Genomic DNA, 72,089 nt, shown 5'->3' on the forward strand with positions numbered 1-72,089 from the left:
ATGTTCAATCTTTTTTGTATCTACTGCTCAATAGGAAAAATCTTTTAAAATTATTGTAGGGGGAATAAGCTCTTGGAGCTTGTTGTAGTCTATGTGCTAGTGTCCCCCTCAAGGCAATCCCTTTGCGCTAGCATCGTTTGTACAATGTGTGTGCATTCCGCTATCCAATGAAATCCACATTCTAAAATTTGCGTTCAATTTACTACTTTCCTACTGCACCTTGCTTATTGTTGTTGATGTTGTTGTATTCTGTGTTGCTATTCCTATCGGTGCATTGTGCTAGTATCGTCAGAATTTTGTTGTTGTGTTGCTATCTCGCGGAAATAGTCGTTTACTGTAGACTGCTAGCCACATGGTGCCCCTTCCTCCACATTGCAGAAGACGCCTAGTGAGAAGTGGTATCAGAGCCTCGGTGCCTTCATTGGCCGAGGCGGGTTGCTGGGACCAAAACAAATTCTGTTGTGAGAATGGTGGGGCAAGATGCTTAGAGCTCGAGACGGCGGCATTGCCTAGGGAGCGAGCCACGAACCCAAAGGACAAAAACTCCCATTTGATTGAATTGGTGATGAATTTGGAAGAGAATGTCTCTTCCCTGGAAACTGAGATCACGGTGCTAAATTCTAAGATAGATGAATGTCGGCAGGTGGCGCAAGAAATGGCCAGTGCCTTTGGTGGTAGTGGCATTGCTGATATGCCATGTGAGATGGAGCAGATGCCTATTTAGATTGGTTTGCTCCAACGTGCAGTGAGTAACGCCCCTGTTGTTGCTCATGATCTTGGTGCTAGGTTTCGAATTCCTTAACCAAAAGCCTATGGTGAGTATCAGGTTGGCTCCAACAATCATGCGGCAGATGCTCTAAGCCGCAAGGCAGATTTGGCAACCTTAGGGATCGCTAGCAGTGCTCTCCTCTAGCGTGGTTGCCACCTTCGTAAGTGATTGGGTGCGCGAGTTACTACTGAAAGATCCAGCAGTGCAGGGCTTGGTCCACCTTGTGGAGCAAGGTAAAGCTTGGCAATTTTGGTTTGAATATGGACTACTGATGACCAAGAAAAACTGCTTATATGTCGGAATGCCGAGGCATTCTTTGGCGGGACACCCGAAAGAAAAGCACACCTATGCATTAGTGTAGAGTGCCTACTATGGGCCACAAATGCGGGATGATGTAGATACATATGTTAGCACCTACTTGATTTGCCAGCAGGATAAGGCAGACCATCAGAAAAAAGGTTAGTTTGCTTCAACCACTTCCCATCTCAAAGAAACCTTGGAGAGTGTCTCCGTGAACTATATTTTTGGATTGCCTAAAGTGGGAAACTTAGGCTCCGAATCGTTGTGGTAGACAGGTTATCCAAATATGCCACTTTCATCACAGCCCCAAAACACATCACGGTGAAATGGATGATTCATCTGATATTCAAGCATATTGTCAAAATATTGGGACTTGCCTAAGGATATCGTTAGTGATCGAGACTCCCATTTCACTGATTGTTTTCTAGACCAAGTTATTGAAACTCCTTGGATCCAAACTTTCAATGAGCTCGAGCTATCACCCACAATTTGACGGCCCGATTGAACGCTTCAATTCTATAATGGATGAATACCTTCAACACTTTGAGCGCGGTACACAGAAGGATTGGGTGAAGCTCTTGAATGTCGATTAGTTGTGTTTTAATGCCCAAAAGAGCTCTTCCACCAACAAGAGCGCTTTCCAAATTGTGACTGAGTGACAACTGCTCCTCCCTAACACCCTTGACTCCCCACAAGGTGTGGATCCCCTCTCGCTCAAAGTTTCTCTCAGGAATGAAAGTAGAACGTTGACATTGCCAGAAATTGCCTGGAGAAAGCTCAAAAGCGGGTGAAGAAGTATGCAGATAAAAATCGCTGCTTCATCAAGTTCAATGCGAGAGACCTTGTGATAGTGAAAGTCCCAGACTCGAGATTATAGAAGTCATCAAGGGAGAGAGATCTTCGATTGATGAAAAAGTATATTGACCCTTTACCTATCATCGAGCGTATTGGAATGGTGGACTACTAGGTAGATTGCCTTCTTGGTGGAAATTCCACGCCGTCTTCCCTGTGAGTCAGTTAAAGAAATATTTAGCAGACAAGGAGGATGGCGCCCGCAATCAGTCCAGTCGCTTGCAACTTGAATTGACAAAGACAAAGGAGAAGGTGGCTGAAGCAATCCTGAAACACCGAGTTATGAGTACCGCAAAGTACAATCATATAGAGTACCTAGTGAAATGAAAAAGATGCAGCAGTGAGGAGAACACTTCGGAGCAGGTGACGAACCCTAAGGCATTCCTACCTCTTTTTGAAGCTTAGCATGCTTTTCATGTGCTGAGGACGTCTCCATCTCAGGTGGGGGAGAATGTCAAGGTCCACCCGTACTCTGAGCACCCTTGAAGCACATTCAGCCATGCAATACAACCTTAGCAAGAACGGCGTTCCGTAGAATATATTGCTCAATCCAGCCAACCAACAACCTTTGATGACAGACGTTGGACTTCTGCAGTATTAGAGTTTTAGGCGTAGGTCTTTTGTCTTGTACATGTTACACGCTTATAAATACTTTTGTTTACTTAGGGAGACATTATGCCTTCTGAGGTGCAATGTTCAATCTTTTTTGTATCTACTATTGTCAATAGGAAAAATCTTTTTAAGACTACTATAGAGGGAATGATTTCTCGAAGCTTGGTGCAGTCTACGTGCTAGTGTCCCCCTCAAAGCGATTCCCCTGCGCTAGCATCTTTTGTACGCTATTCAATGAAAACCATATTCGGGAACCTGCGTTCAATTTACTGCTTTTCAAATGGACCTTGCTTACTGTCGTTGCTGCTATCGTATTCTGTGTTGCTATTTCTATCGGCGCGCTGTGCTAGTGTCAGTGGGAGTTCTGTTGTTGTGTGTCAATCGGGCGGAAGTAGTCGTTTACTATAGACTGTTAACCACATGGTGCTCCTTCATCCACATTGCGGAAGGTGCCTCGTGAGACCTTGGGATCTTCTCCTCGTGATGGCTTTTTTCTAAAAGGGGGAGGTGTTTGACCTCCTCTATCCTCTTGGGATTCTTTTCCTTCATGTTGGTCCGCCGATTTGCTCATTGTTCTCGGGGGCTAGGTCTGCACCTTGACGTTTGTGAGGATAGCAAGGGTTTGTGGCGACGCAACTGCAACGTGCTCTGCGATGTTCTGGGCAGCTGCACTCAAAGTGGCCTGAGCTGAGGCGTCTTTGATCAACTAACGAAGGGCTTCGACCATTTCCTAGAGCATGGGGGAGGGAAAACTTGCTTCCAATTTCCATGCTCTTCTTTTCCTTGATTGTCTGCCCCCCTCCCCCAAAGGTTATGTTCTTGCTAGATTTTCCTCTTGTGGGGGCATGCTTAGAGGTCCTTTCGAGCTCTCCTAGGCATGTATTACCATTCTTTGCTCATGATCGAGTGTTCATCTTCAAATGCTAAATTATTTTCTCCAAAGATGCGGCGGCTAAGTTGATGTCATCAAAAAGCGAGATCATCTGAATTTGTATTAAGTGGAGTGTGATTCAACACACTTGCACTAGAGTTTATTACAAGCTTTTTTCATGAACATCAAACGAGAAAAAAGAAGGGTATTTATACTAGTGTAAATTCACGCTAATTTAGGTAGACATAGAAAAAATTCTATTTTATCTCTTATCTATCCTCATTATATGGCATAGATCAATTGGCCGAGGTTATTATAGTAATCATTGCGTCTGGGCTGATTTAATAAATTTGATCTTTATTCTTCTTTTTGGGATTACCCTTTTCTTTCTTTTTTTTCTTTTTTTCTTTTTTTTTTTTTGTTATTCCTCAATCAAGTAGCTTTTTGGAAATCAAATATCATGGGTGATATCAAGTCGAAGTATTTTCCAAGATATCAATTAATAACAAAATATTATTAAAATAACTCTGCATGATGTTTTCTATATTTAACAAGTATATCAAAGTATACCGTCAATCACTTAATTTGGACCTTTTATGCTAACATTGACGAGGTTAGATGGTTCATGAAGTAGATTACGCTATGCTTATTAGCTTAACAAGTCAACACATCATTTTTTTCCCTTGGGGTTATCAAATGTGTAATTACAGTTTATTTAGGTTAAATGCAATTTACCCATGTGATATATGAAATGAGCAAATATTCTTTATAAAAAAAATTAAAAATTATCCCCATGAATTTCAAAAAATAAAGTTAATTATCCCTATTAATAGTTTAGATAGGGGATAATTTGTTTTATTTTTCAACAACACAGAAAATAATTTGCTATTTTATTTTTCACAGGAGATTTTTTATTCATTTCTCATTTTCACAAGGGGGTAAATTGCATTTTTTGCCAATTTATTGTAACCTTTTCAATTGGATTTTTTGGATTTTGATGAATAAAAAATAATATTTCCGAGTTATTGAATATGATATCATTAAAATCATCCAAAATTTATGTTGCTATTGTTATTATTATTATTATTATTGCCGCTTAATAAATTAATTTGTAGTACAAAAAATATAGAATTACCATTATCCATTATTTATTAGGATTGGGTTGGCTTACACCGTCTCATCTCGATTACACGTCCTTCATGAGGTATTATGAGTTACGAACACCATATCATAATTTTTATTTTAAAAATACGTCTAATTAGGGAGATGAGAACTTGAGACTATGTAATGCTCAAATATCTTATTTAATCCATCGTGGAATTGTCGTAAATTCCCATCATAAGTCTAGAAATGAGTGACATAGAAGAACAACAGTCTCAATCCCAAGGACGGTGTTGGTATGGTTTAGCCGGCACTCTTTGGTCCTATAAGGGATCTTGGAAGGATACATGACTTCGTTCCTACAAATATTATTAACCTAATATGCACACTACTGTCCTCATTTCGCTTCAATACTTTTGCACTATGTCTTTTCTGCTTCGATTAAAATCTCATTATTTTATCGTTATATTTTTTAAAATGAAACAGTTTACCTCCCTATCTAAAGAAATTCATAATATTAATTAATTAGATTAATTAAATATTTGAATTTTGAGATTAATTAATCTTTAATTCAAAAGATAGAGGATTAATTTAAAGGATTTTAAATTAATCATTTGACCTAGTAATTTATGACACACTCTATATGTGTGCAACTTCTATAAACACCATTTAAAATAAAATATTTGGACAATTTTATTTTTTTTAAAATATAATAATAAAATAATATTAAATTTATAAAAACAATGACTAAAAATTTTACAAAAAAAGATGTGATTATTGAAAGATAATGTGGGAGAGGGAAGTTAGATGGAAAATTAAATGTAAAAACTGACTAAAAAGGGAGAGACACTAAAGAGGTGTTTTTCAGTATCTCTCCCTTAATATGTAGCATAGATAATTGAATTATTCAATTGAGGTTTTATGTGATACGACAGACAAAGTGTTTAATTGAATTGATTAAATATTCAAATTTTAAAATTAATTAATTTGAATTAATTAATCTTAGGTCCAAGAGTTAAATAAAGATTGAATGTACACTTAAAATTAATTGATTGGATCAATTAATTATAAATATAAAATCAAAGTGTATTTAATTCAAATTATAGTCAAACCTCAAGGGACGACAAGGATCCACCATGTATTAAAGGCCCTTGACTAAGGGTTTGCATCCTCACAGCGAAGCTCACCTACCATTGAGTTGAAGCAAGCCACTGCCTCTGTGGTTGGCCATTTGAAGGTGCTAGTAAAAGGTGCTTGTGTATCAAACTTATCTCCCTCTCTCTCTTATATCTTTCTTCTTCCCATTTCATCCTTTTCTTAAGAGTTTGAAATTCATTCACGGCTTTTTTAAGAAATTTAGAGCACTTTCTACTTCATAAAATTGTTGTTCTAGTCCCTCTCTCTTGAGCTTTTAGCAAGACTCAAAGAGAGACAAATTTGTGTTTTACGTGGATCTGCTAGAAAGAGTTTTATTTAGCTCTTGTTTGGACAAAGCAAGAAGCCACTATTGAAGGAGGGCTTATAAAGCTATGGCACTCTGCTACTCTCAAAGAGATATTTACCTTTTGACTTGTATCAACCAGTTGGTGTGCATTTGCATAACGACCATGGAACCGCAATTGGGCAGTCGATGCTGCCTACAAACAACTCTTTGCTAGCTTGGTGTACCATATATGCAAGAAAGAAACAAAAGGCAATTTGGCAAGGCAAATGACCCTATTAATGCAATGGCCTTGCAGGGTTTAGAGCAGATAAGAATGCGAATACCGTTTGCGAGAGCTTATGAAAAACACTTTTCAATTTTCGATTCTGCTTTCAAAATTGCTAAGAAAGCATTAATTTTAAGTCAAAATTCTAGCTGCTTTGATTTTTTTGTAAATAATTCAACTTCTTTTAGATTACTTTACTCTCATTATAACAATTTTTATTTTAATCTTTTTAAAAATTGCACATTTAAAGTTGATATTAGAGCTTTTAAATAATTCGAAAACACTAATAAAATGTATGTTTTTCACATACTTAATATTAATGAATTTTTATATCTTATTCACTACGTTATCGGATATTATAATTCCATTTATTATAATAGTAATTGTTGATTAATCATGATATTTAATTTTAATAATTAATATATTGATAGTTAACAATTGAAATTCATCATGCAATTTTATTCAATGTACTAAAAATTATAAATATTAATTAGTTACAAATATTTAATATTAATTATTAATAATTGAAATTTGTAATTTAATCCCCCAGAAACATGGTGTGCATTGGGTGCTGAATTTTCAAAATCCAGACCAAAGTACATTCCTCTTACGCTAATCGTAATATTTGGCTGCAGATCCGAGGATGGGCTCCACGCAGGCTTGGTCCGTTAAGTCACCGTCTTCGACGGCCAAGTTTGACTCTTCGTTTCGTTGAGCAAATTCAAACGGCCGTTCCAGCGGAATGCTTCCTTTTTCTCCACCGACTTCCACATATATTAACAATTAAGAATAATTATATTTACATCCCTTATTTATTATTTTTTACACAAATCACCTATATTTTTTGAAAAATTATAAAAATCACCCATGATAGCTTTTAAAATCCAAAAGATGCTTCAATTGACTAGATTAATCTTTACAATAATTTTTCAAAAACAGAAATGCTCTTAGGGTATTTCTGTGATTATAAAAAAATAGAAGAAGTGTCAAACTAATATTAATGAAGATAAGAAATATGAATCCATATATTTTTTATTATTTATATTAATTTTTAATTTTAATTCAAATTATTTTATTAAATCTTTGTATGAAATTGGAAGTTTTTAATAATTAAAATATAAAATTATTTAATTAATATGTAAATAAAAATTAAAACATTATCACACTTGTAAAATTGATTAAAATTAAAAGATTAGTTAACCTCTATTTTAAACTAAGTTTTACTAAAATGAAAATAAAAAAAAATACATGTATTTTACATAAATCTAATTAGAATTAATAAAATAAATTAATTTATTTTTTAAAAAGATATTTTAATAAAATGGGGTTCAGGGTCGGTATGGCGGTGTGGTTGGGAAAGATAGGATAGTTTTTTAAAATAAATAATTTAATAATTTAAAATATCTTAGCGTACCAAATATCTTGATATCGATTGTCATCTTGTTTGCTATTAGTACAAAGAAGGCTTATATCCCCTTCCCATGTTCCTAGCCATCTCCAATTAGCTGATGTCTTTACCAAGGTTGTCTGTGTCACTGCATTTTTTTGTTGTTCAATCCAAGTTGGTTTAGTGCAATTGCCCCAGAGTCCAACTTAGAGTGGAAAGGGGGTGTAAAGGATTACAAATGCTGGAGGTTGAATATGCATATAGTTATTCACTCAGACGAATCTTGGAGAAAAAACGCAATTTGCTATACGTTTTTGTGTTGTATTTATTCGCAAACGTTTCTATTAATTGTGCCATGTTGGCATACAACTGTCATGGTGGTTAGGCAAGTTAATTAGTTGGTTTTGATATTCATTTTTTTATTTTTTTTCTCTTTTGAAGCTTGAAGAAAAATGGGTGTATTGGGGATTAACTTGAAAAATATCACAAAATGAAAGAAAAATGACTATTTTTTCCTCTTCAAATGAAGCTTCTATTAATTTTAACGATTTTATTAATTGATGAACTAAAAAAACTAAAAAGAAAAAACGATTATAGTACCAAAACTGCAATCTCAAATTATTTATGTGTTTTGATCAGGCAAGAAATGGGATGGTGATTTACACGATACGTCCACTTCCTTCTCCTAATCTCGTGAAGTTCCTGTAGAATAGAAAACACGTCAAGCTAGTCGGGTCGAGGCCCGACTAAAGGACTCCGACGCTCAAGTTAGAAAAAGGGATCGAAAAATAGATAATATCGAGTAATAGAATGACTGTAGAAAGGTTGATTACCTTCATCAGTGTAAACTCCTCCTATTTATATAATTTTGACTTTCCATGCATGACCGCCACGTGTCTCAATCATAGGCTTTTACAGCCTCATAATCAGGCGATTCATTGGGGATCACGCGTCTGGGTCGCTCTGACAGCTGTATATCAGAGATCCAGACCCTTTAATCATGTCACTTGATTCTCCTTGCTCCTTATAGAATTAAAATAATTGTTTGAGGTGTGAAATATCGTTGATACCCTTCATTAAGGGTATTCCTATCTTTTAGTAATTCTGCCCTCATCATGTTTCTAATATTTTATGTTTGTTAATGCTTATAGTATAAAGTAAATTGTTATATTATTTAGTTTATTTTGGATGTTGAAAGAACATAGCCAAAATTGATGCTTTTTGTTGCAAAGGGAGTTTTTTTCTCCTTCGATTTCTTCTTTTAGATATTTTTTACTTGAAAATTTCTATTATGTTTATTTATGACACGAATACTTTATATTTTTCTTGGAATAAAATTGTATTAATATTTTATATATTTGTCTGAATATACTTAATAAAAATAATATAATATTCAATTATTTTATGTTGGATTATTAAAAAATGAATTGTAGGAGTAAATAGAATGAATTTATTCTTTGATAGAGAAACACAACAATATAAGGCTAATTTTGTATATTTAGTTATATTTTTCAAAAGTTCGAGAGCTAAAATAACGAGATGTTTTTTATACAACTATTACAACCCAAGTGCATAAATTGGATATTAACCCTAAAACGGCAATAAAGAGAGTGTTTGCGCAACTTCTTGATTTAGAAAGTGACTTTTGTAAAAATATTAATAGTTGTAATAGAATCAAACGTGAGTGGTGTTTATAAAAAAAAAAAAGTAAAAAATCGGTCAAAATTTAAATAAAATAGTGTTTGGGCAAACTGAATGGGATAAAGATTTTGATACTGCAGCAAACTGAATGGGATAAAATTTATAAAAAAATAAAAAATAGATAAAAACTAAATTAGATAGCCTTGGGCAAACTGAATGAGATAAGATGATGGGGGTTTAATACAAGAGGGCATTAAGAAATATAATACAAGAGGGCAAAAGAAAAGGGCAATAGAATAAGAGACAGTGACAGAAAATAGAAGCTGTACCAACAGAAGAATTGCCAAATAGAAGTGTGTGTGTATATATATATATATATATTTATTTATTTATTTGTATAATTTTTGTAGGTACAGCGTAGTTGTATGTACCGTAGTATAGTACTGTAAGAGAGAACATATGCAATAAAAAAGTAAAAATAATGACGCCGACGGCCAACCAGAACAGATTCATATAGTTCTTGGAGACTATTCTTCTTCTCCACAGACAACCCACAAAGGAAAAAGACTCCCCCCCCCCCCCCCCCCCACTTTCTCTCTTTATACCCTCATTTCTGAGCTAAAGGTGAGGCTTTTCTGCTTTTCTTGATCTCTCTTGTTCTCTTGTTTTGTTAAATATTGGTTGCTTTTTCTCTGCCTTTGGGCTGTGAGGATTTGAACTGCAACAGGGTTAGTGTTTATGGTAGACCCCTGATCTTTGTTCAGATCGTCTGGGATTTTCTTGAATCAGTGTTCAGTTTGGTTTCCTGGTGAATTTTTTGGTTAATTTTTTTGTGGGTTTTGATTTGTTGTGTTGAGGTGTGTTTTGTGTCGGGAAATATGTTTTCTTGCGCTTGAATTCTTCTGTTTTTGATAGGGGGTTATTGGTTTTTGTTGTTGTAATTTGAAAGTTGAAAGCTGTTAGCGTATGCATACTGCTCTGATTGTGTATGCCTTTGATGGTTGAGTTTTGTTTAGAGACTGAATCAATGCATGTAAAGGCACTTGAGCACAAAGATCAATTGGAATTGAGTTCATTCTGATGGTATTTTTATGGTTTGGTTTCTTGATTTTGAGTAGGGATTGTTTTGTAGTTTAAAAGTACTGTTTAGCTGGATTTGTTGGATTCTTATTGTGTACTGAAATGCAGTGGAAGCAGGTATTTTTTATTTTTCCTGTTGGGTGTTAAAAGTTTCTTTGATTCAATTTTTGTTTTACTGTTCTTTTCCTTTCTAGCTTCACCTTTTGCTAGTTGTCAGATTTTTAGTTGCTTTTTTGTTAAAAGTATTTGTAGTTGTTTGAATCGATGAGCTATATGTTATTCTGTACATTTCCTTTGTATCGATCTTTGCCTTTTCGAAGTAATTGTTGTGATGTGGGAAATTGAGTTTCCTTCCTATAGTTTATTTATGGTAACTTATTTTTTAATGGTAAGTTGAGATACATTTAATGAAGCAAGCAGTATTATTTACCAGTTCATTGAATCCTTTTTCTAGAATTTGGAGAGAGGATGTCAGGTGGGGGAACACAAAACAGTTTAAGAAAAACCCTTGGTGCTCTTAAGGATACCACTACCGTAAGTTTGGCGAAAATAAACAGTGACTACAAGGTATTTATGTTCTTATTTTAAATGAAGAATGAAGTTGCAATTTATTTACCAGTGTTCTTTAATTTTATTTGGGTTTTTTCTTTACAGGAATTGGACATTGCCATTGTTAAGGCAACAAATCACGTTGAGCGCCCAGCAAAAGAGAGGCACATAAAAGGTGGGTATTCATCAAAATTGTCATACCAATCTTTATCTTGTTTTTGTGATTAATTTGATTATACATTGACTCTGGAAGGAGACATCATTTACTCTTTGTGCAATCTAACTTTCAGCTGTCTTTGCTGCCATATCGGCCACCAGACCTCGAGCGGATGTTGCCTATTGCATACATGCCCTTGCTAGAAGATTGTCAAAGACGCATAATTGGGCGGTATGTGATCATGTGTTGACAATCTGCATTATAATGATATCACGGATGATTCTAATAATTCACAGTTAACCTGGGAAGTTCACACAATGATTTAGTTTTCTTTGAGATTTTCCATAAGATTTTTTGCATAAATTCTGAGCTACTGACAATGCCTTATGATTTTATGATGATTAAGTAAGTTTGCTTGTATACATTAGTTGGTGGCGGAGGTAGGAACTATCGCTGCTCTCGCTGGCCCTGCTTTCATCTTTAAGCTACATCGTTATTGTTTCAAACACATGGTCCAAATAACTTATCTTTATTTATTATAGGATTTTGCTTCTCCTCTTTTATGAGATCACTTATATGTTGCCTTGTTTTTGTTGCCAACTTCTATGGTGGTTGTTGAGCCCCTCTTGTCTTGGGTCCTTCATTCTTCCTCATTTTAACAAAATCACGAAAGATCTAGTTGACGATCAACTTGTGTCTTGGATCTTTAATCTATTGAATCACAATTTTTATGAGAAGTCAAAATTGACTGGAAAGTAAATGAGGATACAGATAAGGAAACAAGAAAAGGAATATTGAAATGATGAGAAGCGTTCTAAATTTTTCAATGAACCCCCCCCCCCCCCCCAAAGCTACGCTACACTGAAATAAATGCCTTTTCTTGTTTCTTTGGCAATAAGTTGGATTGCGTTTTCAAATTTTTTTTTTTCAAATACTACAGAAATCCAATTTCAAAATGGCCTTTACTCATGATATATTTGTTAGTAAATGAAATATGCAGTGGATGCATTAGATTTTGATCTACTATGAACTTTGCTTTGTGTACTGCATTAATGTGATGCGGCGGCAAGATCCTTGTATGTTACCCAATTCACGCTTTACAGGTTGCCTTGAAAACATTGATTGTCATACATCGTGCATTAAGAGAGGTGGACCCAACATTCCAAGAAGAAATTCTTAATTATGGTCGGAGCAGAAGCCATATGCTTAACTTAGCCCATTTCAAGGATGACTCCAGTCCTAATGGTATAGATTTTATTTTTCTTTTAGCGTCCATCAGAAGTTACAGAAATGATAATTCAATATTAAATTGCATTTTGATATCTTGGCCAGCCTGGGATTATTCTGCTTGGGTGCGATGTTATGCGTTGTTTTTGGAGGAGAGGTTGGAATGTTTCAGAGTGTTGAAATATGACATAGAGGCAGAACGTCTGGTGGGATTTCTTTCACATAATACTCATTTACTCGTTTTCTGCGCTTTCCTAGAATTTCCTTTTTTACATGCATCAGTTGTTTAGACTATGTTTGACATCATCTTCGTATAGAAACAGAGTAACTCCTATTGCCCTCCTCTGCTCGTCTATTTGAATGCAGCAACTAAACGTGGCAACTTGAGGATTTATTTCTTTGTTTGGATGTACTACTCCTTGATGGTTTTAATACGCTTTACACTGCATATTGCATCAGTCTAAGCTCACTTAGTACCTCATCTGTAGTTGGGTATTATTCACCCTCTTCAAGTTTTTTTTATTTCACTTGGAAGTTGTAAGTCATTTTCAACTGTATTAATGTCAGTAGCATTTTTGTTCTTGGACTTGGAGTGGCTAAAGCCCCCTGATTGGGCAGCCCAGCTTATGGTATGCAAGTCATAGTTGAAACTTGCCTTTTCGGCTAGGTTTGAGGTGTAAAGATTTCGGTTATACCTTTTTTAAAAATTATAGGTTTTAGCTTACCAGTAAGTGCTGTATCCTAAAATGGATAGCCAATGCTACAAGTTCAGCTCCCACTAAGGTTAATTTGTAAGAGAGATTCTTGGCTCCCGGTATGGCTGAAATCACCCTCATGGAGAGATCCGGGTGTTTGTCTTCAGGCTACAGTTGAAAAATGGAGCTTGAGTGCTGTTATTAATTAATGATTTGAATTGCATTGTTTCTAAAAGGTATAGCATGTGGCATAAGGATATCTGATCGATCCTGCAATATCATCATTTTGGATGATCAGATTTTGGGCTAAACAGAAGTTATAATTGGAGTTTGCATTTCGTGGCATTGTGTGAATGAAATAGAACAAAACTTTCTGTTTGTAATCTTGGCGGACATTTGTAATATGGACGTCCATAATATATTTTGTCTTTTTCTCTTCTGATTGCATCTAAATGCAAATCTCGATGCAGAGAATGAAAGATCTTGACACTCCAGAGTTACTTGAGCAGTTACCAGCATTGCAACAACTGCTTTACCGTGTACTTGGCTGTCAGGTAGTATATATATTTGACAGTTCAGCAATGTGGATCATTTGTTAAAATGCTGTCCTTTTAGTGTTTGATTTTTCTGGTACATTGTAACTTTGGTCCAATGTGGAGTCAAACAGTCATCATTTAGCTCTACTCTTAATATGCTGAAGTCTGACATTGTGGACATGCAGCCACAAGGAGCAGCAATTCATAATTTTATCATTCAGTTGGCTCTTTCAATGGTACGCAAGTCCCATCTTTTCACCTTTTCCTAGGTTAAGTGGATTGCCTGAAAGATTTTCTTTCTTATTTTATGTAATCTTCTAATTTTTTCTTAATAGGTTGCTTCTGAAAGCATTAAAATTTACAATGCAATCAGTGATGGTACTGTCAATTTGGTTGACAAGGTATCTGAATACTGCTAGTTACTCCAAATACCTTGTAGTCTTATAGCAATAGACTTTTGATATTCGTTTTGTGACAGTTCTTTGAGATGCAAAGGCATGATGCTCTTAAGGCTTTGGATATATATCGGAGAGCAGGGCAGCAGGTACCGTCATTACGGACATTAAAGAAGTTATATTTTGTACTTGTAGCAGAACTACTATCAAATTTGTCCAAAGAAAAATCTTCTCAAAAGGGACATTTTAATGCAATTCTCTAGGCCGAGAGATTGTCAGAGTTTTTTGAAATATGTAAAAGCCTTGATGTTGGACGTGGGGAGAGATATATCAAGATTGAACAGGTGTGATTTCTGGTTACTTCTTGGCAAATATTTTACTTAAACCTCAGTAGATTTCTGATTTCTTTTTTATTTGATGAATTCTAAAGCCGCCTGCATCATTTTTACAAGCTATGGAAGAGTATGTTAGAGAAGCACCACGCGTCTCCACAACTCGCAAAGATCTGGTACTGGTTTCTTGAACTTGTTTAAGTCTTATATAGAATTTTCTTCTATCAATAGCCATAATTTTATCTTGGGGATAGAGTTGATGTATCAAGTCAGTGCTATATAAACATAAATATAGAGTAGTTGCAAATCCATGAGGTCTGCATCCATAAACCAATATCAGTCGATCATGGCATCTCCTGATATCCTGTCCAATAAGACAACATGGTTAGTGAAATATCTTGTTTGACAGATTTATCATTCTATAACATCTTAAACCTGGACTCTTATTGTAATATTTTACCCAACGACAAAACTTATTAGGATTTTTTGGTAAAACTATTTAACTTTGTTCGTGATGTACGACCTGAAGCTATTTTGCGTGAAGAGTTCTTAGGATATACTGCTGATTCAACTGAATGCTATTATGGAGACTTAATATGTTTAATGAAACAGGCTGATGATAAGCCCAAGGCAATGTTGGCAATAGAGTACAAAAAGAGTTCAGAGGTGAAAGAAGAGCGTCCACCATCCCCACCTCCACCAGAAGCAGAACCAGAACCACAACCCGTAGTAGAACCCGTCAAAGTGGAAGCTCCTGCTTCAGAATCACCGCCTGATTTGCTGGTAGTTATTGACTACATTGGAGTCCTCCAATAGCAATTTTTCCAGATTTTTTGTATCTTGAATTGTGAGCCTTCAATCGATCACATTTATTTGGGTGTAGGGTCTGCATGAGCCTCATCCAGCTGCCACAGAGTTAGATGAGAAGAATGCCATGGCTTTAGCCATTGTGCCAGTTGGTAAGTTTTTTGAGGAATTCAGTGGTGTCTTGCTTAGGTTTTTCACCAAGTCACAGTTCTATTTCAAGAGATTGAATTAGCATGTGTTTTGATACTTCAATTTGCGATCTGAACTTTAGTGACGGGTTGGGTCCAGTTAAAGATAGGCGTGTAAATAACTCAGTCGTGCCCAAAACATCACTGATGAAGCTTGTTTAAATTTATTGAGGTTGTGTTTTACCTTGTTTTGATTGTGATTGCGCCGAGTAACGAGCTTTAATGGAATTGAACATGAGTAGAACTTGTATAGCTTAACCTTTTCATACATATTTTTTTGTCGTGTTTCACTGATAAAGCCAAGCTCCAAATCTTATGAACAAGAAAATGATATCAAGCTTGGGTTATTAAATGATAACAAACCATGCTTAAATGAGTTTGTGTTGAGGCAAGTTTGGATAATTCCATTTGTTTCTGTCCTGGTTATGGAACCTGCATTGATGTGCTTCATTGAGCTTCACCTGGACTTCATTCTCCTCATTGTGTTTCCGTAAGGGTTGATGTTCATAAAGTTGTCTGCCATTCTTGGTGTTCCTGCCCTTGTAGGTGGTGCTGAACAACCTGGTTCCACCGGACCAAACCTGGCTAATGGAACAACAGGCTGGGAACTAGCACTTGTTACCGCTCCAAGCTCCAATGAGAGTGCTGCTTCTGCTAGCAAATTGGTATCACTCGCCATCTTGCTGTTACCCTTTTTCAGGTTTTACTGTCAAAATCTTTACTTAACACCACCACCATACGTTCCTTTTTCTTTTCCTTGTCTATTTACAAAGGCTGGAGGCCTCGACAAACTTACGCTCGACAGCCTATACGATGACGCAATCCGAAGAAACAACCAGAATGTGAGTTACAATCCATGGGAACAAGCACCAATGGGCAACTCCATGATGCCACAAATAGCCCACGACCCATTCTATGCCTCCAACGCTGTGGCTGCACCGCCTGCTGTGCAGATGGCAGCTATGTCCAACCAGCAACATGTTTACCCATTCCAGCAGCAACCCCAGCCGCAAATGATGATGATGGGCCCACAGCAACCCATCAATCCTTTTGGAACCCCATACGGTACCACCGGGCAGCCTTATGGCCCAGGTATGCCCGTTCAAGCATACAATCCTTATTCAGGCTTCATTTGAACAAAGACCTCAATGAAATCTTCATTTGTTGGACATACTAGGATTATGTATTTGGAGATGCTCGATAGATTAGATGATTGTATCATATGTTGTTTGAGTGAAGTAGATAGATGAAATTCATTGTTAAGTAAGTAGATATTTTTTGGTTTGTCGATCTTTTGATCAATAATGCATCTGGGACTTGCGTAATGTTTTTCTACCTGCTTTCGTTGAGCAGGGGTTACGTTTGTTGTTGATGGCGTTTGTAACATTTGGTCTTTTCTTTTGTAGCAACAATTTTTTCATGAAAGAACATAACTTGACGAGTGATTCTTGCCAATGCATGGTTCATTTGTATCAGTACAACATTTACCGTTTCTCCTGCTTTATTCTCGTCAGTATACTGTCTGTTGAGATTCTTTTCCTTAATTCCTTCATCCATCTTCATCATTGTCGTCAATTTTTGGTCTGGGAAACTGAAGTTCAGATTCTGTTCAGCAGCCGTTGCTTATATTTGAACATAAACATGAGTTGTGCGTTATATATCCGTGTTGTTTCACGGTATAGACAGGTGCTTTAGCCCACCGACTCGTCAGCACTTTCAACAACTATAGTATTTTCATTTCTGGTTGTAAACAGTCGTATGTTTGTGAATTTTCTGGTTTGAGGTTAGCTGTTGTCTATAAAGTTATTACACTTATCATATTGTCCGATTTGAGGTTTAGCTGTTGTCTATAAAGTTTGTTGTGTTATTATTCATTACATTTGATTATGATAATTAATTATAAAAAAAAAAACATATTCCTCTTGACACATACATACCGAGAAACACCACAATATAAAATTAGTTACAATGGAATTTCCACTTGTCATCACATATAACAACGACGCAAACAATTTACCATATTCTGCATATATGTTTTATGAGGAAATTTAATTAAATATTAAATTTTAATTTTTGTTAAATTGATATAACATCACATGTGGTATATGGCATTTGGTGCAAAATTCTCAGATTCTAAGAGATGGCATCAAAAAATGTTATACAAAATCTTGCCAGGTTCTTATGTGAGGACATTTTTACTGTTTCTGGAAAGGAAACAAACATTAAAAGAGAGTTGCACTTAACGCATGAAGCTGTGGGGACTTCTTATGCAGAAATTATACTCTCGACGTGTTGAGTGAAACGTCGTATGATATGTACAACTTAGCCAAAAATGTTGGAGCTCTTTGAACCTTGGAGAAGAAGAATAAATGTGAGGAAGTTTGCTTGAAGAATTCATAGGACTTTGGAAGGATGAATTCTAAAATAATATTGAGCCAAGTCCACAAGCTCCGACATTCACCATTATTTACATGCAGAAGAAATGAATCTCAAAGAGTTCTTGCTGCTACAATGGACTTAAAAATACTAGTTAGAACACAAGATGAACCAAAGGAATCGAAGATCTTATTGTCAAAAGAAGAAGGCTAAAAGATTCAAGAAGAGTTGCTACGACTGTGACAAATGTGAAAAAAGACGGTTAAATACATTTATAACGTTTGATATTTGTCCTAATTACGAATACACACATTTTAAATTGAAAGTTACATATCGCATTGGATATATGTTTTTCGTCTTACATGTCAATGCATTTTGTAGGGTTCTAGGTGAATTTAACATTTGAAATGTTGAAAATATTCCTCATAAAATTTTAAGGGTCAGTTGACTATTTCTTCAAACTAAAATGCCTTTGAATGAAATTATTGGGAGAGCAAAAGTCTGATGGTTATGTTTGGGCATCAACTCTTGATACTTAGTAAGGCTTTCTTTTGTCCTTTCAATTTTTTCTTTCTTTCTTTTTTTTTTTTTTTTGGTAAAATTTGAGTTTTTTAGAGGAGAATCCAACACTCACTATTATCATCGTGAGAGATAAGTCGTTGTTGCGGAATTTCAACATTTTGATCATTGTCCCAATAATTCTTTAAATTTATCCTATTTTTTAAGCGGCTTTATTTAGTTTTCATATGTTCCATAGTTATTATTTAGCTTAGAAAAATTTTCATACTAGTGCTAGGGCCTACACTTATTTTTGGAACAAATTTGTGGAATTCTGAAACAGTCCAAATTGTAGCAGCTTCAGGGCTATTTTGTGTAGACTAGTGTCAGGCTGCAATTTTGGGATGGTCTACCTATTGTTTTGATCATCTTCAATAGGAGAATCCACGTGAGGGTAAGCGTCCGTTGCGAAATTCCATCATTTTGGCTACTATCTCGTCCATTCTTTAATATTTTTCTATTTTTCAAGCGTCTTTACTTATTTTTCATATATTTTGTAGTTATTTAGCTTAAAAAAGTTTTCATGCTAATGCTAGGGTTTAGGACTATTATGGGTCAAGTTTCGTAAAATTCTAAAACAGTCAAAATTTAGCAATTCCAGGCCTATTTTTATGTAGAGTAGTATTAAGGTGGAGTTACGGGATAATACCTATAGTTTTTATCGTCTTGGAGAGGGGAACCCAACCTTTACACTATCGTCGTGAGGGGTAACCATTGGTCGCGAAATTTCATTATTTTGACCACTGTCCGACCAGTTTTTAATTTTTTTCTATTTTCGAGTGGCTTCACTTATTTTTTCATATGTTCTGAAGCTATGATTTAGCTTAGAAAATTTTTATACTAATGTTTAGGGATTAGGGCTATTTTTCGGCTAAGTTTTGTGGAATTTTGAAACAGTCAAAATTTTAGCAATTTCAATCATATTTTATGTAACTAGTGTTACAGGTGGAGTTATGGGACGATCTACCTATTGTTTTAATCGTCTTTGAGAGGAGAATCCAACCCTCACAACTATCATCTTGAGGGGTAACCGTTGGTCGTGAAATTCAATTATTTCAATCACTATTCGGGTCATTCTTTAATCTTTTTCTATTTCTAAAACTGTTTTACATATTTTTAATACGTTTTATAGTTATTCTTTAACTTAGAAAATTTTGCTTACTAATGTTAGGGTTTAGCACTATTTTTGGGCCAAGTTTCATAGAATTATGAGAGAGTCCAAATTTTAACAATTTCAAGTCTATTTTAGGTAGAGTAGTGTTACGGGATGATCTACCTATTGTTTTGATCATCTTCAAAAAGAGAATCCAACACATACTACTATCATCGTGAGGATCATCATTAGTCGTGAAATTCCATTGTCTCGACCACTATCTCGAACATTCTTTGATTTTTTTTCTATTTTTCAAGCGATTTACTTATTTTTCATATGTTACGTAGTTTTTGTTTGGTTACAAAAATTTTCAAATTAATGCTAGGGTTTAGGGCAATTTTTGGGCCAAGTTTTATGGAATTTTGAGACGGTATAAATTTTAACAGTTTCAACCCTATCTTACAAAGACTAGTATTATGGGTGGAGTTGTGGGATGATTACCAACATCTCAAGAGGAGAATCCAACCCTCACTACTATTTTCATGACGAGTAACAGTTGGTCGTAAAATTCTATCTTTTCGACCAGTGTCCCGGTCATTCTTTAAATTTTTCCTATTTTTCAGGTGACTTTACTTATTGTCCATATGTTTTGTAGTTATTATTTAGGTTAAATAAGTTTCTCCACTAATGCTAGGGTTTAGGGCTATCTTTAGCCCAAGTTTCGGGGTATTTGAGACTGTCCAAATTTTAGTAGTTTCTGGCCTATTTTATGTAGACTAGTTGTAAGGGTGGAGTTATGAGGCGATCTATCTATCACTTCGATCGTCTTAGAGAGGAGAATTCAACCCTCACCACTATCATCGGGAGAGACAAGCTTTTGTTATGAAATTGCATCATTTAGACCACAGTCCAGTCATTCTTTTTTTTTTTTTTCTATTTTTCAAGCAACTTTACTTATTTTTCATATCTTCTATAGTTGTTATTTAGTTTAGAAAATTTTTCATACAAATGCTAGAGTTTTGGACTATTTTTTGGTCAAGTTTCAAGAAAATATGAGGCAATCCAAATTTTAGCAATTTTAGATTTTAGACTCTTGTTAAAAGTGGAATTACGTGGATGATTACTTATCATTTTTTCATCTTCGAGACGAGAATCCAACCCCCACTACCATTATCGTGGGGATAGGCATTTGACGTTAAATTTCATCATTTTGACCATTGTCCTGGCCATTTTTTAATTTTTTTTCCTATTTCTCAAGTTGCTTTACTTATTTTTCATATGTTCTACAGTTATTATTTAGCTTAAAATTTGTTCTGTATGAATGCAAGGTTGACCTGCGGGTTGCAGAAAATCAGGGGCAATACCTCTAAGCTGAAAGGGTGATTGAGGTAAGCACTCCAATGCCTCGTGAACCAACTCATAGCATGCACTATTGGGGTCCATTGGCTAAGATGAACTGTCGTGGGGCTACGATGCAAGGCAAGTAGAGAAAACACACTAAAAGGCAAGAAGACATGGTGTGGGATCGATGCGAGATGTTGACATATTGAATGAGCCTCAAACTTATAATGTGACTCTACTCGAGCGAGGTATGGAAGGCGGGCATTATGAATACGTGCGCCAAGGATGCACCAAATGAGCGTTGGACATGAGATGGGCATTGCGGGCACATGAGTGGCCCATAATGCCCATGATACCAAACAAATATCATAAAATGCTCAAAAATTACAAAAAAAAAAAAAATTAGTATCACAAATTACTATATTATATAAAAATAAAAAAATTATCATATCAGACATCAATAAAATTAATCATAAAAATATTTAAGATAATTATACATCATGCCACTAAAGTCTGATGACCCATTGTTTTTAACGAAAGCTATGAATACATCTCAGTTGCAAGGTTTAATTTACTCCGAAAATTAACTCTACCTTTTGTCATTTGATCAAATTTTTTTGTTCTTGATTTCTACTTTTTCGGTATCATGGCAACTTCAACACCCAACCTAGAGGATTTCTATCACTATGACATAGGAGGACTCTCAACTTAGACAGCTTCTAGTATCACCAAAATCCTTAATTAAAATCAATCCATTAACAGCCAAGATCTTCTCAGCCTGAGAAAACTCCAAAAATCAATAGATTATTTAGATTCAAAGAATTTGAATTATCTATGAAATAAGCGGGCAAGAACCGTACCAGGCATTTCTGCTCATGTTATTTTCTCGTTGATAAAATCCAATTTTATCGGTGATATAATTGGATTCAAGCGATAATATCATTGTATCGGCGATGATATCGATATTATCGGTGATACGAAGTCACCTTAGATAATATATGTAATCAGGTATTTTATGGGATCAGCAAGGGCCTCTAGATATGTATCGACCATCAAGGGATGCGTCGTCAAGATATGGGATTATGGGCCAGATGCATGGCAGCAAATTAGCTAGTTAGGACTGAGCACGAAAACACACAAGGACATGTGAGCTGAGAACCTAGGCTAACACGGGTGTTATGGATAGGCGAGTGTACAGGCACAAGTGCTACATAGGGGGCAATCAGATATTGCGCAAGCAAGCTTCAGTGCCGAAGACATATGACGGGTAGTCGGTAAGACTTGCAATGGACGAAGGCTAGCCAAAGATTAGGTGTAATTTGAAATGCAACACGGACAAAAAATACATTCTGTTACGAGATAAAAATATCCGCTTGGACACGTGGTCACCTTCCTGTCCTGATCATGCCCACCCAGATACAAAAAGTGATACAAAGTAGGTTTCCATGTTGATTGGGAGAGATGAGGAGGGGTTGAGGATTTGGGAAGTTGAATTTTTTCTTTTTTATTTTTCCAATTCAATTTTGGTGATGTATTTGAAATTTGATTGGCAACGTTGGTTTTATTGTTGGAGTTTTTGGGAAAATAAAAGATTAAGAAGTAGATAAGTACATAAATTGCTGTGTGAATTCCAACTTTTTATTGAACTGATGAAGACTTTAAATACAGTTGAAACTCAAAATAGAAAAATGTAAATACGGTTTCATGTTTAACAACTTCCTAAAAATATGAAACAACTGCTGACTAGGTTATTTGAATCAGTCAAACAACTCTAACCAAGAAATTAAATTAATTTCAAATACAAGAAATAGAAGAGCTAAGAAATTCCAGCATGGACAAAATCTGCAGCAACTGAAGTACAACTTCAACACTCTTCCTTGCTTTGGTTGCTGCAGGCTCCAAGTTTTTCTCTAAGATATTCAAACTTGCTTCTTGGTAAAAGATTGGTAAAAATATCAGCAAGTTGCATTTTAGATTTGCAATAAGTCAAGCTAATTGCGCCTTTCTTTTGCACTTCTCAAACAAAAAAATAATTTGATGTTGAAATGCTAGGTTTTTCCATAAAAAACTAGATTGTTTTAAATAGAGATAGCAGCTTGATTATCAAAAAATACTTCAGTACATCCCTCTTGTTTCATATTTAAGTCTACCAGCACTTTTCTTAGCCATGAGCTTGACTTACAGCGGCACTAGCAACAGTGAATTCCGCTTCTGCTATAGACTGTGCCACTGTGTTTTGCTTTTTGTAGCTCCATGAGAATACACTTGAACTAAACAAGAAACAATGTCGTGAAGTACTCTTCAAATCATCAAGAGAGATCCTCCCCAGTCACTGTCAGAATATCCTTGCAAAACACATTCCCGACTTATGCAAAATTTAATTCCATAACTCAAAGTCCCTTCACATATCTCAGGACTCTTTTAGCAGCAGTAAGATGAGTTTCAGTTACACAATTGGTAAATCTAGACAGGAGACTTACTGAATGTAGGATGTCGGGCCTAGCAACTGTTAAGTACATTAAGCAACCAGCCAGACTTCTGTAAAATGTTTCATCAACTGGTTCAGCTCCATCTTCTTTGTCAGTTTTTCCTTCCGGCACATTAGAGTATCTACTTTCTTGCATTCATCCATTCTGAATTTTTTTAGAATTTCCTTCACATACTTCTTTTGTCCAAATGAATATTTCTCCAGCTTTCTGCTTTATTTCCATTCCCAAAAAGTAAGCCATTTCCCCTAAATCCGTCATCTCGAAAATTTGCTGCATATCTTCCTTGAATTTTTTTATAAGCTCTTCATTGTTTCCTGTAACCAGTAAATCATCGACATATAGTGAGACAACAATGAAGCTGAATCATGGCCTTTGATGTAGAGGATAGCTTCATTTAGACTTGTTTTGAAACCCAACTGCATCAAGTACTCATCAATTCTGCTATACCATGCTCTGGGAGCTGTTTCAGTCCATACAAGGCTTTCTTGAGCAGGTACACATCATCTTCTTACCCTTTCACCACAAATCCTTTAGGTTGCTCAACATAAATCTCCTCCTCCAAGAATCCATTTAAGAATGCTGACTTCACATCAAGTTGATAAACTTTCTAGCCCTTTTGAGCAGCAATTGCAATTAACAATCTGATTGTATCTAGTCTAATGACAGGAGCAAAAGTGTCAGAAACATCAACACCAAAAATTTGAGTATAACCTTTCACAACAAGCCTAGTGGTAGGTGTCGAATCCACCAAGAATAATTCCTACGAACACTTTTGTAGATGTGTGAGTAAGATCGAATCCACAGAGATTGGTTTTAAATTAATTCCTTCAAAAACGAAAATAATTAGGGGGAGTTTTGATTGGAAGAAGAATAAAACTAAAAAGCTAATAAAATTAGAAGAGATAAATATAAGAGAAGAGTATTCCAGTTAAAGATAGGATCACACTTAATTCCACGGTTGATCATAGATGCAAAGATAACAATTATTCATGATAGATAAATTGGTTATGGCAATTGGTACGACCTAACGACCTCACCTTTCCTTACCTTGTGGATAGTCAAGGAACGTCCATTGACTAAATCCCTAATCAGTAAACAACCTTGGGAACGTCCTCAAGATTTAATTTACCGACAGCATTAAGAACTAGAAAGGCCCAATTCTAACCAATAAATTCCTACGAGTATTTATTTAAGTTAGATTGTGCATTCCCCACAACATAATCGAAAACTTCTACATAATCAATTATGTTGTTTTACCACTAGTTATTGAACTAAACAAACAATTACGGATTTGAAAGTTCAATTGGCTAGGCAAATATTCTTGACAATAAATCAGATTATTTTTAATAAAAGCACAGAGAACAACACAAATACCAATATGAATAAAAGTAGAAAGCATAAATTAGATCTCACAACCCGTTGGATTTAAGCGTTCACCAAGTCTTCAACCGGAATGAGAGATTTAGCTAGACATGCTCATGGACGAACGCATGAAAAGCAAAATAATATAAAAGCGTAGAGAAATAAAAGAGTTCAAAAGTTGTCTCTTAAAATGAATTACATCACCTATTTATAATAGCTAGATACCTAGTTCTACTAGGATTAGAAGTAGATTCCTAGTTGAACTAAAAGACTTATAGAGGTAAAATTATAATCCTAGTTAAACTCTTCCTTCATCAGAGGTAGTTCAAGCAGCTCCAAACTCTTGCCAAAAATTGAGTTTGAGTCTTGTTTGAATTTCCATTTTGGTGCTTTTCTTCATTTTCCATTTCTTTTGTCCTAATGCTGCAAAATAATATTTAATTAGGAGCATTTGGTCATAAAATAGGATAAAATATTATATAAAATAAGCACAAAATGCGATCCTATCACCTAGTCTTGTTGATTGAACTATTAGAGTTCAACTTAGTTCTAAATACTCACTTTACTCCAATGCAGGGTCTTTTCACCAAATTCCATGTTTCGTTTTTTTCAATCATTTGAAGCTCTTGTTTCATTGTTGTAGTCCATTTCGGATCCTTTTCTTCTTCCCTGAAGTCTGTTGGTTCAAGCATAGCCACACTACATCTTTCGTAAATATCAAAGAGCGATCTCATAGCTTTAATTGGAATATCATCAACCAGCTTATCCTTGTCAAGTTGAAATTATGAAACTTGATCAGGAAATTCAATTACTTGATTTCATCCCAATTCCACTCATCATTCTCCATGAAATGAACATCTCTACTGATCAAGATTTTCCTAGTGTTTGGTTGGAAGATTCTGTAAGCTTTAGAGATTGAGTTGTACCTAATAAAGATCCCAGCTTCTATCTTTTTATCCAACTTATCTCGTTTTGTCTGAGGAACATAAACAAAACACAAGCATCCAAATACTTTGAGATTTTCAAACAAGGTTTAAAACCGTACCGGGCTTCATATGAAGTTTCTTCTGTGATAGCTTTTGTAGGAAGCCTGTTGAGAAGGAAACTGCAGTATGTGCAGCTTCTGCCTAATACTCCTTTGGCAAATTCTTCTCAAACATCAAACATCTTGCCATCTCAATTATGGTGCGATTCTTTTGCTCGCTAACTCCATTTTGTTTGGAGTGTAGAGAGCAGTGAGTTGATGTTCGACCCCTACTTCTTCACAAAAATGGTTAAATTGATTGGAGTTGTACTCCTTGCCATTGTCAGATCTCAAGACTAGCATTGTGACCGCTTTGTGTTTTTCAATCCATTGCTTGAATTTGAAAAAAATACCAGCAACTTTCAACTTGAATCTAAGAAAGTAGATGGAGAAATCATCAATAAAGATAAAAAAATATCTGCTGCCATTGAGAGATGGAGTGTTGTGTGGTCCAACCACATCCGTATTTAATCAATTGGGGCTTCTTAGTAGCTCTCAAAGTTGATTGTTTGAATGGAAGTCTTCATTGCTTCCTAGTTGACAAACTTTATAGACTAGAATTTCATATTCAAGACAAGGGAGAACTTGAACCAATTCCATCTTTTGCAAATTCACAACATCTTTATGATTGAAATGTCCCAGCCTCTTGTGCCAAACTTCTATATGACCTTTTGTCAAAGGGAATGCTGCTTACTCCTCCTCCAAAGGATCAAGTGCAAAACTTCTTCCTTTCATTTGTACGAATATATTGTTGTCATTTGCATCTTTGATCACACATTAATTGCTTTCAAATATAACTTTGAAACGTTTTTTAATCGACTGGCTAACACTGAATTTTTTTTTACTGATGTTAGGTACAAACAACACATCTTTCATAAACTTTGAACCTGAAATACTTTCAATTGCCACTGTGCCTTTTCCTTTGACTGTGATGTACTCTCCATTGCCAATCTTCACTTTGAAAACTGTAGAAGAATCCAATTCCCTGAAGAGATCGCGATCAATGTCATACGATTAGTGCACCCACTTCCAATCAATTACTTCTCACTTGAATTTGAGATTGCAAAGCAAGTGGCTACAAAAAGCTGCTCCTCTTCATGAGCAATTTGAGCAACATTTTTTTGTTGCGCATCTTCTTGCATGACTGTTTGCTACTGCTTATTGCTTCTGCAAATTCTTTATGATGCCCCATTTTCAAGCATTTTTCCAATTGCTAGTCTGGCTTTCTCCAACACTTCGAAGGTGGATGATTTTCTCTTCCACAATGTTTACAAGGAGGAAAATTTGATTTTGTTTCGATATACGTATTGAGAGAATCAAAACCTGAACTTCCCTTCTTAGAACTTTCAAATTTCTTCCCCTTTCCCCCATAACTCGAGCTTGCCTTCGTAGCTAATTCACCTTCAACAAACCTTTCAGACGGCCTTCTTTGTTCTTGTGCCTGTAGAGCATTTATCAATGCTGCCAAACTAATTTTTGACAGATCTTTAGAGTTTTCGAATGAAGAAATTGCAGCTTCAAACCTTTTAGGAATGGTAACAAGGATTTTTTCAACTAACCTAGAATCAGGAAATTCAGATCCAAATAATCTTACTTTGTTTGCTATTTTGAGTAGTAGTCTGTCAAAATATTCCTTCACTGTCTGTCTCCTTCATCTTTTGGTGCTCAAACTCCCTGAGATTTAAGGATTTTTATTTCTTTGATCCTTTTATCTCCTTCATACTCCTTTTTCAGGAAATTCCAAACTTCAAAGGCTGATTTCATAATTATGATTCTGAGAAGATCTCAAAAGAGAAAGCAGCAAATAACGAAGCCCTTGCCTTTGATTTTCTTGATTTCCACTCCTTGTGATTCTTGATTTACGTCATTGTTGGATTTGCAGGTAATGGATGAACTTCATAATCCTCTTCCACAGCTTCCCAGAGATCGTTAGCCTCCATCCTTGCTACCCCAACATGATAACAATCACCGTAAAAAATCGGTGGTGCGAGTTCCATGAATGGTATTTTTGAATCCATTGATTGAGGAGATAGATAAAATTTCAGTCACAGTTCCCTTAAGAAGAGACTCTGATACCACTTTCTTGAAGTTTTTGAGAAAATGAAAGATTAAGAAGTAGATATGAACATAAATTGCAGTGTGAAGTCCAACTTTTTATTAAACTGATGAAGACTTTAAATACAGCTGAAACTCAATACAGCAAAACGTAAAAATTGCAACTACACATGAATACGATTTCATGTTTAACAACTTCCTAAAAATCTGAAACTACTGCTGACTAAGAAAATTAAATTAATTTCAAATAAAAAAAATAAAACGGCTCAGAAATTCCAACACGGACAAAATCTGAAGCAACTCAAGTACAACCTCAACATTTCTTTTTCTTTTTTTGTTTTTTTTTTTTTTGTAGTCTGGTCTCCCTTCAAGGGGCATGAAGTCTTAAATCTGATGTGCACCCTGATCAAAGATTTTGTGAGGATACATTGATCTGCTTAGATGGCTCCACAAGGACTTAATTGCCATGGGAAGCTTGAGATTATTTGAATCAATGGATAAAAGGAGTAGTAGAACTGATCACCAACATTTTACATAAAAGAGAATGTGTTTATGATTGTTGAAATGCTTTCTTTTTATGGAATGAATGTCATTATTTTGTCGATACTAATGAATTACTCTATTTGTCACGATCATTTTATTACTTATACATATTCAATAGGATCTTGTGCATTTCCAACAACCTTCCACTTTAATATCAATCCAAAAAATATCACAATTTCATCCAATAGCAAATATCAACCCAACAATTGCTTATTGTCTGACAATGAATATACTTATATTAAGGTCAAGAGGGCACATTACTCTATAAAAGTATTTTAGAAAATTAAAAAAAATATCTAAAATTATAATTAATCCAAAAGAACATTTTTATTGGTTACACCAGAAAAGTTGGATGAAAATCTAATAAAGACTAGTGGATTAAGTTTGTTATTAGATGGTTGTTAAACTTGGGGTGGGATTATTTGTAATTTATTAAACAATGAGTAAATTAATTATGCCGAACCTCAAGGTAGGTATAATCTACCACTTTTATCATAACTTGTTTCTTTTCCGAGGAGCAAGAAACTCAAAATTCTGTTAGATAATACATGTCGGGTTTGAGCTTATCGAAAAGAATTTGAATCAAGCAGAGATGTCTAAACTGCACTTGAATACATTGTGCACACAACGAACCCCACAAACCTTATTGAAAAAATGTGTATCAAAATTTGTTTTACCCAGAAACAATGCATCAAGTCTAACATCTAAAAGACCCAACTCAAAGGAGGTGTTTATAGGTTTTGGGCATGCGTCTAACCATGTTAATATGTCCTATGTGATTTAGGACAAAATATAGACGCACAAGTACATGCTCTTGTCACAAAAAAGGAATAGGCCCCTAGTTAATTGTTCTTGACTTGTATAAGGCATTAGTCTGACGATAGATCAATAATCAATCGAAACCTAAAATGTCCTTACTGACTTATTTGGCCAAACTTTTGAATTTATGTTCGAAATAATTATTCCCATAATAACAAACAGCATAACAAATGACATGATTTGACAAAATCAATATAAATATTTAATCAAGAGATTAGACAATTTTTCTATACTTATTTTAGCCAACTAGACCATTAAATGTAAGCAAAAATTCTTAAAGATTTTCATATATTATCACAGTACGTGCATTCTTTTATTAGACTGTACATCTACTTACAACAAACAACTCTTACATGTCAGCAGGAAACCAGAGTCTCCAAATAACAAGTTATACATAGCACACCAAAAAGGGCACAACCCCTTCACCTAAAACATGTACTTGGCACTGCTACACCGACTGATTTGCTTCATACCCTAGAACTGGATCAGCAAGTCATTGTTCTAAGCAAAGCCGAACCTGGCGTGGCTTCCTTTGGTCTCCAAATGATGTGATCAAGCATAGCACAGAAATTCTTGTAGAACTGCAGCAAAAAGTCGGAAAAAAAGACAGTAAGCAGTTGATCATACTGGAGTATCATATACATCACTGAATTTTGCGTCACAAGTTAGATTAGAATGTAATGCAAGTAGACCTTGTGGTATTCGAGGGTGTCTCCAGCTGCCTTACGAACATCCACCATAAAAAGGGATGGAGCGACTTCAAAAACCTTCGAAGTATAAATAGGAGAATCAGTTGTGTGGTACGAGAACTAGAAATTGCAGAAGTTTGGCAAGGTACAGTAAATTGAAAGTTAAAACTTACCTCTAGCACGACAGCAAACTGACCTGCCCTATTAGCAGATACACCTTCAAGTCTTGTCTGTTAAACATAGTCATTGGAAAGAATTAGCTGCCCTGATTGAAGAAATCTAATCCTAGACCAGATCTTAATCGCAGATAATTTAGTGCTAAGCCCATCAAGTAGCATAATGGGTAATACAACAGATACAAGATAGTCAAAGTATCAAATTCAAGGCTTCTCTTAAGAACACACACAGAAGAAAAGAAAGGAAAAAGAGGAATTCGATACTTCATCTGAGTAATCTCTTCTAGTCAGCAGACAAAAATGGAACACTGGTTAATTGTTATAGCATTTCATCAGAGAATTTGAGGGAAAAGTAGACCTTGTAATTGCGTGTGTGAACCTTGAGTCCCAATGATTGTCCAGCTGCCTCAATTGCAGCGACTATAACTTTTGCAGGTTGTCGAGAAACAAACCGAGTCTGCCTTTTGACATAATCCTGTATATAGGCATAGATAGATTCTAACATCCAGATAACAAAAAGAGGTTTACCCTGTGGAAGGAGGATAAAGAAAGAAAGAAAGAAAAAAACACTTGACACCATATAAAATTGGCGGATATCATATCAACGAATGGTGATTCGAGAATGGGAGTAATGCCTCCAAATAAAACACGACTAGTGATTACTTGAATGGTGATTTGGGCGTACAAAATGACTTGAAGCTATGGTGACTGTATGGCTGATTTCTTGTGCATGGGTCAAGAAAACACTGCACATTTAGAGAGACTTCTCTAAAAGAAGATATGATTACTGGCATTAAAGCTCTGAGCAGCCTGGACACAAAAGCTATATTTTTATTTAGTTTAATGTGCATGCCATAAATGTTAGCACAGGGTAGTTTAATTCTATTTTTCAACGCATTCCAACGGATTTAGGTTGGCATACATACCATCTTCCACAAGAAAATAGCAACAAGAAGCTTTTTTAATGTTTTTATTCAGTATGGAGGTGGCTACATGAAGGATGGCTCAAAGAGGAGCATTAAATATTCTATCTCACAGCCATGCGGGACAAAGCTAGTTTTTTCTGAACTGTCTACCTAACAGTCAGATTCAGAAACCCATTCCTACATACAGATTCATATCATTGGTGTCATATCATAGTTATATCACCATACCTGCCGCCTGTCAAACAAGGCTGACAAATTTAACCCTTGAGAAAGTGTAATCATCTCAAATGCATTCATTATCAGAGGGCCATTGCCATTATTCTCAGGTTCCTCATTCACGTATTTGTCCTGCACTTTCAACGAACAGAAATATTATGTAGAATGAAGAGAAAATGAATCGGCACAGAGAGAATTATTTTCTTTCTCTGCAAGCATTTTAGTTAGAAATGGGAAGCAACAGCTATAGAGCAAATGATAGCTTAAAACACTGAAGCTACGCAAGCATTAAATCATCCAAGCAGAACAAGATCCAACCTCAATGTCATCAAAAACGGCACGAACATCATCCAGATTCACCACTTCATCTTCTCTAGGTCTGACAGGCACATAATTTTTCTGGAACCATGGGTCTTTTTTTATGCCTTCAATTTTAATTCGCTGCAAAGATACTGTTTTAGTCAAAATGACTAAGCCCATCCAAACATGATATAGTTAAGATCTATATGGATCAAGATGGAACACCAGAACTTTTTTCCCACAAAACATGAGAATCTTGTTAATGGAAGAGTTGCAGAATATTCCAGAAGTTTCAGAAGGATGAAATGAAATGGACAAATACCAAGAACTGTAGATGTAGGATGACAAATGGGTGGACCAGATTGAGTTCGGGTATGAATCCAAACGGATCGGGATAAAGAAGAGCCATTGGTGCGTCCAAGATGCATACATCTAATCGAATAATATAACAACAGACTATTTATCAGGTTATTTATATAAATTATATTATATCAAATTTTCCAATGAATATAACAAACTTACACTTAATTGATGCATCATTTGTGGATCCAAAATGTCTCCAATTTGGATTGCGAATCAATTAGATCCTATCTTATCAGGATACTACATGTACGAGCTTATGTGACATTTCATTCTCTAATGCGTATAACTCTAAGCTAAATAATTTATAATCACGCAAACTACAAATTGTAAATAGCTGTACTTCTGTGATTAGGTCCAAAATGGACCCATCAAGTTTGGATCTGGATCCACCAAGTGCATCTAAATAATTGAAGATAGTTACAGCCTCTCCAAAGATTTAGTCTAGCTACTAGGTAGATTCTCTTGGGTTTATAGAACATTACATCCACATCAGATGATGCTTATTTTTCTCCCATATAACCGGCCATTATCCTCCGTAAGGAAAAAGTTGAGAAGTTGATGTCAGCCAAAACTATATTGAAAATGCAATTCTAGTTTCTACATCATTAAAGTATAAAAGATGGGAAGTTTTCACCCCCTTGAAGTTCTTCCAACTAAATAAATACCACCCTTGAAGTTTGTCTAATACTTAAATCCCCTTTGAAGTTAGAGTTTAAACTAAGTCGCATTGCAATTTAATTTTCAATTATGTTCCACACCAAAGTTAAAGAATGTCTAGATTATCTAAAGTAACATATTATAGTACTTGAAAAATTAGTTTGACATGTCTCCTATATTGTATTTTCTCGGTCTTTCACCATTCTAGATTAACAAGCATCATCAGGTAGTTGCCGCCATAACATGAGCAACTTATCTACTATTATGCCAAGAGCCCCACTTTGCGATGTTAATTGATTTCTTAGTCTTGACACGGAGCATTATTTTGGCGAGTGATGATGGAGAGGACGCGACGGTTTGAAGCCTAGCTCTAAATTCAAGTGCAGTGTTACAAACCTACATTTCATTCTAGATATTTTGCTTTCTGCATATTTAAAAATGTCTTCAAATGTATAGGATATTTGTTGTTTTTCTTGGATAAACAAGTAATCTAATCGTGAACTAAAAATTCTCAAGGATGATAGCTGTTATTTAATAAAACCTGAAGGAGGTCTTTTAATTTGACTAAACCTCAAGGGCAAATTCTTGCCATCCACAGGGCAAAAAGGCTATTTCATGGAAAATGATAGAGTTTGCTAAAGGCTATTAGTCCATAGGAAGTGGATACAATTCCAAAAACTTGAGGATGTAACATTAATTAAACTAAATCTCAAGGGATGTTTTGCTATTATTCCAAAAAATTTGGCAAAAGACCCAATAGATCTAGTACCAAATAGAGCTAATTGGCAATCTTGTACTATATTGACAACCCTATGTGGATTAGATTAGCGTGTTCTTCATAAGCAAATAAACATACAGGTCTCTAATCATGAAATTTGAGATGTCATGCGGTCCCGAAGAACATATTAACAGAAATTGCCTCAATCATCTACTGCTACACGGAACCACATAGAATGTCAGAAATAAAATTTCAAAAAGTAATTCTCTGTCAATACCTTCTCGATTTTAAACTTTACAATTTTAAAATTCAAGATTGCATTACTAATTCTTACAAAATAGGATAAAGAAATTCAGCTATTGAGAGAATTATTCATAGCTAATCTACGATCCTTTGATCTAATTATTGAATTACATACCATAATATTCATATCATGTTCCTGCTAAATGGTCCTAGCTCCGTCCTATACTCTTCCTAGATCTTTCTGCAACATGATTGAGGTAACTATCGAGTTTCATTAGAGAGATGCACTAAGATATCTAACTGTATCGTGCTGAATATCTTCAATATGAATTAAAATTAATGTATGATGATCTTCGTATAAAATTGCAATTTTTTACCTGGATAAAAACAATTCTGAAGCACTTACATTTTTCATATTAATCCTAATAACTGTAACTAATTATCTATATGAATGGATTAGTCCAAGGGGAAGCAATCTAAGAACATAAAGCAACCAGCAAGAAGTATAACGATTAGCATGGTAACAATGCTACTAAAGGACTAAACTGCCGCAAATGACCACTTCTTAAATGACAGGAGCAAGCAGGCTTTAGTTTTTGATGAATGATTGAGATAATACATAATTAGTTTGGTTCGACTTACTATATCTTATTCTCAACAAACTGGGAAATGCTAGGTCTAATATTAGGGTTACAAGATGAATAGCAGAGCTGATGGATTCAACATAAGCGGCCAAATGTAATACTTCTAGCATAAAATCAAGTGAGTTATGGCTCTAACCGCTCTGATTGGCTTCCAGGCTGAATTATATCCATAATTTAGTCCAATCTTGAATTTCTTGAGGAAAATGAAAGTGCAAAAATGATATCTAGGAAAACTGATTCCTTGTTTGTTTTCTTTCTATTAAAGAAAGAAATAATTCCAAAACTTTTTTAACACAGTTTATATCATTTAAAATAAAAGACATTATGTATGAAGAAAGACATCTTCCTCAACTCTTAATATAAATGAGAAACTTTCTGTCTTCTTCCTGAACCAAGCACAATAGTTTCTCAGTCTTCCTCTTAATAGAAGTTAAGCTCCAAAAAGAGTCTCCATATGATTCTCAATGATGAAAGCTGCAAAATGAATTTGTAATAGATGTTGACTCAATTCTATCATTCAACTAACTTGTTGCTTGCTCAACTGGAGGGCCGAGGACATGGCAGACATACTTTCTCACTTAGAAATTCAAAAAAAATAGTATCTCATAATGGATCCAGCTTTCCTTAAATATATCACAAACCAGGCTGGATTTTATCAAGCAATTTCAAACAAATTTAAGTTTCTCGACTCTAATGATCGAATGATGCTTTTATAAGAAATAACACGAATAGCAGACACCTATTCATGTTAAAAATTCCCTGCTTTTTTCTTGTAATGCGATCACATTGATACCGTATGACGAGGTTAATGTCATCTGGTATTGTGCTCTCAAACTCTGTATTGGAGAGATTTAGAGTAAAGTACTTAAAATTTTCCAGATTTCGAGCACAAGTATTACTAAAGCTAGATTTCCTTCATTACCCTAAGAAGTAAGGACATTACATAATTTTATTTTTGAAACTCTGGCATTAGTCCTATGTTATATTTCATAATTTGCAAACGCTGCAATGCTTACATTGTCATTCAAACAAACCAGATCAGATATTAATATTTCAGCATCAAACATTCTAGAAGCAAATCGATTTTTTTAATTGTTTGTCATCATTTGATATTCCATGGTTTCATCATGGTTGTGGTTACTCTGGTGATTCCACACATCAAACATTCCATCTATGTAAAGCTCACACCTCCACTAATCATGCTATTAGTAATTTCACAAGGCAAAATAAGACAAAGAAGTGGAGACTTGAAGCGGACATTTGGAACAAAGAAAATTAAAACAGTGTAATGCTTGAGAGAATGCCAAATAAAGAGATAAATAGATTCCACGGCCTGTAAACATTTAGATAGATCATGGTTTTTGTACTCACAGTTTCAGGATTCGGGTCAAGGATTTTATGAATCAATGATGCTGCAGCTGGAGAAAACCAAAATGGACATGAAAACTGTGCAGCGTTGATCTGTGCAACAACAAAGCGATGAGAACATTTTAATGCGACCAGAGTAGCTTATAACAGCAATTCTAGAGGAAGGTTGAACAATGTCAATGAAATGCATATGAAACTAACAGATTATCAAGGCATGCTATTAAATGCCTGAAAACAGAGAGCACGCACAATGACACTGGCACACAATGTAGAACTCAGTTTCCAGGTGGTAGCTCATCCTATTCAGTTCAGGGCAGTATCCATAACACATATCATCTTTTTGCAGCTTGTGCCAATGTTGTGCGTCTAGAATGGACTTAAAGTCCCGAAATGCAAGACTACTAAACATACAAAGGGAGCTACTGTAAAGCTTACATGCAAAGTATAAATGTTAAAAATCTTTAGAATGTCAGGAATAAGGTAAGATTGGAGTTACTTAAATGAAAAACCTTAAATCCTACTTGAACAAGGAAATGAGCGAAGCTTCCAAAATATAATGTTTTCAGATGTAAGCAAATGAATTTTAAGATCCATGATACAGATCCATGCCCACATATAAAACATGTGCAACATTCAAAAGGTAAGGATGAAGATATTAACCTTGTTATACAAGGACAGAAGGTCTATCTCCTCAAATGGTAGATATCCTGCCATCAAAACAAAAAGGATCACGCCGCATGACCAAATATCAGCAGTAGCACCATCATAACCTCGGTGGCTTAGTACCTAAAGATATTAGATACAAGACACTAAGATATCAACAAAGGAAACATGTTTTTTCTCCAAGGACAGCAGATAAAATAACAAAAGATGTACAAGCTACTGATTACGAAATTTTGTAGCAAACATAAGAAAAAACAAACTGCTTCTTGCAAATAATTTGATGATCAATAGAACAATGGATTATTTTTGCTGGCCATATAAATACAATTGGACAAAGTTGCAACAAGCGGAACATCATATCTATCAGAGAACAAATTAGTTAATCAATTTATCTGAATAGGCTTACTTATAAACCAACATTTCTCACCCTGCCACAACATCCACAAGTCACAACATTCATTTGTTGGATACAGCAGATAAAACAAACAGCAAATGCTTGTAAAACCAGAGGGATAAATCCTAGACACTCTATATTGAGTTACAAGTTCTGCTGAATGATATGTGCTAACTATATCTTCCATAAAAGTTTAACAGGGAAAAATGAGATCATTTACATTCATATTACTGCATAAGTTAGCAATAGTTGAGTTGTGGATTCAAGCTAGCAGTTGACTGTATCCCCTTTCATTATAAAGTTTTGAAATGGGTCTATTTCAAAATACATTATCTGTCACATATTAAAGAAACCGTTATCTCTTTATCATTTCATCTATATAAAAATCAAAAAGGCATTGCACATTTACATATTAGAAACAGCAAGTACAAATTAATCAGACTAGGTAACATAGTACTTCTTTTATCATATGCGGTAAAAAGTGGAAACCCACGAGAGAACCTGTTAGCAAAATAATAATGGTAAAACAAATGTATAAATTTGTCAACATAAACTATTTAACATAACAAAAAACATATTTTCGAAATTAGTTTTCCAAAAATGAAACTACAGCCGACATTTAGGGGAAAAACCAGTAGTTCTCAGTATAATAGCCTTTCCCAGATGGTGGCGTAAAGGTGGTAGGTTAAATGACAGCAGTACGTGTGTGTATAAAAGCACATGTCACCATAGATGTACATATTATGAAAGGGAGAGAGAGAGAGAGAGCGATTGGCATCATGGCACTAGTCTCTGCAACCAATATAGCACAAAAGAAAGTAAGATAAAGTCAGTGGCAGACAAAAGAAGGTAGGACAACTAAAAAGTTGAGCACTTGGATTTGATTCCAGATGTTAAATGACTAACAAAATTATCAGCATACAAAGATTAGCAGCTCAACCTCTGCAGTCTGCAGTGATGTGCAATAGACAATTGTTTTAAACTTGCATATTTACAGAGGTATCTTCTGCAATTAGTAATTGTCTGCAAAACTAATTAAGACTATTATGTTGAATTTGGGTAAAATGCGTCTCATTTTCCTCCTACCCCCTCTCTGCCCCACCACCTTCTCTTCTTTATGGATCCTTCCCCGCATCTTGCTCTGACCTTTTAGCTCCTAACACAAATTTTTCTTTGGGTCCAAGTATTGGTGAGATTCACACCAATTCCAGTTGGTCCAACCTAGTTGCCCTGTGACTCAATTCAACAATTCCAAGAGCCTAGTTGCTGAAAATGCAAGTTCGAGAAAGCAAATTGCAGAGCTTTCTCCAATGGTCATTAATGTTACCTCTGGTCATGGAGCAGAAAGAAGTTCTCATGGAGATGCCATCACAAATAGCCGTGACGCTTCCTGCCGTGGTTGAATCCTGGGAATGGTAAACTCTTGAACGTGAAGATCTCATTCTAGATTTGATCAAAATCAGACACCTAAAAGTTTCCTTAAAAGATGGTAGTATGGAAAATCCTATGTCCCCACTCTGATCCTTAAAGAAAAGCTCCAGATTCTTGTCCCAAACCTTCCTTTAATTTGGGATTCATTGAAGCGGAAATCAATGTTGGGAAATTGTTTGTTCTTCCTGTAGAAGTCATAGAAAAGGTAGATCCTTGGTGGTCATCTTGTTGGATATTACATTGAGCAAAAACTTCCTTCGTTGATGGCCACCAGTATTTGGGTTTCTACTGGTTTGATTGAAGTACTGGCTTATGATCGGGGTTTCTTTTTCTTTCACAATAATCAAGCTGCAAATCTTTCTAGAGGCAGGTCCTTGGCTTTTTGCGGTAGACCTCTAATCCTCCAATGATGACACCCCAGAATTTCTCTCTCTAAAGATTCACATCCCACTGAAAATCAGCAAAGAATTAGCTGTGCTTGATTAAGTGCGGAAGTCCACTTTAGTGAAACTGATGTGGATTATCAATGAAAACCCAAATTGTGTCTTTTCTTTGAGGTTTTTGGCCACAATGAGGAGGATTGTTCCTTCAAGTATCCTAAGGGGTGTAACATGGTAATGAATCTTTCTCCTGGTTCTGATGAAAATATCTCTACAGCATATCATTTTCCCTTTAGCCCAAATCATCGGGATTGTACTACAGATGACCCAGAAAATTGTGGAATTCTGATTGCCCTGGTGCCTGTGATCCTTCTATAGATTTTCGCACTGCTACCATTATCATGCCCTATTTCTGGTCTAAATCATGGTGGTTGTGATTCAGATAAACTTGATAACAGTAGAACCCGTGGTAATCTTGTTTCTTTCAGCTTTCAGACCAATAGCTACGGTGTACACTGAAAAGTTGGTATCTTATTCCGCAAATAATCTCCATACTCTTTCACCTGTCCAAAAGGATCCTAAAGTTACAAGTTTTCACTTGTAACTCTGTCAAATTAATGATTACCCCAGATTCCGGCGCATCTTAACAGTTCTACAACTCTTCTCAAACTTTCTTCAAACCTCCTTTATTGGGGGGTTTGGGATCTTCTTAATTCTATACTCAATCACCTTGTTGTCACCCTCTGGTTTGCTGCCCTTTTAGGAGCTTCAACAGTTTCTTGAAGCAAAATGCTATAAAGAGCTTAATCAATAAACATAGGATGGCACTTGTTGGAGTCCTTGCGACTCGTGTCTCTTGCTAATTACGATCCTACTGCGGGAAAAAAACTTTTGGTGAGTGGAATCACGCTAATCATAACTGGAACGTTCTTGGAAGAATTGTAGTCTCTTGGGATATGACTATTTGTAGGTACTTGACATGATTGATCAAATTATTCATTGTAGAGACAAAGTAATTCATAAGAATATCACTTTTGTTGCCTCTTTCTGTGTATGGTTTGAGTCATGTGTACTTAAAAAGATCAATATGGAAGGATATTGAAAATCACTCCACACTTTTCAGACTCTATGCATGGCCTAAACAATTGCTTGAACAATGCTTGCCTGGATGATCTGAAATCAATTGCCCTAAATCTCACCTGGTTTAGAGCCACAATGTTGAGAATAGAATTCACAACAAGCTTGACAATCTTCTTGTTAATGAGAAGTCAGAGGACTGCTTTTGTTCTCTGAAACTGTAACTTTTGCCACTCGATGTATTTGATAAGACTGCTATAATAGTTCAAATTTTACCAGCAATTCATGATTTATTCTTAATTGCTCAAAGTATGAGATTTACTTTTGGGGTAACCCTTCCAATCATGGAAGACATCTCTGGCATCTTTTACTTCTCAGGAAGTACTCTCTGAGTCTCTCCATGAGATATCTTGGTGTTCCATTGATCAGTTCTAAGCTCAAAGACATCTACTACAAAGCCTCGTTGATGGACATACTTAATGCAAGAATTAGATCATGGACTATCAAATCCCATCTTAAAGTAGAAGTATTCAACTGGTTCAACCTGTTTTATTATCTTTATCCTTACAGAAAACATTTCTAGTAACATTTACAGTATCTTGAAATCATTTTTCAGGGGAGATCTCGTAATTCTAGTGGCAAAGTTGCATCGGTTAGAGTTTATTGTCTTCAGAAGGAGGAGAACCTGGACTTAAAACTGACCTGAGGGGAATAAAGCATCAATTGCTAGACACATTCGGCGTATTCTATCTAAGGACTCAAAGCCCATATGGAGAAACGGGTAGAGCTAGATCCTTGAAATATAGAGATTTTTGGATTGTCGAACCACCAAGTAGTTGCTCTGGGCATGGCTGAAAATTCTTAAGCTCAAAGAAGAGGTCTGATATTGCTTTAAATTTGGCTCTAGACTGACACATTTTTCTGGTGGATAATTAGCTTCCTAGCAGTCTCTTATATTTCTCAATCTCCAACAGGCCCATCCTTTATCCATGGGAGTAATTGGACATGGCCTATGGATTTGTATCCTCTTGTTGATTATAATTCTAATTCATTTCCTTATTACCACCGTTATCGAATCTATCAAGACAAAGTTCTTTGGTCTCTTTGGGATTATGAGCCTTTTAGTGTGAGTAATGTTTGGGATTTCTTAGATCTAATCAACCTATTGCTCGTTGCCAATTCAATTGTCTGGTTCGCTAAAGCAATCCAATGACACCCATATATTTTTTGTTGTTGTGCTTCCCAAGTTGAGTACACAAGAAACATTGTTGTCTTCTATGGATGCAATGTTGAGGATCATGACCACTTGCTTTTCTCATGCCTGTTTGCTTTCAGAATCTGGAAGATCATTATTATTATGTATTTATTGTATCCTATGGCAAGATATATTTTGGGATCAAACTGCATAGTGGATGGGGACTTCTGCTGGCACAGTAGTCTCCAGCATCCGATATTAGATTGTTATTTCGAGAAGTTTATTGCATTTGCAAGAAAGAACTTAGAGATACTACAAAAGTATTTACATTAATCTAGGATCTATTAGAAAACGTTCATTTGGTTAGATGCAGACTACTTCTGCTCAAATTTCCACCAAGATCGCAAACTGAATATTGGTTATGCAGTGGAACTTGACATTTAATGGCATTTGGAATCACCTCTCAAGTGCTCTTGTGTAATTTCTTACTAGAGTTGGGAATGATTAAATCTGCTTCTTGGGACCGCTGCCTAAGTGCCTAGGATTAATGTACTTGCTTGGCTTTTATGTGTTTCAATACAATTATCTTACCCGCAAAAAAGAGGGGCAAAAGAAAAGGACTTAAAGGCTAAACTGTGCACAATAACTTTTCCAAAAATAGCATGCACTCTAAGGTGCTCTACTCAAATAAATTTGGTTTATGGCTTCCCACAAGGACATAAGAACTTTGAAAATAACCAAATGACCATTCACGTCCTAAGAAAATCAGAAAATTAATGCAGAAAAGAAAGCTGTGTGCGTTGCTTAAATAAGTCGTATCAAACTTATAGCATGTAATGAAAATCATACCTCAGGTGCAACGTAATTAGGAGTCCCGCAAGTTGTATGAAGAAGATCAACTCCCTGGACATTGGATTTAGTAAAGATGAGAAAAAATGCAAACACAGTGAATTTATCACCCCAAAGTAACTGGAAACATCTAATTCGAAATGTAATGTGCTTACTTTTTGAGGCAATGCACTCAGTCCAAAATCAGAAACCTTCAAGTTTCCTTCAGAATCAAGCAGCAGGTTTTCAGGCTATACATACAGTTTATCAGTCACAATTAGGATCCTGAGAAAAGTAATGGTTACCAAACTCAATCATCATTAAGGACTGTCCAACACCTTTAAGTCACGGTGATACACGCCCTTGCTGTGGCAGTGCGAAACTGCATCAATGAGTTGTTGAAAGTATCTTCTTGATTCATTCTCAGAAAGCCTGCCATGATGAACCTGAGCATCCAGAAATACATGAAGGGCAGCCAGTCATGATATAGTCATAAAAGAACCACACATAAAGATTCTACCTTAAAATGTTTGTGGTGGATATGTTGGTGATGGTACTTCAATCATAGTTTCTCTATGATCGTAAGGCTATGGGCACAGATATACACATGTATAGAAATGTTTGCTCGCAAATGCATCTGCTCAGTACCCTTCCTTACCTTATATCCTCATTCAAGTACAAAGACAACCCACATAATAAATAAGTCCACACTATTGAGTAGTGTTTCAGATTTATATCAAGGTAAATGAATGCTTTTCTATTTTCCCTGTCATAATAAATGGCGGCAATACTCACTATCAATAATTAAATAAGAAAAGACACTTTATTAAAGTACTTACAATTTTATCAAAAAGTTCTCCTCCAGTCACAAACTCAAGGACTATGTATATTTTTGCTTGGCCGGCTAAAACCTAGAGAGCAGACGAAAATGAAATTTCAGCAAGAAAAAACAGCAGATCCTCATTGAAAGAACTATGGCAAAACAGATATTCAAGTGAACTTCTAAATCATTCTAAATACATTATAAGCAGCTTAACCATACCTCATGCAGTCGGACTATGCAAGGATGTCTGACAATTTTCATTATGGAAATTTCTCGTTTTATCTGGTGACCAACTTAAATAAGTTAGTAGAGACTTGATATAGAAGGAAAAATTCAAAATAACAGAGAAAACCTGATTCTAAAGTACATCACACAATAGTATAATGGGATCCAGATTTAAAGGAATACCATAGCTTCACCATCATAATACCATAAAGTAAGAGTTTTCTTACTTGCTAGGAATGCAGACTTTATCATGAACTTTCTGTGTTTGAAATAGTAGACCACTGCTTCATAATGTTTGTGCCACCTAAACAAGGCTATAGTGTGTGCAGCCTCTCGACTTTTAAACGAATCTTATAGTTCGAACCCAAAATCTAAAAAAGGAAAAATCCAGAATATATGGGAGATGTGTAATCCACAAATTAAGTAAGTTGAAATGGAAGAAGAAGACATTTTCTTTTACACCCAAGGGATGTGTCAGCTATTCATGGCAATCTGGCATGGGTACCTTGAAATTTCAGTTGTTCCATATGAATTTCAGCTATTATTACCTTACCATTGTATTGCTTGATACTTCACATAAAGAATGAAAAGTTATCAATTCCCATTTGTCAAAACCTCTTTGGACTTCAGCAGATTTTAGTGAACTTCTTCAAAGGATGAATAAGAAGAAGCAGCCTTACTCTTAGGGAACATATATTACCTCTGTAATCCATGTCCAATTAGTTATGTAACCAAAACAATGAACAATGTGAACTGATAATTTATTTACTGCTGCTATGAAACGTTATTAACACTTACGAAGATAAACAACAAATTCATGCAGATCCAACCATAATATAAGTCCCTTTTACCCCAAATAGAAGAATTCACAAAAATAGGACAAAGGAAACTTGGTGACCATAGCCAAAAAAAGAAATAAAGTAATACCTGATCAACCATTTTGTGTTTGAGAATAGTACTCTTGGCCAAGACTTTGATAGCCACGCTTTCACCGGTCTCCGTGTTCCGTGCAAACTTAACTTTTGCGAAAGTTCCCTCTCCAATGGTTCTTCCAACCTCATACTTGCCAACTTTTCTCTTCACAGCCTTCATTTTCTATTTACAACGCTCATTTCACACAGCAGTTTCAAAAATTGCCTACTTGAACAAACATGAACAGCTTCATCGCACAAAAAAGCTAACTTGAACTTCATTGCACAAAAGTAAAAAGAATCGGTAAATAGCAATGATCATAAGCCACTAGCTCACAGAAACCCACAGCAAGACAACAAATTAAATTTTCAGGCAGACCTCGTTTTTCAACCAATCTCCGAAATTCCTTAAAACCCAATTGATCACAGCGCACACAAGAGAATTTATCCCAAAATCAACACATGACGGAAAGAAAAAAGACCCAGAATTACATGAAGAAAACAAAATGAAATTTTCAGCCGCTGATGCCGCCGCCTCATCAAAATTAGCAAAAAAAAAAAACAGCAACAGAATTGCAATAATAATCGGATAGAAAATTAAAACACTACAATAACATTCGCGACGTAAGAGAGGAAATTATACCGTTTATACAAAACTAGACCACCCGGAAACAAAGAACGAGATCCGATCGCCGAGCTGCAGCTGAATTATCGATCAACGGCAGTAACTTCACCAAGCCTAACCAAATGCAGAGAACTAGAGAATGACAAATTTTGTCCAATCAAATCAGGAAAAAGATATACATATGTCGTCAACTAATTGTGAATATTCAGTAGTCCCCCATGATCCAATTTGTGATGTACATCCTCCAACTTTTGATCACCCTTGTTTTTACACGAACGAAATTCCCAATTGATATAAAAAACTCATCATGTAAATTTAACTTCTTGTTCTCGTTTGGATTATTTTTATTTGAAGTGATACAACTATTATTAATTAAAAGTGTGAATAGCAATTTATTCTTGTGATATTAAAAATAAGCACATTATACTTTATGAAAAAAATATAGCAATTTACTCATTTATATTTTTTAAAATGAAGCAATTTACTTCCTTATACAGGGAGGTAAATTGCTTCATTTTAAAAATCATAAATGAATAAATTATTGTATTTTAAAAAATATATGAAGGTAAATCGCTATTTATTCTTTCATAAAGGGATAATTTGCTTGTTTGAGATATCACAAAGGGGTTGCTTACATTTTTTTTCTTAATTAAAATAATTTTTATAATTATTTCTGTAGAATATATTAATATTAAATAAATACAATTACAATAATTATATCGTCATCAATAATATTAAATAAATAAAATATAAACAACATATATTATACAGTAGATAATATATTATTGTGAAATATAATAACATCCCACGACCCACAAAATGGATCGGGGTTACACATATACATTTGACTAGTCTCTTTAAATTCTAGTTTATCACATAACAAAATTAGATGCTACTTTTTATGAAATTTCTATGTTTATCATGTTTGAATAAATTAGTTAATTATTTAATTTGGGTTCAAATCTTTTTTTATTTATTTTGGTAACTTAAGTTTTAAAAGATTGAATTAGTTATTAATTATTCAAAATGTATATATAATAAAATATATGCTTTCCAAGTAATTTTTTTTATTTAAATTTAAATTGAGATAAGCGTACAATTATTTATCTTTATCCAAAAGAATCACTAATTTTATTTGAATAAACTAGTTATTTATATGATTTAAATCTTATTTTTGATATCTATCTATGTATATATATATATATATTTATATCAAAACAATTGTTGATCATAATTAAGCCAATTTTAACTGAATAATAAATTTTTGTAATTTAATTTTTTTTAATTATTAATGAAAAATCTCATTTATTAGAAACTCCGTCTATTTAAATTATAAAAATTAAAATCATGTCTATCTAATCATCTATACAATATTTTATTTTCAAAATTAGTACTTATGCATACAAAGTTCTATCTTCAAGATCGGGATATTAATTCAATTTGTATTTGTCTGAAACAAATTCAAATTTTAGAGGATACTGTATTTTTTTTTTTTTCGATAAATGTAAATTTCATTAAGTAAATGGTACAATCGTACAATACAACAATATTCAAAGTGTGGTTTCTCCCTAGACAAACCAAGGGATACGTCATAATCTATAAAGCGCACAAGAACTAACAGAGGGAGGTAGTGTAACACTCAGTATTCTCTGTTGAACATCCTCTTGAATAAGGAAAGCTAGCGAGACAGGCGTCCGATCCATCTGCTTAAATCGCCATAAATTGCGCTCCCGCCATATATATATATTATCTATTTAAAAATATTATTTGTCTTATCACTATCATTTATTTTTAATTTTAATCATGTACTTCTTAATCCCTGATTCATTGTTCGGAACTTACATCACTCTCTTAAATTTTGAATAATTTAATTATCTTGAAAAAATCTGATTAATTGGTTTGTTTTAATTTTATCAAAAATTTAATTTGTGTTTATAAAAGAAAATCAGTTAACAAGCTAAATCCCTAAAATTTTGCATGAAAATAATAAAACCCTCATCATGATATTTCGACACTACTTTCCCAAGGTGTTAGCTCTGTGCAACTGGGAGAGTTGTTTTATCAGACCCTAAACCTTACAAACGACTAGTGGGCAGATTGTTGTATTTGGGATTCACTAGGCCGGACATTTCATACAACGTACAACAACTTAGCTAATTCAATAAAAGCACTGTGAGAACCATTGGTAGGCGGCCTTGCACATTATCCTCTACTTGAATGGAACACTTGCCATAGGTCTCTTCTCCCTTCCTCTAATTCACTTCAACTCTAGGCTTATTGTGATGTTGACTGGGCTTCTTGCCTTGATTCACATTGGTCTATCACTAGTTTTTGCGCATTTTTGGGTGATGTTCTAATTTCTTGGAAAACTAAGAAACATGCTACCATTTCACGTTCCTTAGTTGACTCAAAATATCGCAGTATAGGGGCGATAGTTTGCAAGCTCCAGTGGATTTCCCATCTCCTGCGTGATTTTGGTCTCCCTGTTCTCGCTCATACTCCTCTGTTTTGTGATAACAATGCGGCCCTCCACATCATGGCTAATCCTGTCTTCCACGAACAAACGAAGCATCTGGATATTGACTGGCACATCGTTCACAACCAATAAAAGCTGGGTTTTGTCGCTCCTTCCTTTGTTCGTAGCAAGGAACAACTCGCAGATATCTTCACCGAGAGTCTGTCTAGTCTTTTTATTTCTGGGTTTATTGGCCAAGCTGGCATTGTTCTCTCTTGCTCCAAGTCCAGCTTGTGGGGGCTGTGATGGAAATGTTAGCAACATCCTGCTTCGCCATGAAAATCAATATCATCTCGACATTGGATAGTCGGCAACATGCATTACATCGTAAGAACAATCTGCCAACCCTGATACATAATCATAAGGGCCATTGCCGTAATAATATGAACTAGGACTGGCATCAGTAGAACAGGACCTCATACCATCATCAGGCAAACCATCGTGAAAAGAAGAAAAATAACTCGACCCAACTACATAAAAAATCATCCTCTATGCCCAATCCATCTATTGTTCAGCACTCAGTGTGAATAATTATCCTCCTCATGAGCAGCTGGGGTTTGTTCCTCCAACATTAGAGGGACAATCACAACATCAAAGTAATACTCTGCACTCTCTCCTTACCATGCGAAGTTCAATTATAATATTTTGGCATAAACCCTAGCATATACAAGTGATAACTGACATCTTCAGGTGTTCTGAACTTCATATTTTTTCACTTCCGTCAAGAGCAATTTTGTCTCCATCCATATATCCACGCTGATACTTGACCCATGCTATTAAAGTCTTAACCCCATCTCAAACTCCAGTGCAAGACTTGCCCTTCCCGGTTGGTTCTTATGATACATCCATCTCCTCAGTTGTCGTAACATGATAATATATATATATATATATATATATATAACTGCATATTTACACATATATATAATTTTATAATTTGACCTATAATTAAATTTATAAATATATTACATTACACTAATTAAAAATACATAACATATATGATCAAAAAATTATAAAATTAAAATAAATAAACTATAATTAATTTAATTAACACAAAAGGTTCAAATCAGTCATTATTACCTGGTCAACCAACTCAAGAAATTAGCAGTTAACGTCCCAAAAATTAATTAAGCAATCTACTTTATCAAGTGTATATACACGAAAATGAGAGATATTGACAGTGTGTGGGTTAAAATGTAATTTTACAACAAATATAATGAAATGAAAACTTCTTGCACACAAATATATATAAGCTACTTTGTACGGACCATTGTAACGGGCTGTGGAATGACAAATATAGCCATTAAAAAATATAACCATTATAATGCACACATTTGAAACGGCTATTGTAATACATATGTGCAAAAACAACCGACAATATTCCCATGGTTTTAGTAACAACTGACCAACATACACTTTCTCATGATTTTTTACAGGGGTCTTGTAATGGCCGCTTATTTTTTTAATAGGCCGTTCCAAATTTACACAGCGTGCCAAAAACCATATGAAAATAGTAATGGTCGAAAATAATTATCGAGTTTTATAACTGTCTTCTAATTTCAAAACTTTGTACCTGCCTTTTATACATTTTTTGTAATGGCTGACATTATAAGAAATGTTAGGCATTCCTAATTTAAAAGACAATTACAAACACCATTACAAGTTGTAATGGCTTTTGAAATGTGTCAGTATTATCACGGTTGTTTAAACGGCTTAGGCCGTTACAAATTCATGAAATGAATATTATCTCCAACATGACGTCAGCATAATTTATCCTTACAACTATGTATCAAAAATTGTGTATATTGAAACGGTCACATGACTGTTGTAAATCTCATATTTTTTTTTATAATAATTTATAATATAGAGAATAGTCAAAATTTCAAGCCGTTTCTCAATAATATGGTATTTCATGATTCAACATTGAGCTTCGGTTGGTTCGTATCAAATTCAATTTTTTCGTTCGAATTTTCATGTTAGCTACTAAAGATAAATTTATTAAATTGGATACAATTAAAGCTATCTGATGGCAACAAGACTCTGGTCTATTTTCACCCATGTGGTAGTATATGCAACAAATCAAAATGGGAGCACACAGTAAAATCTTGTCTTGTATTCTTAAATGTGTACATTTCATGGGTGAACTGATAAAAATTAAAGTACTGTGTAAATAAGGGCATCTCGGGGATGTAGCTCAAATGGTAGAGCGCTCGCTTTGCATGCGAGAGGCACGGGGTTCGATCCCCCGCATCTCCAACCTTATTCTTTTTCTTTTCTCTTTTTGATACAACACGACATTGAGTTTCAATTAATTCTTACCAGATTCTGTTTTTTCTTTCGAATTTTATTAATTTGGATATAAATAGGGATGTAAGATGATTAGAGCCGCTCGCAAACTTTGTCAGCGGACTTGACAAGAGCTTGATTCAAGCTTGAAAATTTTCAAGCTCAACTCGAGCTCCTTCACGAGCCGAGTTCAAGCCTAAGTATTTGTATCCGTACTTACGAGTTTTTTCTCTATCTTATTTAACTACATAATTAAAATACTAGATCAAAAAAATACATAAGTAATATTATATCGAATTCAAAAAAATACATAAATAATATTATATCAAAATTTTTTATTGGTATTGTATTATATATATACATATATATAAAATGAGATCAATCATTGCTTGCCTTAAACTCTTTTTTAGAATTAAAAGATATAACATTTAAATTTCCATCACATATTTTAAAAATGTATTTTCATGACCATTCACTTCAATTTTACTTTTAAAAAGTATCTTATGTTTATCTAAATTTATTAAAATTAATATATTATACAATTCAATTATTAAAAAAAATATATTTGGGACAAATATATTTTTAAAATCACATACTATAAGCATTATTGGATTCTTTTAAGAATTTATTAATATTTTTTAATTTGGGGTATATATATAACTATACAAAATTAAGTGTTAGTATTTAGATAATTTGATGTATATTTTCTATTATACTTTTACTAATTATGTTATTGTTATATTAATAATAGATATATAATAAAAATATTACGAAGTCATATTTTCATAACATTAGATTAAATATTAAGATATGTTTTCAATACTCTTTATTATTAATATTTAATACTATGGATAATTACGCTCCCTCCCCTGAGGTTTTGTGTAATTACACGAGATCTCTTGTGGTTTCGAAAATTACATCTAGCACTTTTGAGTTTTATTTTCGTCTAATAAATAAGTACTCTTGTTAGTCAAAATCTACTGAATTTTCTAATATTAACAAAAAAAACTGAGCGAAAATTGATATTTACATTCGACTGACTTATTATTGACTTATTGCAGGTCAAATAATTTTTTTTGGACCAAACTACTTTAATAACGATGAAAATATACCTATTCAAATACATTAACGCATGAAGGCATATAAGGGTCATTTGATCGTAAAAAGATTTATATAACCTGCAATAAGTCAGTAATAAGTCAATTAGGGGTTATAGATTTGTTTTTCTGATTTTTTTGTTAATATCAGTAAATTCAATGAATTTGATTAATGGAGGGATTTATTTGTTAGACGAAAGCAAACCTCAGAGGTGTTAGATGTAATTACACCAAAGTTCAGGTGAGGGAAGTGTAATTATCTCTTAATATTATATATTAAAATAATATATTCTTACTAAAAGAATAAAAATTTTAAAAAATATATGAGCAATGGGTTTGAGCTCTTGTGCTCGGCTTGCAAGCTCGAGTTCGAGTTTGATCTAGACTACTGAGCAACGAGCTCAAGCTTGAAACTTTTTGGCCGAGCTCCGCTCGAGCTCGACTCACTTGCACCCCTAATATGAAGGTATCGAGACTATAGTCTATGTTAATCACGTAGTAAGTTAAATATATTTTACCCCCTTCAACTATATCAAATCTCTTATTTACATTTTTAAAATAATTGGTTAAATGTATTTTACCTACTTATGATATAAAATGAGAAAAAAAAATTCCTATGAACTTTTTTTAATAAATTAATCTCTTGTGTTTTAAAAAATATTAAAGCAAATTACACACTTAACAACTTTAGATGAGAGGGTAATTTGCTTTATTTACCCAAACATCGGAGATAATTTTCTAAAATAAATTATAAATTTTTTTTGCTCATTTAACATATCACATGGGTAAATTGCATTTTAAAACTAACAAATGAACATTTACCCTTTTGACTAAGTTTTTTGGATCAAGTGTGTACATATATGATGCACAAAGCTTGTTTACTATTATGCACCTTATGTTAAACTTCAAATCTTTCTTAATTAAAAAAAATATATATTTGAAGTATAGTAGCTTATGTAATTTACATTTTAAAGACTAAATGTCAAATAATAAGTGAGAATAATGAATACACAAAAATATTTAACATAAAAATCTTGTTCATAGTTTTTTGGTTTAAGATTACTTGGAACAGGAAGGACCTAGCCATGGTAAGCAAGTGTTTATGTTTGTGTTCTACCAACCCCATTTTGTTATGGGGTGTAGACACAAGATTTTTAGTGAATGATACCATGCTGCAATATAGTCTTGATAGTCTTGCCAAATTGTGTCTGCACCATTTTAATAAAAGAACGAAGGTGATGAACAACCTAGGACTTAAATTTCATGAGATAGGTCTACGTAGATCTGTTGTAATGATCTACAATAGTTAATAAATACGAGCTATATGAAGGAGTGAGTTGTTTATAAGTGCCTAGATATCAATGTCTACCAAATCAAAAACAGAGGCAACCTAATGTTCACTGTTTGGGAATGGTAATCTTTGCTGCTTAGCAAAATGACATACGTCACAGGGATGAAAGAAACAATTGCTTGACATTTATCGGAGGAATATGCTTTAAAGCTTCTATAGATAAATGTCCTAAATATTGATGTCATAGAATAGATTTGTTATGAACTGGAGAATCAGTTATGGAATGTAAAGATATAGGAGTAAATTCAAATTCTGAGAACTAGAATGAGCAAGGAAAGAGTCGTTTTCAAGTATGTAGAGATGGCCTACTAGCTTCACTGTTGCCAATTTCTCCATTGGTCCTGCAAGATGAAGCCAGATTTCAGAAACTCAAAGGATACAGGTAAAACATGACATAGTTAGCTAACAGAGAGTAGGTTCACGAAGAATGTAGGGATGTGCAAAACGTATTCAGGTGTGAGATGTTCTGAGAGTTTCAAAGTGCCTATAAGATGTTTTAAAAGCTTATAAGATGTTGGATTTTATTTGAAAAATAAGTTCTCAAATTGTTTGGATAAAATAAGATGTTACAGTTTATAAGATGTTTTCACATCTTATAAAATATTAGGGTGTTTGGCATTATAAGATCTTTTATTGGTAAAATGACAAAAAAGAATATGCTACCATTTGAATTAAATAAGTCGTTATTGTTTGACATATTTTGTATTTAAATATTTTTAGAATGCTTTCATAAATATATAGTTGATATTAATTTTTTTAAAAAATAAAAAAACAATGAATTATTACATAAATTTTTGCTAGTCGAATATCAATATAGATATATAATTGATATTTTCTTTATTAACAACTATTTCTAGTCGTATAATTTATAATATCTTAAATTTATAGTTTTCAGTAATTTTTTTATATTTAACTATAATAATTTATTATTAAATAATATAATATTTTCTCTTTTTCAAATGCCCAAAAATTAAATAAAATACTTAAAAATTAGAGAGGGGGAGAGAGAGAGAGTATATTTATGTGTGTGTGTGTGAGAGAGAGAGTATATTTATGTGTGTGTGTGTGAGAGAGAGAGAGAGAGAGAGAGTATGTCAGGGTCTGTATGTGAAAGGGAGTGTGTGTGGCAATAACAGTATTTCTGTCGAATGACATATTAATTTTATAGAGCTTATAAAGTATTTTTAAAAAAGTTAGAGAATTTAATTTTTTTTAAAGAGCTTATAAGATTAAAAATATGTTACTTTTAGATTTTATAAACTCTTTAAAAAAAATTGGGTTGACGCCTACTGACATAAAATCTAATTACACAAATACGTATTATTTTTTAAAGAATTACAAATACATTTCCTAAAATTATTTTGTAATTTATATTGACACCATTGCAGAGATAAAAAAATTATACAAATTGTATTTTTAATCTTACTAAGGTAAGGAATATTTATATTATTAAATCAAACTTCAAGGATGTAAATGCAATTTAATCCAATAATTAATCACCCTTAAGAAGGCAGGGAAGTGGGAGTGTCCGATTTCATCTTGAACAAATTCTCCAAACGAGTAAAATTCACAGAGAACCATCTACTTAAATAATCCAAAACCAACCAATCACTGAACCAGCAACCAGCCCCATTCCCAACAGCACCGCCATAACAATGGCGGCAACCTCCGCCTCCGCCTGTGGCACCGCCTTGGGGGCAAGAATCATTATAACGCTCGTAAGATACCCATTGCTTAGTCCCAGCATTACTGTCAGAACCACCACAGGCGCCTCCGTCCTCAGCCACTCCGGTCCCCGGAAACAGCCTATAAACAAAGGATAGAACACAAGCCTCGCCATGCAGCCCCACGTCGCTCTTCCGATGCCCTTCATGACATATATGCTCGTCAACGACTTCCCCACGAAATCCGACACGTTGTATGTCGCGATCAGCGTAATCGGGTACCAGTCTTTGAGGAGATCTGATTTAATGTTTTCTGCTAAGAATCCTGGGAATATGGACAGTGTAACTGTGTATATCATGAAAACTCCGAATCCTGGGAACCTTATCTTTGTGAATGTTTGCCGGAATCTGGGCGTCGAGCAGCTGTGTGTTGGCTGAAAGTACTGGAAGTTCTTGTAGTGCAGCTGCATGACGGGTAATTGATACAGTAGATTGCAGCTGATGATGCATCCAATTAGTATTGCTGAGCTGACAATGAAATAGAACTGAGCACTTGTTTTGAGCCCTTGTGGGGTTTGGGGAAGAGATGCTTTTGTTATGATCCGTAGGATGGAAATCAGAACACCTGCCAGGGAATAAAGGACGAGAGGAAAAGGACGAGAGGATCATGACTCCGACGACATATTATTTTACAGACACGTAATTATAATATACTTGTTGTGTGATTTGTATATAATTTGAGAAAAATAATAATCACAAGTATATCATACTTGCTGTATGATTGATTGGGTTTCGGCAAGTACACTTAAATACGCGAAATATAGGGGGAGTTCAACACTTTCATTCCTTTGCTTTACGAGATTTTTGAAATGGTCCCATAATTGAGGAAATTCGACACATTTAGGCCCATAAATCCAGTAAATTAAATGCCTAAATACGTCGAATTTTCTCTATTTAGGACCATTGAAGACTAAATATATCGAATTTTTTCAACATTTTAAAATTTTTATAAATTAGAGGATGAAATATGCTAAAACTCCAATTCTATTGGATTAAAACTGTAATTTTGCCTTAAATACAACTACGAAATGCTTTAGAGAAAATAGATAGGAAAAAAAAAGACAGGCACGAACTCATAGCACTGGGAACAATGAGCTTTTCTTTAAAAAAAGTTCAAGGATTAGTCTTTTTTTCTTTTTCTCTTTTTTTTTTCGTATTTATCAAATTTATTACCATTTTTATATATAACAGGTAACATGTGGGGAAAATTGCATTTTTATCCCAGACGATATAGGATATTATATTTTTGGTGTCACAATTTATAAATTTAACAAATTTTGGTCCTATTAGCTAAATTACTGTAGTATTCGGGACAAAAAATACTATAATTGTTTATCTTATGGCACCAAATATGTTACAATTTTTTATCTTATGAAACCAAATGTATCACAATTTTTATAATTTTTATACAAAAGGACTAAAAGTGCAACACCCTTTATCGTGTGGAGTAAAAGTAAAATCTTTCGGGTAATACATAGAATTTTTGTTTCCAAATCTGAGGGAGACAAGTAAAACGTACCGGAGGAAGCAGTGCCTGCAAAAAGAGCCTGCATGTATTGTTTCGGCAGCTTCCCCGCGGTTCCTATCAGGCTCCCCCAAATCAATCCATCAGCCAAACCACAAACGAGAACAGAGGCAACAACAACACAGTAGGCCTTGCTCGAGCTCATATTCATCTTTGCATCTCCATTCTTCTCCCAACCCCAATGCATCGTCGGGGTGGCCATCAGGGAGAGAACAAACATAGAAAACCCTAAGTTCATTCTCACTCTCAGACTCAAATTCCTCCGGCAGCCGCCGAAGCTCAACAGCAGGACCAAAACTAGCAAGGAAGCTGCCATGTACGCCACAGAGAAAACCCTCTCGACGTGGCGGCCCGGATAGAGATAACCGAAGTAGTCCACGGCAGTGATCAATGCGTTCCATGGAAGCAAATTCCCAGCCCCTAGAAAGAAATGGAGAATATATGCAATCTTGTACGTGTCTCCAGGCTCAGTTACCTCGTTTTTGGAATTCTTCATCCTCACCGCTTCAATTACTTCTTCACAAATCTGTATATGGTTCTTAGAGGGCTACAATTTCACATGAATGGAGAGTAAAGTGCAATTGTATTTATCATGTTAAGTCATCATATATATATTGGAAAAGAATTATTTTAGTCCGCTAAGTATGCCTAATTTTAATTTTAGTTCAATAACTATGTCCATTTTTGTTTAGGTCTAGTAACTTACGAAATTGCTTACTTTTAGTCCTCTGGCAGATTTTCGGACAATTTTACCTCTATACAACTTTTGAAAAGCAGTTTTAGTCCATATGCACTCATAGGAATAAAATTGTCCGAAAATCTGTCAGAGTACTAAAAGTAAGCAATTTCGTAAGTTACTGGACTTAAACAAAAATAGACATAGTTATCGGACTAAAATTAAAATTAGGCATACTTAACATACTAAAATAATACTTTTTCCTATATATATGAATTTAATTAGCAAGTAAAATTCTCGTTACTGATCTTTATTATTTAATATAAGAAATTTACTTACTAATGAATTTAACAACAAAAATTTACTTGCTAGCGCTTTTGCAAAAAATTATTTAAAATTTATATTAAAGAATGTAACTTAGCAACGGAAGTTTTAGTTGCTAACTAGCTTACTGCTAATTTTAGCGTCAAATGTTTTTATAGCTATTGAGCTATTTTTTTTGGTGGTCATCATGCGCGAATCACATGCAATATTCCAACCAATTTGACTGAAAAAAAATTAAAATTGTCAAAATTTTAAAGTTAAAAAATTAAATTGCAAAACTCAATTCGTATAAAAATGAAAATACCACCATCTAAATTACATGACTAAAATTATAATATTTTTTCCTCTATATAAGTAACATAAAAGTGTGAAAAAATATCCGAAATGCTGACAGACTTGATGGTAGATTATTGAGGTTGTAGTAGTACACATTAATAATTGACGGTTGCTAGCACATTTCTTGTCCATGTCAATAAGGTGCACCAATAGCTAGTGGCTTGATGGCCACAAATCGCCTTTAAGTGGTCACGCTTTTATTAATTAGGAATGTCATAGTATAGCGAAATTGAGGGTCAATGATCTTAAAAGTTATGGGTTCGAACCCCATCAGGTGCATAGGATGTTGTCTGTCGTATAATAAGAGTTGATTTACTGCATAGTAGGAATTGTTGTTTATTGTAATAATATATGTTATTGAGCAAGATATAATTATTATAATCATAATCAATTTATTTCAATTAATAAAAGTTTATCGCTCAAAAAAAGAAATGTCAAGTAATATATATATCTTATCTTGCTTGTCAATTAATTGACAAATATTATCTAACTTGAGGTGTAAATTCGTAATCCTCATCTATTACTTGATTTACCCTGGATAAAACATAGAATTTTCTATTTCAAATATTGTTATATTTCTTGTTTCAATTAATATGTGAAAAAAAATATAATTTTAGTTCCGTAATTTAAGGGAAGTGGGGCTGAATTTTTAGTCATGAACGAATTGATTTTAATAATTTGGTCTTGTACGTAATTTTAAATTTTGATAATTTTAGTCATTTTTCGATCAAATTGATTGAAAACTTGTATGTGAATTGCACGGAATCTAATTAAATTGAGGATTTCAGTGAAAAAGTATTTAAATGTAAAATTACTTAATGTATTATTACATATATATAACGAATATTCTTTTATTACTGATGAATTATTTTTTTTACTGAGAACAATATTTTATTGAATTTTATTCTAATTTTTTAATACATATTAATGAATGGAAAAAATATAATTTTAGTCCTGTAACTCAGGAGGTTGACACTTTTTTATCCTGTAAGAATTGATTTTTTTTCAGTTTAGTCTCCTAACTTTAAATTTTGGCAATTTTAGGTATTTTCTGCCAGAATTTTTTAATTATAATTGACATATTTTTTTCACTGAATTTATTGATATTAATTAAAAAAAATCTACCCCCAATTGACTTATTATTTACTTATAGCAAGTCAAATAGATCTTTTTATGATAAAATTACCCTCATATGTATTCACGCGTCAATGCATGTGAGGAGGTATATTTCACCATTGTAAGAGTAGTTTAGTTCGAAAAAAATTGTTTGACTTGCAATAAGTCAGTAATAAGTCAATCAAAGATAAATATCAATTTTTAGTCAGTTTTTATTTTTTTTGTTAATATCAACAAATTCAGTGAATTTTAACTAATGGAAAGACTTATATATTAGATGGAAACAAACCCTATGAGTGGTAGACGTAATTTTTTAAAACACAAAAATTTATGTGTAATTACACCAAACGTCGAGAAAAAGGACTATAATTATCCCTATATATATATCACCAGCCAGAAAAGGACAAAGCCATCACATAAGGGACCGCATAAACATATCGCAAATTAGATGTCTGGGATTTTAATTTCTACTCAATAGTTACTACTTTCCACAAGTTGATCAATTTACAAGACTTAATTTTAGCTCATCAATCAGTTTCTCAGCAATAAAAAGTGGTGCATTAACATATCATCCCTTAGTTTAACGGATAAATTGAGATTTCATAAATATATTTGAGGTCATGAATTTGAGTGCCACGAAATTTATCACAATTCGTATTTATTGCATTTAATATAAATTTATTAAGAAAAAATTGATATATTTATCATTTGATTGATATGGATGTAAATATATCGTCACCATTTTTATAGAAAAGTGGTGCATTAATTGATCAGAGATATGCTTTTCCGATTGTAAAGCCACTTTTTGGTAGTCTTAAGCATGGATTTTGGGTATGGAGGCTTATAACAGTTGAGTTGACAGGGAGTGAAGCAGAACCAGTAGTGGGAGTTGAGAATTTGGTGAAAAAATGACATGGGATTTGATTGATAAGTTTGAAATTAGGAATCATATGAATGGGGAATGCATATATGCTGAATCATTTCATAAGTTTATGCTCTTTAGTGGGGACAAAAAATGGATGGATTGGATGAGATAGCAGGCTGTGTGTTGTACCAGCTGCACATGCATGCTTCCAAATCATCCAACTCGAATAATTGGATTACAAGGAACAATATATATATATATATATATATATACATCAATTTCTTGTTTATTACGTTTTCGATATTTTTATTTTACGAGCTGCTATGGTATGTTGTTCCTACGTGTGTGTGTATATAATAAAATGGGCAAAATTACCTTTTCTTAATTTTATAACTTTAGGTCATTAACACTTTTCGTCCGGTAACTTTCTTGGTTTACACATTTAGTTATTTTGTTGGCGATTTTAGTCATGCACTTCATATATTTGGTCATTTTTTGATTGATTTAGTCTGTTGCTACAATTTTTGTCCTCTGTTAAATTTTTCGGTCAATCCGTATGGTCGGATGCCACGTCAAGTAACACATCATTTGCCACATGGGCTATAGCTTTTATGGCTTTTAAACCAGCAATGAGAAGAAATCTTCCCCAAATCGAACTCTAACTCCTTCATTTTCTTCTTCAAAAGAATAGGGGAAAATTGCATGAAATTGTTGTATTCTTGAACAAGTCCAATGACCTCGGACCTCGAATTTGAGCTAAAGAGTTGTGGATCAAGTCGAGTCAACTGCAAATGTGGGAAGCCAGTTCGATTGAAGTGTTCATGGACCGATGACAATCCGATAAGGAGATTCCACTCATGTGAAGACTACAAGGTATGTGATATTCTGATTATAAATTATCACGTTTTTGCATAAATTTTTGTTTTCACATTTTGATTCTTTTGAAGAAAACAAGACATGGCAGACAAGCAAAGTATCACTTACCATAGTACGGCGAAAGGAACAAATTGTGGTCTTTGGCTCATAACATTGCAATCCTCCTTCAAATCCAAACGAATCAACATATTTTTCTAATCAATCACTAGTTTTTGCACGAAGTTATAGATTTTCATAGGATTCTCTCTTAAAATAGGGTTTTAGATTGGAGATCGTAGAAAAAGTGTATGTTTTTCTAAGGCTAAGTGTCTTTGGAATTTTGCTGGGCAAGTCAATATACAATCCTAGCTACATGGCAGATGAGGTGTTACTTGACGTGGCATTCCAGCCAAACGGATTGGCCGAAAAATTTAACAGAGGACCAAAATTGTAACAGCAGAATTAAATATGTCAAAAAAGGACCAAATCAGTGAAGTGCAGGATTAAAATTTCCAAAACAAGGACTAAATATGTAAACCAAAAAAGTTGCAGGACGAAAAGTGCTAATAACCTAAAGTTACAGGACTTAAAGCGTAATTTTGCCTAATAAATATTTTTTTAAGTTATAAAATATATTATAAATAAGAGTAAAATGTGTAAACCAGTACATTGCATTAATAAAAAGAAAGAAATACTATTTTGTCAATTGATATAAATTTTAAAAAGTTGAATAAGTTAGTTATTTTATCATGAAAGACATTTTTGACTTCACAAAAAAATGAAGCGACGGTGTCATTAACCGCCGTTTGTGAGTGTTGAGAGACTTTTCTTTTTATATTAGTATAAATTACATTATTTTACTGGTGCTAGAAGTCAGAATTTGAAATTTCTCAAGAGTCACATTCAAATATAAGATTTGGGGTTTATTACTTTCAATATGTTGAAAATTGTCGAACTTTCAGTTTGTTGGTATCCTCTGGATAGTAATGTCTCGTGGCCTTCAATAACATAATACACTAATGTTAGTGCAAATAGTATAATTGATTCTTATGTTTGCTTTAGAATTAGTTTATCCCTTTAAGTTTTTTTTTTGTCTCGATTTAGTCCTCTATCCATTTTCAGGTAAATGTGGGTTTTTATGGTCATGTGACTGACACATTTCTTAAGTTGTAGGGATAATTATATCATTTGTTTAAAATAAAAATATAAAAAATTTAAATACGGTCAGGTCGTGTTATGAGACACTGACGTGTTTTTAAACAAACACATTCAACATCAACATAGAGAGTTACACGTCCAGACCCCGTGTGCAACACACTTGTGTTCTTTAATGTAGAATCTCAATCCACGAACAATAAGAGCATGTTCGTTTTCATCCCGAAGTCAGGTTTTTATCAAAATCATTCTCGTATAATGATATTACAAACTTTTCAGCTATTTTAAAAAGCGGATTCAGATGTTCCAGAGGGGTGGGGGGTGGGGAGGAATTATTTTAGTTTTAAATATGTTTATTTATTTATTAAGGGCCATCTTGTAAAAGGACTAAACGTGCTGAGTTTTTAAAAATTTGGTACTTGAGTTGTCAACCTCGTAAAGTTCGGGACCAAAAATGCATACCTTCCTAAATCATGAGACCAAAATGCAATTTTGCCTATGGAATTTTATTCTATTTATTTTATTAATATCATCATATTTAGTGAGTTTTGACTATTTGAAGAATGAATTTGTTAAACAAAATCAAACTTCAGAAATATTAGATGTAATTTTCTAAACCACAATAAATTTATGATAATCATCCAATTATATATAATGATACTATTGAAGCAAATTAAAAATAAAATTAAATCTAAAGCGTTTCTGATCTATTGAAATAATTTTCATGATAGAGTAATACTATATTTTCCTAATAATGTTTTTCTTGAAATAATATATAAAACTTATGGTTGTTATGTGATTGTTTAAAATTCACTCTATGCAATAAAAGTATGTTTATACTAAAACTAAGTTTTGCATAATTTTAAGGGTAAATTATATTTTATTTTTGAACTATGCTTATTTTAAAAATTTGCCATCGATTTTTCATTTTAATTTACTATCTCAACTTTGCGAAATTTACACTTTGTTATACATAAATTTTTTTATTATTTTTTCTGTCGAAAAAATATCACATGCTGTGCATATATAGAAAATATCAGATCACCTAATCCTTAAATATTACATGTGCACTCAATATAATGTTTTTTGGACACAAAACTTCGTTGAGAAAATAATTATAAATGACGAAGTACAAAATTGCGTAAAATTAAGATAGTAAGTTGTCACAAGAAAAGTTTAAATGCCAAAGTATAAAAGCGGCCATAGTTCGAATGACAAAATATAATCAATTTAATTTTAATTCATATAATAATTATTTACTACTACAATTTCTGAAAATTATTTTACAACTTAAATAATTACATTTTAAATATGAAGTTTTTGTGCGATAGTATAGAGATGTCAGGAATTATGAAAAAGTTTCTTATAATTTTCTCGTAAGTATTTTATTTTATAAAATTAATTAAACTAAATTGCTAACTTTATAAAAGTATGTGGGGTTAAGTGATACGATTGAGAGAAGGAGGGGGGAATATGAGATAAGGGCAGAATAGAAGGGGATAAAGTGAAAATTTACCCATTTTAAAAATAGTTTAGGGGTTTAAATAACAAAATCGACAAATTTGGGGTGGAATTGTTAGTAAAGTATAGTTTGAGGGGCTAAGTGAAGTTTTGATAAAATACATAAAAGAGCGACTGACGAGTATGATGATCGACGAGTAGAAAGCGTCGGCCGCCATAAACACAATACAAAATTCTCTGTATTTCATGCTAAATTTGGAGGCAAAACTATGAATAAGTCCGATGTCAATTTTAGCATGAACAATCAGGTTTAGATTCTGACCCTTATGTTCGCCGTATTTCTTCTTGTTTCCGCAATTTATATTAAATTTCAAGTGGGTTGCTGAATTATTTTTTTTCACCGGACACATTCCTTTTTTTTTGGTGATTTTCATTCCCGAAAACGTGTTTATGCAGTCTCCAATGTCCAGATCTGCTGAAGGAAACGGCGTCATTCGTTATGATTCCGATTTTTCTAGAATCGAGGAGTTGATTAAAGGAAGCACTTTTTCCAGGTACTTTTTCAGAAGTTTTCCCTAATCTTAGTGTTGGAAGTTAATATTTGGGCGTTAATTTTCTCCATTGCTCGCAATTAGTTGCATGTCATTGGTATGCTGGGTTTTTGTATGTGTTTCCGCAGGAACTGGTTCACTTGAATGTGTCTGTTATCAGGAAATCGTTGAATTGGCTCAAATATTGAGTCCCAAGTGTATGTTTATCAACTCAAAGTGGCAATAATGTAAAGGACTATTGGGATAGAGGTGTAATTTTTTTCCTTTCCTTTTTTGGATTTGTTTATTGTAATTCTGATTTGATGTTAAGTTTTGATATTAGTATAGCAAAATATTTGTCAATTATTATCTCTGACGATGGTATTTTTGGTTACACAATTTATGAATCACAGCATGCATAACAGAACCTAGGAAAAAATGTGCATGATCTACAAGTAACTTAAATATGGTTTTTTCTACTAGATATGGCAATTTTGGAAGGGCACACACCTCTGAAGACTATGTGTAACTTAACATTTTGCAAATCGAGCGCTCCTTCAAATGCGTCTATTCAATAATCTAGAAAAGGAATGTTCCTCAGCACTTTGCACATGAATTTTTGTTCTTAAGAAAACATGAAAGTACAAGAAGAAAAATTATGTGCTCCAGCTTTGCCTAGAACATGCCCTAGATGCACATTCAAGTACTCAATGTGATTTACTTTTTCTCTTATCTTCATATACAGAAAAGGACAGGGAACAGTTCTGAAACAAGTCTCTTTGTTTCCTTTTTCTCTTTTGTCAAGTAATCCCTTGTCCCTCGTACTAGCTTCATGTGTTAAAACTTATTTTGCTTCTTAACTTACAAGCAATTAGAATAAGGCATTTTAAACTTTCTCATTTTGTTTCTTAGGCTCCCGAGGCTGAAACCAATTAAAAGAAAAACATGCTTTATCTTCGCAATAAAAATATGTAGTTATTTCACTAAATATGCTTATGTAAAATCTTTTTTGGTTTCACTGCTATGGTTTTGAAGCTTATTTCCTGGCCTGACTAGTGTTTATCAGTCATGGGTGCAGCAGAAAAGCAAGCTAGATGAGTTTATCTATATTGAGTTCACTAAGTCAATCATTCTTTTCGTATGTGCATTCTAGATTGACAACTATTACAGTATTTGAGCTAATGAACTTATTCTGCTTTTATTTGAGCCCAGTTGAATTTTTCTGTTATATGTATAACAGTTGAGGACATATCCGAGATTATCTATCCTGAAACAGGATTAGCTTCTTGTTTATCTACAAAGACTTTTAGAATGGGTTGAAGATCTTCTGCTAAGTTGCTTAGGGTGAATGATTGCTAGGTACATTTGGCCTTGTATTGCAAAGGATATGAAAAAATTTGGTAACTGAATGAAAATTTGAGGAGAGCGGAGACAATGTTGGCATAAGAATACAAGGAAAAATGGAAACCGAAAGGACTGCTGACAAGTACAGCAGAAGTCTCTTCCATTGTACATTAGGTTGAGAGCCTTCAAGAGTCAATCTCTCAGTCCTCACAGAAGGAAAATGCAGGATGAGAAAGTGGAGCTATAGGCTTAGAGTTTTGGTTGACCATATCAGCATTTTCCATGTTCAGTTTGCTGGCTTATTGAACTAAGAAATTGAGACATGATTGGCATCTCATATCAAATTTTTCTATCATTCTGCTCAGTTTTGATGAAGTGCATATAGTTATTGCACATATATATGTCTCAAATTATAATATATAATTTTGTGGGATTCTGTTCGCGCTTGCATCTAATTCTATTGGTGAGATGCAGGGAAGAAATCTGCCATTTGATTGAGGTATTAAAGTCTAGGGTGGACAATGATGGGGAGAAGCAGAAATCAAGCATTGATGCTGGAGGGGATACTGAACTTGTTTCATGGAGGCATGAAACCCGAAGAACACCACCTGAAGAAAAACAGCAAGATATTGATGGAACCATGATTGGTGCTTTTCGTGAAATGTCAGATGTGAGTGCATCTTATCGTATCTCCCATCTATAGTGTCTTCTCTTCTATCCATCATATGCATATTCCTTCCTGCATAAATAATCAACTTGTCAATTGTTTTGCTCGCTGAATGTGAACTGTTAGGATGGGTGTAGACATTTTTATTTGCAGAAGTGGTTAGAGTCTGTATGCATTGGACAGCTATTCAGTCCTATTGATGGCACAATCATCATGCATGGAGATGTCACTGGTTCAGAAAATTGTGCAGGTTCCAGTTGGAGTTAGTGCTTCCCCAATTGATATTGCTCGTGCATATATGGCTGGTCGTACTTCTGAAGGTGGCTATGACCTCTATAATTTTACGTCAAAAGGGGAAAGAGCTAAACCAATCAATGAATTTGCAAGAAAGCCACTTTTGCCATCACCTTCGCCCAAGCCATCCATATGTTGGCCTGGTGCCATGGTGCATGATCGTCATGGTTATACAACACCACAGAATCAGAGGATGAGGCATAGGCTTCATGATTTTCCAAGAACCCCCTATTCAAGAACAATATTATCGAAGTCCTCAACCAAGGTATACGTTGTTGCTGTTGTCAAAATCATGTTATTATGCAGGAATACTTATTTTTATTTGTCTACATGTTTTGGTCAACTCAGTTGCAAGCTGACAGCGGATATCCAAACACATCAACTTCCTTCCAACAATCCCTGACATCCATTTATGGGCCGGTAAAATTTTCACCTTTTCTTTCAGTTCCTGCTTTATTATCATATGCAGTTCTCTCCATCAACGATGCCATGCAGAGTGCTGAAAGAATCAACATTTATTTTTCATTATGCAGTCGAGATTTCGAGTATGATTATTACTCAAACTCTTGTGATATAAAAGTATGTGTTTACTGAGGTTGACTAGCATTTCTTCAAAACTCATACAAACTTGTACTTCTAGCATTAAGGATCTCTGAATTGTTGTTCTCTACAATGATTTAAAATGACTTTCAGGTAAACTCGAGGGATGACACAAATGATGGCTATGGATCTGTGGGTCCTATTCGTCGTATTAGGAATAAATTTGCTTCAGAAGTCCGTCCAAGGGGATCTATTTTCTTGAGTTCATCTAAAGACATTCCTTCAAAAACTGCAACACCCAAAGTTCTTGGAGGCTTCTTGCCTAGTACAGAGAAGAATCTGGAACCTGGCGAAACAAGTGGCGCCTCAAAGCAATGGTCAGGAGACGATGTATCAGGTTCCTCTGATAAGGCTATTTCAAATCCAATATCGTCTAGTCAGGCAGTCAGGAAAATACTGGAACACCTTGATAGAAACAAGCCCACCCCTAAAGAAAAAGAAGCTGAATTGAAGTTGGCGACTTCATGGAGAAGATCTTCGCCTTCTGTGACTAGTGATACAACTCGCGAGGAAAATATCAGCTCTGTGCGTGTAGGAGAGCATGCTTCTCTCAAGCATACTGATATAGCTGCCCCAAACTTTCCTGTGGAACTGAAAAAAAGTAGCAGCAATTCCAATATTTTAATCAGTATCCATGGGAAAGGCGTGGATGAGGCAAAAGATGCAGTTAATGCAAATGCTAAAGCATCCAGTACTTCTGGCTCTAGTATCTTACCTGCTGCAAATTCGATTCCATCTTTTGGTATTAAGAGAACTAATCCGGTGATCAAAAGTTCGAATGAGGTACTTTATCTAGTTCAATATGTTGCTTTTCTATGCCCTTTAGGTGGTTTCATTTTCCTATAGTTGGATTCTATTGTCAAATTGGTAAGAATGATATTATGAACATTTTTTTTGGCAGCCTAGATGTCCATAATAAATGTCATTTTGCAGTGACCCGGCATACTGGGCCCCTCCAAAGATGATAGCATACTTGTCTCTAAAAGATGAAAAAGATATCAGCAAAATGAAATTTGACTGAAGCATAATTAAATCTCTAAAATAGCAATATAAGCTGCTAGGTCTTCTGTTTGGTTAGTCTACTCTGAGCCTTGCATGGACTTTTTGGTAACCATAGTAGATTCTTGACATGCTGAAGTTTCTAAACATTGTTCTTCTCCTATGTTCATGCTGCTACTTGGATATCATGTTGAAGAAAATATTTAAAATAATGATCTATCTTCAACTGGTCAGATGCAATTGATATTGTGCCTGACTATTGGCCTCAACTTAACGCAATTATTATGTACATCAATCAGCTTTTTCTCTGTCAAAATTAGAATCATATGACTAAAAAACAAGCAAATTGCTAATGTTTGAATATATTTGCATTAGTAAATTTCCTTTTTCATTGCAGCCTTCTCCTTCAACTAGATGCAAGAATTACAAGCTACTTTACCCTCTTCTGGTTGATAGCATCTTCATTTGGACTTCTGCTCTAGTTTCAGTAATAATTTTTGAAGATATTAGCATATGAGAAGCTCTAGTAAATCAATTCTGATTATCTTGTTTTGTATGACCAATACAACGTTCACTATGCTGTTTGAAACAAAATGTTTTAGTATTAAAATTTAATTAAATTATGAGATGTTACAGTGTGCTTCATTAATGTTACAATTTTTTGGATTTTTATCTTTTTTACCTGTAATTTGTTGCATTATTACGGTCAACTTTCATAGTCTAAATTATAATCAATGACATGTTGCTTATCAATATTTAAATCTTTTCAACTTAATGTTTGAGGCGCAACACCAGACGGGAACCGGTGCAATACATATATCTTTGCGAAAGCTTTTCTGTTTCTTTTTCTTATAAAAGAAACCATGTGTTGCATGTTTTTCAGTTGATAGAACTGAATGAGGTCAAAATATTTCTGCTATGAAAATGCTGAATGTTGATTACCTAAGACTTCTATCTGGATTTCAGTATACTTGAATATTTCACTGCTTGACAACCTCTCATTGACAACATCCTCACTGCAGAATGCTTTTGCCACCAGTAATCGTGGACAGACCGAGACTAGTTTGCTGTTTTCTCATCCTCATCTGAGTAACGGACAGGATGCAAAGACAGCAGACACTGCAGCTGCTTCTGAGCTTTCAAAAAATCATGGAACCAAACACTCATTGCCATCAATTTCTATCAACAAGCCTGATTTTCGTGCAATTCCCTTTGACAATGGCCCAGGGTTCACTTTTCCTGTTTCTGCTTCCTCGGGTGTTCTGTCAGAACCGCCAACTCCATCTATCACACCATCATCTTCAGCAGGTACTCTATCGCAGCCTATCGGTGCACCTGTTATTCCTTCCTACAGTTTTGGCACCAAGAACTCAATGCCACGACTTGTTTTCTCGTTTCCATCTACCAGCACTGCCTCAACCAGTAATCATTCTGATCTTAAATTCAGTTTCGGATCAGAGAAGAACACTAGGCTATCTTTTAGTAACCTTGGCACAGATGCCATCTGCTATTAACTAGGCTGGTTTTCCGTTTAGATATTAACTAATCCTTTTGTATGTTTCTGGGCTTAATTGATTTAGTTCTCCTATTTTCTTTATAAAGGATGAGTGGATTGGATAACGCCTAGCTTTTTTTTTGATATAATGAAATGGTTTCGCTCATATCTATTTTATTATTTTTCTAAATAAATATTCTATATTTAATATTCTAATACATAATAAATTCAACTAAATGTATTGGTAATATTTAAATTTGTTAGGAAGATTATTGTTTTAGTGTTATGACACATATCCATATGTTGTACTAATTGATTGAACTCTGAAGCACTTTCGGAATTATGGGATTCCATTTTGAAAAGAGTACTGACATCTCTGTCTGAAACAAGGTAGAGTGCACATATAAATAAGGTAAGAGTTGCTACAGAGATGAAGTTCACAAGCAAGTAGTGAAATGAGTTACGTAGTTGCGAATATCATCCCAAAGAAAACTGGCCATAGAGGCTGCGCAGCTAGAGGAAGTTCTGAGTCCCTTTTCGTGGTAGCTGCATTCGATGCTAGATAATCTTCAAGCCGACTAATTTCTTGTTTCGATGCTGGATATTGATTTGATCGGATCTAGAGAAACTCCTCCGACATGCCCCAAGAAGATTCCCTAAGCTCCCACATTGTGGATGGCGATGACCGGTCAATACTGTTAAAAACAAAACAGAGAATTGGAGTTGTCAATTAGGTCTCTAATTTCCAGATGTTCTGCAAGTTGGAGTCCGAACCACAATGCCCACAATTCTGCATGTGGTTGTTCCAACATAATCAGCAAATCCTGAAATGAACTTTTCTTCCGAGTCCCAAATTTCTCGCCTAGCTAAACCCGCCGGTCCTGGATTACCTCTAGACTTAAAAGAATGTTTGAGGTGGCGGACTCCATTTAATGTTTACTGGTCCTTTAGGTTTAAGTTTAGTTTCCTTCTGGAAAAAGATTATTAAGGCTACTTAAAATTGATAGAGAGTTATGGAAGTTTGGTCTATTATTTAAAAATATCAAATTATTTGCAAATTTTTGTTTAGTTAGTTTTAAATATGTGCAGTAGCAAGCTAAGATTAGTATTATTCAAAATTCAAGGGGTAAAGAAATTTGCATTGAGTGAAAAGATGATGTTGGTTTTTTGTATTTAGAAGGCACAGTCTACATTTAGGATTAGACATAATTTTCTTTTGTTCAATTTTTTCCAATATCTGAAGAGCTTTGTGACAAATTAACCAACCAAAAAGATTTATTTTAGGAAGAATTTTAATACTCAACAGAGTTTTTCATGGCAAATGAGGACCTATGGAGTTACCATCATATTCTAGTAACTTATAATATGCACTTTTAATCGTAAAGATTCCAAATTTATTACAAGCTCCTGTGATTTGGTCTTTCTTATGTCGATCGAAGGCTGTAATATTTAATTATAATTAAATTAAGGGATAATTGCACACCCTTTTTTGGAGTTTGGTGTAATTACACGTAGACTTTTTGTGATTTAAAAATTACATCTAGTATCTCTGAATTTTTACTTCTGTTTAACAAATATGTCGCCCATTATTCAAAATTTATTGAATTTGTTAATATCAACAAAAAAAATGAAAATCGATATTTACTCTCGATTAACTTATTACTAACTTATTGCAGGTCAAATAATTTTTGTGACTAAAATTACCCTTATAACAGTGAAAATGTACTTCCTTATGTGTTTTAACGTATGAAGATGTGTATAAGGGTAATTTGATCATAAAAGCTCTTTTTTATTTGCAATAAATCAATAACAAATCAATCGGAGGAAAATAAGATTTTTTATTCCCCCCCCCCCCCCCCTCTTTTTTTGTTAAATTTTGGTAATGGAGGGACTTATCATTAAACAAAAACAAACTTCAAAATACTATATATAATTTTTCAGATTAGTTTTAATTATTGGAAATATTAGCTCAATTTGTGATTATTGGTATTATTATTTAAATAATATTATAATTTTAGACATTAAATGAATTAATTATGTAATTATTGTAAATATGACAATAATATTATTATTTTCCAGTATTTAGCCTAAAGTTGTGATTATTGTACAAAATATGTTCTTAATAACAGAAACAATAATTTACAGAGAATACACAATTACAATAAATTATAGAAAATTTAAAATAAATTTCAAAAAATTACATAGAACTACAATAAACATAATTATGGAGAATTACAATAAATGACAGAAAAATATAGAGGATTACAGTACATCAAAGAAAATTACGATAAATTACAGAAAATTTACACAATAATTATAAGAAATTTACAAAAAATTTACAAAAAATTACACACTAACTATATAAAAATAACACAAATATGTTCTAAATTACACAAAAAATTGCACAAATATATCAATAATATTTTCAGAAAATATTTCATAAATATCTTAATAAATATTCGACACATATTTTTCATGAATCATTTTCTGAAAATATTTTTAGAAAAACTTTTAGGAAATATATTTGAAAATTTGAAGAAAAATAACAGAAAATAAAAAAATATATAAACTAACCTAGTCACAGTGAGAGGAGGTGAAGGAGGATGCGACAGGTGGCGCATGGAGGAAGAATTGAGAGGAGGAGGAGGCAGACGACGACGACAATGGGGGATGGTGGAGGAAGAGGAGGCAGACGGCGTTGGAGGGAGGCCAAGTGATGTGTGTGTGTGTGTGAGAGAGAGAGGGGTAAATGAAGAAAAATCTGCTAAGTGTCATGTATATATCAAAATTCTAGAACGGTTTAGGCACGGTCATTTATTTAAAAACTATTTTCAGGAGTGTTCCTAAATAAGTAAAACAACGTCATTTCGAATGTTGTGATTGGTAATAATTTGGACTTATTTTGGAAAGGTCAGATAAAGTATTCCTAGCACTGGTCCAACACACACAAATTGATGTCGTTTTATCTGAAAACGATGTCGTATGAAGAGGGTATTCCTAATTAAGTGCCAATCACCATCATCAGGAACATATACTCAGAACTCGTGCACATTTTCATTGGGAGATTGTACGGTGTAAATATAATGGGCCAACATGAATACGTACAACCATACTGCCCGTGCGGTGAGAACCCGTTCGTGCACAAACTTAGTCTAACATTATAGGGCTTTGCTGCAAAATCGACATATGTCCAATCAAAATGCTTCTATGCTGTTTCATAAGATAAATGGCACATGGATCCCTCTTCCGTCTGATTGTTGGCATGCCATGTCATTTGCTCGGCAGTCACTTCTGAAGCATACAACCTCTACAGGCGAGGGATAAGCGGCAAGTATCTAAGAATGACACATGGGGTCTTCTTGCGGTTAGGATTTTGCTCTCTCGTCAATTTGTACATAGCTTCTCCACAAAATTTGCAGTAGTCCAGATCAATATAATCCTTCCAGTACAACATGCAACCATTATAACATGCATCAATTTTCTCGACAGGTAAACTTAAGTCACTTATCAACTTCTTTGTACTATAGTAATCAAGGGGTAGGGTGTGGTCGTGGAGCAATATATTATTAACTCATTGGGATATTCGATCATATATTCGCTCAGATAAATGGGCCTCAGTCTTGATATTCACCAACTCAACAACATATGCCAATTGAGATTTGGTGCAAGCGTTCTACAACGATTGCTCGGCAGCATGCACTACATTGTAAAATCGATCTGCTAACCCAGATACATAATCATAGGGGTCCCACCGTAATATGAACTAGGCACGAAATCAGTAAGACAGACCCTGATACTATTATCAGGCGCACCACCTTGGTTATAATTAGACCAGAAACCTGGCCCCCCGACATCGAAAACCATCATCCGTACCCAATCTATCTAATCCGTGTCACTCTTGTGCATACTGGTACCCCTCCTCATGAGCAGTGGGAGTTTGCTCCTCCTGCAAAGGGGCGTAATGACAGCCTCAAAGTTAAAATTTATCTCGTTTTGGGATTTTGAAAATTTTGTTTTTGCACTTCCGACACGGACACTTAATTTTCTCACCGTCCATATATGCATGTTCAGACTTGACCCATTCTATAAATGCAGTAACACCATCCTCAAAAGACCCGCCCTCCTTGGCAGGTTCTTCTCATACGTCCATTTCCTCAACTATCTGAACATAATGAGTCCTACACACACACACACATATATATTATTACATTAGATTTTAATTGACAAAAGTACAACAAATATAATTAATTTACAAATAAAGAATTAAGTTGTTACCTGATCAAAATAACTTCAAATATCAATAAAAATTCTAGAGAAATTGACAAATGAGAGTATAAAAATATTAGTAGAATAGTGAGAGACTAATAAAGTTCTAGAGAGATTGAGAAAATAGAGAAAATATAAGAAGAATTGAAGAAGATAGTGAGATTCAATGGAAATAGAGAAACATATATATAGAAAAATTTGGAATGGTGTCTGAAACGGTTCCTGACACACAGAAAAATAGCCGTTAATGTGCAATCTATAACGATCTTAGGGACACAAATAGCAACGGTTTTGTATCCGTTAAAATATAGTTGTACTACTGTTGGAATGATTTTAGTAATACAATATTATTAATACATTAAAACCATTTCGAATTCTAACATCTTTTGACACGACCCTTGTAACACATTCCATTTAAAAGAAAACTCATACTTAGGAACAAGCTTTGTAATATTCATCCTGCTACGTACTAAAAGCGTCCCAAATTGTACTTCATTTTAGAATAAATTTACCAACTGTGATTTTATTAACACTTTTTGTCTTAGATGTAGGAACGGTTTTCTCTAGACCATACCTAACTTTAATAATATGTTCCAAAAGGAGTTTTAATTTTTTACTGCTATAAATTTGGACCAATTTTAAGAACACATATTGTAACACTTATTTTTGAACACTTTTGATAATGGTTGTGCCATCCTAAAAACACCAAAACATCTAAAAGGAGGATCGTGATGTCATCGACCAATTTTCGTTGCTTAAGAGTATCAATAACCATTCTAATATAGAATAGTGCTTGGAACGGGCGTCCCATCCTCCCCAAATCTTGCTTTTTATTGTAGTGAGAGGTTAACTCGAGGTTCCACTATCTAGCTTGCTTCATTCCATATAAAG

The 72,089-nt window shown here is 34.3% G+C and overlaps 4 protein-coding genes, 1 long non-coding RNA gene and 1 other non-coding gene across 8 annotated transcripts; 3 read left to right on the top strand and 3 right to left on the bottom strand.

The window, feature by feature from the left end:
* Positions 1-9,716: 9,716 nt before the first annotated feature.
* On the top strand, positions 9,717-16,663 carry LOC105162144 (ENTH/ANTH/VHS superfamily protein). Of its 2 annotated transcripts, none has more exons than XM_088880648.1 (16): positions 9,717-9,866; positions 10,777-10,889; positions 10,977-11,046; positions 11,162-11,259; positions 12,132-12,273; positions 12,361-12,461; positions 13,421-13,504; positions 13,618-13,722; positions 13,822-13,887; positions 13,965-14,030; positions 14,145-14,225; positions 14,312-14,389; positions 14,826-14,996; positions 15,097-15,172; positions 15,755-15,873; positions 15,982-16,663. In XM_088880648.1, exons 2-16 carry the CDS (start codon positions 10,791-10,793, stop codon positions 16,342-16,344), a joined length of 1,719 nt encoding a protein of 572 aa, XP_088736774.1. In that variant the 5' UTR covers positions 9,717-9,866; positions 10,777-10,790; the 3' UTR covers positions 16,345-16,663. The 2 variants fall into 2 exon arrangements, with proteins under 2 accessions (XP_088736774.1, XP_088736775.1); XM_088880649.1 differs by having other exon boundaries at positions 9,718-9,866; positions 13,672-13,722.
* A 6,279-nt stretch (positions 16,664-22,942) lies between these two features.
* Positions 22,943-28,159, bottom strand: LOC148788159 (uncharacterized). Its single transcript, XR_016065415.1, has 2 exons — positions 24,989-28,159; positions 22,943-24,850 (listed from the first exon to the last, which is right to left on the bottom strand). It is a non-coding gene; the product is annotated as an uncharacterized LOC148788159 (long non-coding RNA).
* A 970-nt stretch (positions 28,160-29,129) lies between these two features.
* On the bottom strand, positions 29,130-44,023 carry LOC105162143 (CBL-interacting serine/threonine-protein kinase 24). The gene is made up of 15 exons (XM_020693919.2): positions 43,739-44,023; positions 43,112-43,321; positions 42,179-42,241; positions 41,976-42,047; positions 41,475-41,582; positions 41,313-41,387; positions 41,158-41,211; positions 35,829-35,954; positions 35,172-35,261; positions 31,194-31,316; positions 30,888-31,007; positions 30,092-30,208; positions 29,731-29,787; positions 29,561-29,635; positions 29,130-29,449 (listed from the first exon to the last, which is right to left on the bottom strand). The coding sequence occupies exons 2-15, from the start codon at positions 43,274-43,276 to the stop codon at positions 29,354-29,356; spliced, it is 1,341 nt and encodes a 446-aa protein (XP_020549578.1). The 5' UTR covers positions 43,277-43,321; positions 43,739-44,023; the 3' UTR covers positions 29,130-29,353.
* Positions 44,024-48,415: 4,392 nt separating this feature from the next.
* On the top strand, positions 48,416-48,488 carry TRNAA-UGC (transfer RNA alanine (anticodon UGC)). The gene has a single exon. It is a non-coding gene; the product is annotated as a tRNA-Ala (tRNA).
* Positions 48,489-52,261: 3,773 nt separating this feature from the next.
* Positions 52,262-54,809, bottom strand: LOC105162142 (Nucleoside transporter family protein). Its single transcript, XM_020694034.2, has 2 exons — positions 54,210-54,809; positions 52,262-53,255 (listed from the first exon to the last, which is right to left on the bottom strand). The coding sequence occupies exons 1-2, from the start codon at positions 54,709-54,711 to the stop codon at positions 52,552-52,554; spliced, it is 1,206 nt and encodes a 401-aa protein (XP_020549693.2). The 5' UTR covers positions 54,712-54,809; the 3' UTR covers positions 52,262-52,551.
* A 6,343-nt stretch (positions 54,810-61,152) lies between these two features.
* Positions 61,153-67,098, top strand: LOC105162140 (nucleoporin-like protein). Of its 2 annotated transcripts, XM_011080101.3 has the most exons (7): positions 61,153-61,311; positions 61,460-61,557; positions 63,352-63,547; positions 63,795-64,103; positions 64,187-64,258; positions 64,532-65,221; positions 66,460-67,098. In XM_011080101.3, exons 1-7 carry the CDS (start codon positions 61,273-61,275, stop codon positions 66,949-66,951), a joined length of 1,896 nt encoding a protein of 631 aa, XP_011078403.1. In that variant the 5' UTR covers positions 61,153-61,272; the 3' UTR covers positions 66,952-67,098. The 2 variants fall into 2 exon arrangements, with proteins under 2 accessions (XP_011078403.1, XP_088736969.1); XM_088880843.1 differs by lacking the exons at positions 61,153-61,311; positions 61,460-61,557 and adding an exon at positions 61,708-61,803.
* The last annotated feature ends 4,991 nt before the right edge of the window (positions 67,099-72,089 follow it).

This window comes from Sesamum indicum, linkage group LG5 (assembly GCF_026168435.1).
Source record: "Sesamum indicum cultivar Baizhima isolate 11 linkage group LG5, ASM2616843v1, whole genome shotgun sequence".
Classification (NCBI taxonomy): Eukaryota; Viridiplantae; Streptophyta; class Magnoliopsida; order Lamiales; family Pedaliaceae; genus Sesamum; species Sesamum indicum.

What these genes read in the sequence shown, in the direction of transcription:
- LOC105162140 (XM_011080101.3), top strand. Translation starts at nt 61,273, where the DNA reads ATGAATAAGTCCGATGTCAATTTTAGCATGAACAATCAG. An exon ending in TATCGAAGTCCTCAACCAAG is followed by an intron (nt 64,104 to 64,186) that starts GTATACGTTGTT and finishes TGGTCAACTCAG; the next exon opens with TTGCAAGCTGACAGCGGATA. An exon ending in TGATCAAAAGTTCGAATGAG is followed by an intron (nt 65,222 to 66,459) that starts GTACTTTATCTA and finishes TCCTCACTGCAG; the next exon opens with AATGCTTTTGCCACCAGTAA.
- LOC105162142 (XM_020694034.2), bottom strand. Translation starts at nt 54,711, where the DNA reads ATGAAGAATTCCAAAAACGAGGTAACTGAGCCTGGAGACACGTACAAG. An exon ending in TGCAGGCACTGCTTCCTCCG is followed by an intron (nt 53,256 to 54,209) that starts GTACGTTTTACT and finishes ATTCCCTGGCAG; the next exon opens with GTGTTCTGATTTCCATCCTA.
- LOC105162144 (XM_088880648.1), top strand. Translation starts at nt 10,791, where the DNA reads ATGTCAGGTGGGGGAACACAAAACAGTTTAAGAAAAACCCTTGGTGCT. An exon ending in ATCGGAGAGCAGGGCAGCAG is followed by an intron (nt 14,031 to 14,144) that starts GTACCGTCATTA and finishes GCAATTCTCTAG; the next exon opens with GCCGAGAGATTGTCAGAGTT. An exon ending in TTTAGCCATTGTGCCAGTTG is followed by an intron (nt 15,173 to 15,754) that starts GTAAGTTTTTTG and finishes CTGCCCTTGTAG; the next exon opens with GTGGTGCTGAACAACCTGGT.
- LOC105162143 (XM_020693919.2), bottom strand. Translation starts at nt 43,276, where the DNA reads ATGAAGGCTGTGAAGAGAAAAGTTGGCAAGTATGAGGTTGGAAGAACC. An exon ending in TGAGTGCATTGCCTCAAAAA is followed by an intron (nt 41,212 to 41,312) that starts GTAAGCACATTA and finishes TCCAATGTCCAG; the next exon opens with GGAGTTGATCTTCTTCATAC. An exon ending in ACACCCTCGAATACCACAAG is followed by an intron (nt 29,450 to 29,560) that starts GTCTACTTGCAT and finishes TTTTTGCTGCAG; the next exon opens with TTCTACAAGAATTTCTGTGC.